The sequence below is a fragment of the Eucalyptus grandis genome, chromosome 2, assembly GCF_016545825.1.
Source record: "Eucalyptus grandis isolate ANBG69807.140 chromosome 2, ASM1654582v1, whole genome shotgun sequence".
Classification (NCBI taxonomy): domain Eukaryota; kingdom Viridiplantae; phylum Streptophyta; class Magnoliopsida; order Myrtales; family Myrtaceae; genus Eucalyptus; species Eucalyptus grandis.
In genome coordinates, this window is record NC_052613.1 from 38,254,709 (window position 1) to 38,326,204 (window position 71,496).

The 71,496-nt window shown below is 38.8% G+C and overlaps 6 protein-coding genes and 1 pseudogene across 10 annotated transcripts; 4 read left to right on the top strand and 3 right to left on the bottom strand.

Annotated features, from left to right (window-relative positions):
- The first annotated feature begins 13,902 nt into the window (after positions 1-13,902).
- Positions 13,903-16,817, top strand: LOC104432655 (zinc finger CCCH domain-containing protein 25). Its single transcript, XM_010045138.3, has 4 exons — positions 13,903-14,157; positions 14,941-15,050; positions 15,178-15,365; positions 16,063-16,817. The coding sequence occupies exons 1-4, from the start codon at positions 13,985-13,987 to the stop codon at positions 16,636-16,638; spliced, it is 1,047 nt and encodes a 348-aa protein (XP_010043440.1). The 5' UTR covers positions 13,903-13,984; the 3' UTR covers positions 16,639-16,817.
- A 6,046-nt stretch (positions 16,818-22,863) lies between these two features.
- LOC104435300 (putative receptor-like protein kinase At3g47110) lies at positions 22,864-26,248 on the top strand. The gene is given in 4 exon segments (XM_039307077.1): positions 22,864-24,087; positions 24,221-25,097; positions 25,100-25,522; positions 25,674-26,248. Coding segments are annotated over 4 exon segments (2,946 nt in total). The 3' UTR covers positions 26,096-26,248.
- Positions 26,249-28,072: 1,824 nt separating this feature from the next.
- Positions 28,073-31,494, top strand: LOC104432654 (zinc finger CCCH domain-containing protein 25). Its single transcript, XM_010045137.3, has 5 exons — positions 28,073-28,279; positions 28,482-28,742; positions 29,528-29,637; positions 29,765-29,952; positions 30,692-31,494. The coding sequence occupies exons 2-5, from the start codon at positions 28,570-28,572 to the stop codon at positions 31,265-31,267; spliced, it is 1,047 nt and encodes a 348-aa protein (XP_010043439.2). The 5' UTR covers positions 28,073-28,279; positions 28,482-28,569; the 3' UTR covers positions 31,268-31,494.
- A 16,963-nt stretch (positions 31,495-48,457) lies between these two features.
- On the top strand, positions 48,458-51,762 carry LOC104432656 (putative receptor-like protein kinase At3g47110). Its single transcript, XM_039307078.1, has 4 exons — positions 48,458-49,708; positions 49,752-50,441; positions 50,571-51,189; positions 51,341-51,762. Exons 1-4 carry the CDS (start codon positions 48,458-48,460, stop codon positions 51,760-51,762), a joined length of 2,982 nt encoding a protein of 993 aa, XP_039163012.1.
- A 572-nt stretch (positions 51,763-52,334) lies between these two features.
- LOC104432657 (pleckstrin homology domain-containing protein 1) lies at positions 52,335-53,192 on the bottom strand. The gene has a single exon (XM_010045141.3). It carries the CDS (start codon positions 53,070-53,072, stop codon positions 52,641-52,643), a length of 432 nt encoding a protein of 143 aa, XP_010043443.1. The 5' UTR covers positions 53,073-53,192; the 3' UTR covers positions 52,335-52,640.
- Positions 53,193-58,930: 5,738 nt separating this feature from the next.
- On the bottom strand, positions 58,931-61,833 carry LOC104432658 (probable NAD(P)H dehydrogenase (quinone) FQR1-like 3). Of its 5 annotated transcripts, XM_039305428.1 has the most exons (6): positions 61,532-61,833; positions 60,702-60,791; positions 60,385-60,457; positions 60,165-60,258; positions 59,816-60,081; positions 58,931-59,571 (listed from the first exon to the last, which is right to left on the bottom strand). In XM_039305428.1, exons 3-6 carry the CDS (start codon positions 60,408-60,410, stop codon positions 59,331-59,333), a joined length of 627 nt encoding a protein of 208 aa, XP_039161362.1. In that variant the 5' UTR covers positions 60,411-60,457; positions 60,702-60,791; positions 61,532-61,833; the 3' UTR covers positions 58,931-59,330. The 5 variants fall into 5 exon arrangements, with proteins under 5 accessions (XP_039161362.1, XP_010043444.1, XP_039161366.1 ...); XM_010045142.3 differs by lacking the exon at positions 60,702-60,791 and having other exon boundaries at positions 61,532-61,830; XM_039305432.1 differs by lacking the exons at positions 60,702-60,791; positions 61,532-61,833 and adding an exon at positions 61,330-61,503.
- Positions 61,834-63,663: 1,830 nt separating this feature from the next.
- Positions 63,664-71,496, bottom strand: part of LOC120290219 — an 8,836-nt pseudogene continuing 1,003 nt past the window's right edge.

The following is a 71,496-nucleotide window of genomic DNA, read 5'->3' on the forward strand; positions in this document are numbered from 1 at the left end:
TCTCCTTCTTCTTACTCCTCCTTTAGCCGATGGTGATAACGGTGACATATAGCAAACGATGGCAATGGGTGACCGGTGGCAGCGACGTCTGGCGACCAATGCTGTCCGACAACCGGTGACCGATGGGCGATGGGCGACGACAAGCAACCGACGACCTATAATTCCACAATTGCTTCTCTTATTTCCAATACACATACAATAAGTCCCACCATTACATTCATAATCTTTACAGGCTTCATTATATCCCTTATTTTAATCCAATGTACAACATGTTCTATTATCACATTCACAGTTTTTACATACTTCATCATCTTCCATGTTTCCATCTCATATACTATAAATTCCACCATCTCATTCACAGCCTCTATAGGCTCCACAATCTCTATAGTCCATGTCTCCATCTCATTGATAACAAATTATATTACTTCAATTTCATTTATTGTATCTACAGCATGTAAAGGTTCTATCGCGTCATTTGTATCTATAGAGGTAGGTTTCATCATCGCATCCATAACTTTTAGAGATTTCATCGTATACTTTATTTTCATCACAAATATAGCAGGTTCCAACATCTTATTCACAGTTGGTTCAATTGATTTATTTTCATTCATTGTATATATATAGTTATGAGAGACTTCATTGTCTACTCGATTTCCATTCCATCTATAGCAACAAGTTCTGCCATCACATCCACCACTCTCTAGAGCCTTTAACGCATTTCTTGTTTTAATCACATATACATTAGGTTTTACTATCCTATTTGTTGTAGGTTCCACCGTTTCATTTTTATTCATCACATCGGAATAGAATTTGTTGATTCTCGGATACGAATTTGAAGAGGCTTTATCGCATGCTCTACTTCTATCACATTCACAACAGCAAGTTCCACTATCGCATGCACAACCTCTAAAGACTTCATCACGTTTCATATTTCATCCATATATAATAGGTTTCACTATTTCATTCGCAGTAAGTTCCATTGTTTCATTTTCATTCATCACATCTACAATCTGGAAATGCTTCATTACCTATCCTACTTCCATCCCATTTATAATAGTAGATTCCGCTATCACATTCATAACCTCTAGAGATTTTATTATATTGCTCATTTCCTTCCCATACATAACAGATTTTACCATTCCATTCGCTATGGGCAACATGTTCCATTACTTCATTTTTATTCATCGTCTACACTGCTTCTATTTCATTTATAGTAGCAAATTCTATTATCGCAGCCACATCCTCTAGCTCCATTTAATCACCATAGATTTTATTTCTACTGACTACATCTCATTCACTACAGTTTGTACTATCTTAGCAAACACAACTCCAAGTGATCTTTCATCTCAGTTTTCATACATGGAAGCCTTACACACGTATATTTTCGACGAGCCATCAATCACACAGGCTAGTGGTAAGTCAATAACTTGTATGGAACCTTACACATGTATATATTCAATGAACCATCAATGGTGCAAGCTAGTGGTAAATCGGTAATTTTTTGCGAAATTTATAAACTTTCCACTCATGTTTGAACTTTTTAGGTTAAAGAACATCATTATATCTCATCCACAGCAGCTTGCACTACATTTAGCACCCCAAATTTCAGATACTCTTTTAAATTAGCTAACAAACACACATGAGCCTTACACATTAATGTTTCTAGGGGCCACCAGATATACAAGCCAGTGGTACGTTGGTCATTCTTTTGAAATTTATGTATAAAAAAAACTTATAAACTTTCCATTTATATCTGAACCTATCAGTTTCAGTAACATAATAGGATGATCAACTCCATTTGTTGGAAGGAAAATTGAAATAAATCATCATCAATGACAAATTGAAAGTTGAGAACTTTGTATGCAATTGGAAGAAGATGCTATAGGAATATTGCACTGTGGATATGGTAGTTGTAGCAAATCAATCTCTCTCGATTGATTGATTTATTTGTGTGAACTTATTAACGTTATTGGTAAAGTGATTGCATGATTAAAACTAACATCTAAATGGTGGCCGAGTATATGCGATATTTTATGATGTTCTAAGGTGATATTTGTTTAGTTAGAATATGTTATAATAACTTTATATTTTGACTAGTTTAAACCCTAATTGTGCTCTCTTGATTGCGGGTTATCATGCAAAATTAGAGTGCATAAGGGAAAAAGTGTTGGAAATAGTTGTGACTCATTATAATTGGGGATAATGATAATATTGTGGGAAAGAATACCAATTAAACAAAGATGTCATGATAAAAATCATTAAGTGAAAAACTAAAAAAATGAAACTTTGCCTATAGATCAATTAGTAGAATATAAAATTTTACCATATTGAATTTAAGGTAATTGATTCACAAATTCAGTATCCATGTCTCTATAAGTTTTATGGAATTCCCTAATTCTATCCCAGTAGATTCTATTGCTTCATTTTTATTCGTCAATCCATAACCTTATGGTACTATTATTACTTCCCTCATTTTCATCCCATATACAACAGGTTCCACTAACGTATCACAACCTCCACAGGCTCCACAGCCTTTACAGGCTTAATGGTATCAATTTATTTCATCTTAGTAGTGTCGATTACTTCATTTTCAAATATCATATCCATAGCATAGAGAGATTTCATTATCTGCCATATTTCCATCACATCTATAGTAACATATTCCACCATTGCATTCACAACCTTTGAAGACTTCATCACATTCCTCGTTTTCTTTCCACACGTAGCACATTATATCATCTCATTCACAACAAGTTCCATTACTTCATTTTCATTTATTGTCTGCCATATTTCCATCACATTTATAACAGCAAGTTCCACCATTGCATTTACAACCTCTACAGACTCCTTTAGCTTCACCTAATCTGCAACAAGTTCCATTTCCACAAAGTAAATCTTATCCATTGTAGTTTACACTGCCTCTAGTAGACATAACTCCATATGATCTTTCATATTAATCTCTATACATAAAAATCTTACACACATATGTTTTTTGCTAGCTATCAATCGCACAAGCTAGTAGTAAGTTAGTAATTTTTGTGAAATTTATGTATGACAAAAAGTTATGAACTTTTCACTTATGGTTAAATTTACTAAGTTCAATAACACTGATTACGTCTCATTCGCAGCAACCTGTACTATCTTTAGCAGACATAACTTATGCTCTTTTAGCTTGGCCAACAAACATTGAAGTCATCAATCATACAAACCAGCGGTACATTGGTTTTTTTTTTTTTTTTGAAATTCATGCATAAAAAAAGGTTTATGAACTTTCCCCTTATACTTGAACCTATAAGTTTCAAAAATATAGTAGGAGGATCAACTCCGTTTGCTAGAAAGAGAGAATAAAAGAAATCATCACCAATGACAAACCAAAAGTTAAGAACTTTCTACGCAATTAGGAGAAAATTAGATAATAAAGAACAGATTATTTCGGATAAGATTTCATGTCGGAAGCTGTACGGACACTCTCTCCCCCATCCCTCCGCCCTTTCTTCATCTCCACTTTCGTTTTGTCCTTGTCACATCCTCAGGCTCTCGTCTTTCTTCTTCATGTCCGTTGCAAAAATATTGTAATGTGTAAATGACAATTGCAGCTAATCAATCTCTCCCACTAGAAAAAGAGTTGAGCTAAGAATTTGAAGAATTTCTCGGATTTTAAAACTGGGCAAACTTGTTAGAAATCAAACTCTTTTTATTTTTATTTTTGGTAGATTATGAAAGAAACCAAGTTACTAAGAGTTTCTTATTATAACTTGATATTTGATTGACGATTGAGATGAGTACATAGAGGCGGCCTTAAAGTTAAATTTCACTATCTGACTTTGTGATTTCCTTTACTTACTTTCCATTATGTGATGTCCTAGACTCTTATGTTGATTTATGATATTTTTGTGTTCTTATGAAAATCCTTAAGAAAGTATAATAGCTAGATAAAAAATTAGATCATCATGTTTTGTTTTCAAATTGATTGATGATGTACTAAACAATTAGCTTAGTGTTTGTGATTTTTAGATAATTGGCCGACATTGGTTGTTGAGAAAATATTCCCAAGTGATTTTATAAATTGACAAAATTTATTATGAGTAATTTTTTTTTTTTTGATGATAAGTATTCTCTAGGTAGAAAATTTGATGCGGTTATATGTTTTTATTCGGAATCAACACATTAATCATATCCATTTCAATCGTAATTGACTATTTATGGACATGCAACAGCTACTCGATTAGTATTGATTTCTCCATTATATAAAGGTTGTTCAAAAGGAAAATGTATCAATAGAATCTCTTTTTGTTTTATGACAATTAATTGAAGATGAAATGCACTTATCAAACGGAGTACTTAAATTTATGGAAACCCAAACTGCTATATAAGTGGCAGAATTAAAGGAAAACTTGATTCTTTGCAACCTTAAAGTGATTAGATCTTATAGTGACATTGAGGTCCAACAAGTTAAATAGTTGGATTGATCCTCAGAAGATATGGCTAATGATTAGCTTGGACATGACCATTGGCCATTAAGGAGTATAAAAGGAGATCGTGATGTTGAAGGAAAAAATACGAGTCTTGTAGTTTGAAATTCCAAAGTCTGAAAAGCATATCGTTTTAAAAGTATTAGTTTTTATGAGCATAATGTTGTAATTTTTTAGAGGTTGAGAGTGTGAAAATATATGTTCATTCATGACTGAGTAGAAAATACTTTCTTATAACTTTTGATTGATTTATATAGTAAAATCTAGCAAATAGGCTATCTGTGTGGAAGAGTGGATGTATGCTTATAAAAAATCGAACTATTATAAACTTTTAAGTACATTTGTCTACCTCTTAAACTCTTTAAGAGCTGATGATTGCATTTCAGTCATCAAACATTGTCTAGTTGCAATATTTACTCAAATATTTTTTAAATTTTGCATATTCACCTATTTATCCCCTTTAGGTGATAGTTCTAGCCATAACAACGGTCGCTTCTAAAGGCTCCCACAAAGCCAAAGCACCAAGGAAGTGAATAGGTTGTGAAAGTTTTGGGACAACGCCACTGTCAACCATTTACGTCATTTTATTCAGTTCAGAGCGATTCAACTATCTCTTCAAAGGAATTGTGTCTATTAGTATCGACTCGAGCAGTCGGTTTAGGGGTTAGTCTACTTGCTGAAGTTGATCTCGATAGGTTATTAGGTAGAAGAGAGTAATCCAATAATGTGATAAGCGACACAACTGGATAATAGAGCAAATGGCCCTTTAGTCATGACTAAGAGACTCTCTGATAATGGATATAACTCGAGAAAATACAAACATAAGCATATTAAGGATTGTGAATTCTCATGTAGCTATTAGAAATATACGTATCCTAATTGTGAGGTGAAAAACTTTTTGAACGTGCTTCCAATGGACATATTATAGAGATTATTTACAAATGAACTCATAATCATCCTAAATCACAACTTAACCGGTGCTTTACTAGAAGAGTGACCATGTCAATCCAAGAAAGGAGATTTCATGGGTTTTCCTTTCCACCTACGGGTAGGATCTATTTTATTGATTCTAATTTATGTTGATGTATCAGAAAATTGATATCATTGAACTTATAATGTTGACATTGATGGTACTATTGAAATATCTCTGATTGCTAAGAATGGGAAAACTATTGAGAGAGCAATTTCACTATCGAATAGGATCCAAATTGAAGTTGATGATGGTGACCATGATGATCCATTCTAAAATAGAAGGAGTGAGGGTTTAACTATAAGAGAAACTGAGCGCATTTATCTTCTTCTTTTTTCCATGAACTATTTGTTTTAATCGAAATCATTATTACTATGGATATAGGAGGCCCGAAATTGGTGAGAAATATATCAATTTGGTGATTAAGCCAGATAAAAAACTACGAGTTGTCGTTCAAACTATTAGTGAGGTTAAAAAAAACTATTTGTTTTAATCGAAACCATTATTACTATGGATATAGGAGGCCTGAAAGTGGTGATGAAGATGTTAATCCGGTGATTAAGCCAATTAGAAAACCACGAGTTGTGACTCAAACTATTAGCGAGGTTAAAAAAAAAAACTAAACAATGGCTATCACTGGTGTAAATATGAGCAAGAAGTAGTCAGAGACAATTTAAATAATATTGGGAGTGCACAGTAGAAGTTTAATATCTTCACCTAGGGAGATTATTAAAAGGGAGCCCAAGTCCAAGCTCGTCAATATATCTAGTTGGATCCACATTCACTTAAAAACTTAAGCCAATAAGTTATGGACCAACTAGGATGTATTAATTATTCTACGCTACATCAATTCTCTGATATGGGATTTCTCTAACATAGCTCACTCACACGTAGATCCTAACAATCTTTGCCTTACGTGTAAGCTTAGCCTAGAATGTGCAGTAAAGTTCAATGCATTCACTTGAAGAGATCATCAAGAGGGGCTCAAGTCCGAGCCCATCAATATATCTAGTTTGATCCACCTTAACTAAAAAGCTTAAATCAATGAGTTATGAGCTCACTAGAATATATTAACTAGGCCAACTATGATATATTAACTATTCTATACCATATTAATTCTCCGATGTGAGATTTCTTTTACACAACTCATTTATATGTGCATCATAATAATCTCTCCTTCATGTGTGAGCTCAATCCAGAAATCGCAATTATTGGTTTTAGTACGATTTGTTAGGAGCACGTAGTAAAAGTTCAATACCTTCACCTAGAGAGATCGTCAAGAGGGGGTCAAGTCTAAGTTCGTCAATTTATCTAGTTGGACTCACCTCTATTCAAAAGCTCAAACAATGAGTTATAAACCAACTAAAATATATTAATTACTCTACACCACATTAATTTTTCAATGTGGAATTTTTCTAACACAATTCACTCACCCATGCTTCCTAACAAATCCAAAGTACTATTTTGCTACGACAGTTGACTCGCAATGTCTTGTATTGTTCTGCCATTTGACCTATGTCACTTACACCATGTTCACTTATGTTATGGAGCTTCTTATTCTCTTTTTATGGTGTGCAATGGAACTCATTGCCTATTGATGCTCATTTGTTGAGTTTTATACGTGGCATAAAATTATTCTTGCATGGGAGTAAATTTGAAAGGCTTACGTACATGTCATGCTATTCATTTATTGAATAACATACATTGATTCTAGTGATACAACTATTCTATATGTTCCAAAATGCAAACTTATTGTACACAATTCATCCAACAAAGAAACTTTTGACCCATATTTCTTGCCAAAGTTTATTGGTGTCAGTTGTGCTGTGTTGCGAAAATATGTGTTACGAAAAGGGAAATTGATAGATTTTTATTTCAAGAATGCACTTAGTAGGCCTAGATGAAAGCGATTATTTTCACGTGCTGTGTAATAATGGCAATTGGACAATCCTAAGCATTTTTGGAGAAGTTGTTTAATTTATGGATTTAATGGGATGGAGAAGCAGACTAGCTGATTGAAAGAATAAATATTTTGGAAAAATTGCAGTCACATGGTAAAATGTCTCAAGAATGTGGCTGAAATTTTTATGTCTGGTCAACAATCATCAAGAGTTATTCATTGTAAGCTTGCTAGTTGAGAAACCTTCCAACTTAAATCAATGTAGTACATATATGAAGACTAACTTCCTCATACTCTCTCTTCTCTCTCTCTCTCTCTCTCTCTCTTAGCAATCCCCAAAAGAATAAGATTAAATTATAAATAGGATAAGCTGCAGGAGTGGTAGACGTGTGTAATTAGGGTCATTTATTACATATGTATTCAATTCCCTAGTGTTTAGTTGCCATAAATTTTTTTATCATGGCTTCATAGATTTAACTTACCTTGAATTGACAGTTTAGGTTCACAATTTGGTTGTAGGCCTATCTTCAAAAACTTCAAAACCTAATTTCAACATTCCATTCAGAATATTGAGATGAGAAAAGAAACATCAATATCCCAGTGTAGTTATATTGAATTTAATCATGCTAAATTGTAAAAGGTCAAGAGGTTCATCTTTGTGGGAGTAAGGAGTATTTACTTAATGCTTTTAATCAGTTGTTGCAAGTTACTACTAGCAAACGATCTACCTATTCATTGCCATAATATGAGTAATTGATTGGAATGCAACTAGGTACCTTACTCACTAACATTAAAAGATATTGTTGATTGCCGTCATTGTAATTTTATTTTGAGAGAGGATATGGTAAGGAGAGTCACATTAGAATTTGATGGTTTTAAATTACCTTCTATCCATAAAAGTCATCCGGTTTTGTGCAAGAGTTACTACAAGGGCACGAATCCTGGGTGTCGTGTGAGGAAGCATGGTCTACAATTTTAAAATGTCTGCTTGGCGACTTCGGCTTGAATAAATAAATGGGCTCTATTTCGTTATCCTCGGAGAATTTGGTTGAGAGGTCCCAAATAGATTGTGATTTCTTGATAGTTTGATTGTACTCTCATTTCAACTAATGAGGCTTCCTCGCGCCAGTAGTAATTTCATCATTTAAGCAAATTGATCGACAATTGAAATGTCGTGCGAGTTACCTAGTTTTTCGCATCTTATTCTCCATATTTTTCTGATCTTTATATTGATGATTATTATTCTCAAGTATAAGGTGAAATAGTCCATGGTGATTTTTTTTTCTATCATATCATAGTAATCCTTTGGAATCTTGTGGAGATGATGCTTCTAAAGATGATGGACAACGTTCAATAGATTTCTAATTATTTTTCCTCATTGTCTAAGAATTTTTACAACATGTTAAATAAAAGTCCCAAGGAAAATGAGAAGTTGTTAATCTCAAAAAGTGACAGGTGGATTTTAACAATAAAACTATATTTTGGAAATCGAATGACTTTTGTTTATTCGATTGCAGAAGAAGAGAATATAGGCTATGAGGCTATGACCTTGAATAAAATGCATATTAGGACCGAATAAAAGATCAAAGGAAGAAAGGAACAAATCAAATAACATAAATGAAGGGCGACCGATTCAGGCAATGTTATCTTAATAATCCTTTAGGGTTTAAATGAGATTGAGCCTTACCTCATCCACTGTAATCTTAATAATTTATCACTAAAAAAATACATTATTTTAATCATTATTTTATTGGATATATATATTTACCATTTGGATTGCAATTATGACTTTGTCAACCTTGAATTTTCACAATTTTACTGGATAATATTTTCAACTCAAACCGCGCGTTATTGATGTGGGAGACTTGAATAATCCCATAAAAAGGGTATTTGTATTAGTCCATGTTCCTATCATTTTATCCCCAAAAAATTTAGCAAATATCTTTTTTGAGAAATGTGTTAATTCTTTGATGTCAGTAAGTATATCTTGTCATGTCTAAATTAATTAAGATTTTAAGGCGAACTTGTGCCAATTATGTAAGGTCTAAACAAAAGAAAAAGAAAAAAAAAAAAGGAGAAGATGGAAACCAAAGATTGGCCCGTATTTCAATTTATCATTTGAAAAAGAAATCGTGAAGATGAATTTATGTGAAGTAGAAGGAATGGAATATTATTAGATATTTTTTTAATGCTATGTAGAGTTCATTTTCTTATATGTTTTTTGTCTCGTGTTATATTATTCTCCACCAGCTTCGACAACTAATAACTGTATCTGTAGCAAGAGAGCTATATTTTTGCCATAGTTCAACAGTTTTCTCTCCTTACCGTGGCACCGAAGAGGCATGTTCAAAACAATGTCATGGGCATATTCTCTGAATGGATGGACTCTCTTCTAACCTCTGTCATTTCCCTTTTGCCAAGAGACAATGTAATTTTTGAAACTCAACATCTTTAAAGAATCAATTTCATCAACTTCATTCGGCTCCATGATAATGAGTATTGATGGGTACTTTGTGATCGATTGGTTAATTGGAGTATTATGTTTCCAAATGGCATCATCTCATTTAATTTTGTTAGTCTATCTCTTAGGTGACATGTCATGAAATGGGAACATTTGATTTGGTTTGTACTTGTATTACATTTAATGATGTAATTTTTCTCTGAATGATCAAGTAAAAAATTTTCAAATCTTTTGTTTTGTGTATCCTTTAATTATTATTAATGTGGTATATAGATAAGCAGTCACACATTTAATCGTTCTATGGATGCAAGAAGAGTACAAGATGCACATATAATTTTTGTGATTCCTAAAGTTGATTATATATCTTTTCTAGTTTTGCAAAAAATGAGAGATGGAATTTGTGGAAAAATTAAAAAGCAATATGCAGAGGCTTGCTTATATGTACACAATAGCGAAATTCAACAACTTTCTTGATGTTGACATGTGTTGCCTCCTTTGCACGACATGTTCTTGGATAAACTTGTCCAAAATTACCGATTCGGTTTAAATATTTCAATTTTGTCAATTGAATCATAAACATTTTCACTTTTTGCCATTTGAGTCAATCCAGCTAATTTTAGTCGAAAGATACTAGCGTGAAGGCTGGTTGTTTTACGTGACATAGTTGACGCCGGCATTGACAATTATAAAAATATTTTAATAATTATTTTATCTGATTATTTTTTCTTTTCTTCTCCTCCTCTAGCTCCTCCACCTCAGCTAGTTGGGAGACCTCTACCATTGGCTAGAGGGGAGGGCAAGGAAGTATCGTATTATATTATATTATTTATAATTCTTTTATATATTCAAAAAGTAAAATGTCTATTATATTAATTATAAGATGTTCTATCAATAGCACTAATAGTAATTTCAATTTAAAACTTTTGTTAAGTATTAATTATGTGTCATTTGTTTTGTTTTCAAAAAGTGAATTAACAAGATGTGAAGTTATATATTCATGGTTTATATTTATTTTTGAACTTTTTATGATTTAATTGTATTTTACTAATGAATTTCAGCTGCACTTTGCTTTTCAATTTGTGTCAAATGGTAGAACCTTGGAGTTGCTACGGTGATTTGCGTCAAGTGGTATAAAGCTCATTTTTGGTTGAGTAGACTCTACATGATCAAATGCTAGTCATGGTCATTTCATTTTTGGTTGAGTGGTTAAATTTCTAATAAAAGATGGTCAAATACAATTTATATTAAAGATAGATGATTTCCATCTTGTCACATAATTGATACGAAATTTCTATTATTGTGTCATCTTAAAAAATACTAAAAGATTATAAAAAAAAACGAAAAAAATTATTGAATTGAACCGGAAAATTAAGAGATTTAGAACGAGTTGGAATTAGTAAACCACTGGCGAGGGAGGGCAAGGAAGAAAAAAAAGGAAAAATAAAAATTCGCTAAAATATTAATAAAAAGTATCTACGTTAGCACCGATGGCATCACGTAGGACGACTAACATTCACGTTAACGATTTCTAATAAAAGATGGTCAAATAGATTTAATTGATAAAATACTAAAAGATTTAAAACTTAATTGGCAAAATTAAGAGATTTAGAACTGAATTAGTAAATGTGTAATAGGTTGATGACTTTTTGGACAATCTTCCCAATATTATTGACCATCCAATAGTATTTTATCACATTTTCACTCCCGTTTAACTTGTATGCCATTTCAACTTATATTCTTGATTTATATTGTGTTTTTACACTGCACCTCTTTTTTTTTTTAATGGCTACATTTTTCAAATATTTTATGCGTCATCATCACTAACACAAAAATTAGAAAAATGCTAATACACTTGCCCTCTTGAGGTTGTTTTATCCATCTTAAATCTAAAATGAATTTCTTTGACTAATTAAATATAGAGAATATAGATGTGCATAAATATAAATATGGTGGTGAAATTCCTTTTTGGGCCTAGACAACTTATATAAATGTAAATTCACGTCACATTCATATGATCATCCACGATATGCATTTATGACATTTAAATTGAGTCAATATAATGGAGAAAAGTATTCGTACAATTTAAATTTTAAAAATCTTCATTAAATTGCTTGATTAGCCGTTTCCATATATCATGTTTCAAAATATAAAAAAATCAGGAATAGCCCCCGAAAGTACTGAAATCTCCTTTTTACTATGTCATAGTGCCATATTCAAACAATGCATTGTCTCATGTTATTTGCCAAGGAAAATGATTTACTTCAAATTAAACCTTTTATTCAAAAGTGAATTTTGGAAAAAACATCTACAAATTGAAAACATTCCACAAATTTTCCATCAGAGAATGGTCATCTTTTAATTGAATCCAATTTTAATTTTTCCAGTGGAACAACATGATTACCATGACCGACACTACCATCCCGCCATGCACCGACTAGCCATCACACCACCTTGCCTCCCTTTTGCCACCACCCTGTCATCATAGGCCTAGGCGAAGCCTTGAGCTTTGAGCAAAGCCCTTTGCCTTTATCCCTTGTCTCTACGAGTTGTTGCGGACCCTGGAGATCCCGAGTCTATCATCCTACAACACCAGCAACCTCCATCGTCCAGCAAAGGCCCTCCAACCTCTTATCTTTGCGAGTTTGGGCTCGAGACGTTGGATTCGACGTCGACATCCCCAGCCCTAGAGATCGAGATCTGGCATCCTCCGAGCCAACGACGCCAATGGCGACCTCCGTAGCATCTAGCAGAGAGATAGGACAACGAATAGTGATGGCTGATACTCTTTGTTTATTTTTCAATTTTCTCTTTTCCTTTTAATCTTTATTCAAAATTTAATTTGGGCAAATATTCCCTACTCTTTTTTTTTTTTGTCAGTCCTACTTTATTTCTATCTACACTCACTCTCGGACTTTTGCCCGCCTCTTTGGCGTGGGAGTGAAACCCACTCCCGAAACTTACGCGTCTCCCACCCCCATCCCCCATTGAGAATGGGGAATTTAAACCCCTTACCTCCCCCTTCCATGTTGGAAGGGTGACCACTGAGGCGAATCCCAGTGGTTAAATATTCCCTACTCTAATTGCTAGAAAAATCAATTATTCATTTACTAACGGGTCAAGCCTTATTTAAGATTGATTTGATTACTTCAAACCATTGACTTTAGCCCCTCTATCAAAAATGAACCTTATTGGGAAATTTTCTAACCTCGCATGTTACATTTTCACTTCAAAAGACAGGGGATAGTTATGTAGCATCATGCGGGCCCATTTGTACATTTTCACTTCAAAAGGCAGGGGATAGTTATGTAGCATCATGCGGGCCCGTTTGGTTCGAATTTGGGGAAATGCCCTTGAAAGAATACAAATATCTTTGAGGTAAAGGGATTTTCCGAAATCTAGACTTTTGAAACTATAACCGAAAAGTGATTTAGGGAAATGTAAGACTATTTGTAAACATATATTTGAAAAACACTTTAGTGTGACCAAATTAAGTTTTTTAATTTTAGTATTTTAAAATTGCAAAAAAAATAATGACTATATAACATTTTATATTTTCATGTTGAGAGTAATATAAAAGATATATATTAGTAAATTTATTTAAAAATTATATTAAAAGAATTTGATTATAGATTAGATATAAAGCTCAACTTTTGGTCTAGGGTTCTTTTAGGTTTGTTTTCAATTTAGAATATTTTTTTTTAATTATTGTAGTATTAATCATCTTCATTAATTAATTATCATTCTAGTGTATTGATAAAAAGTTGGGTTATTGATTGTCAAAAGATAAAAATGATCAAAAAAAGAAAAGGTGAACCCAACATTTGCAAAGGGTTTTTATTATTTAAAAAAAAAAAATAAAACCGATGAAACTCCGTTGCTGATCAACGGCGGTTGAAGTGTGGAGAAGATGATCGGTTTAAAAAAAAAAAAAAAAGTGAACGGATGAATAGTAAAAGTGGACTCGCATTTTCGAATGCTAAAAATCCAAAGAGGTGAGGGACTGCTTTTGCGCAAAGATTTCAAAGCCAAAGAGTTAAGGACATTTTAAATATACCAAACATCAAATTTTTTTAAGGGCTTTTGGTGTATTAAGTGAACTCGACAGTGAAGGAATCGGGCTGTAGAGCTGAGGGAGGGAGAGAGAATCGCCTGCTTGTTCCTGAGATATCACCGCAAACGAGATGAATCCGCTCACCTTGGTGAAACGCATCCAGAAGATAAACAGTAGAGAAGCAGCCTTGGGGATATCGGACGAAGCTTCGTGGCATGCCAAATACAAGGACTCTGCGTATGCGTTCGTCAGCAGCATTCCCTTCGATCTCACCGAAGGCGATCTCCTCGCGGTTTTTGCCCAGTAAGTTTGCATCTATTGCATCTTGTTTGTGGAGTCAAAGATCCTTGATGACCTTCAGAACAAGAAAAATGTAGTAATTTCACAAACGGTGACCAGTAAGTGGCTTGAAACGACCAAATTCAAGTAAATGGCTCAAGTGTACCACTTCGCGAGGTGTCATTTCAATTCACTGATTTGGGAACTCCTTCGACACGCGAAGCTTGATTGGAAAGGACTGGACTTTTGGACTTGTGTAACCACATTTTGCCCATTCATCTCCATGTTTTTTCTGAGCATCTACACATATCACATACATATTATAGCTCTTACCTGCATTCTTAGCTGATTTCGAGGCTCTGAGATGTGGAATTCTGACCTGTGGGTAGGGAAATCACCAGCTGCTATGATGTTTCAATTCTTTGTATTAGTTGGCATAGTCAGTCCAGGCTGCAGAGACTGTGGAGTAGAGAAAGTTATTAGCATTGGGTGCATATATAGAAGCCTAAGGTCTCGAATACTTTGATTTCCCAAATATTGCAGTATGTATAGTTTTTTAAGATTTATTCATATGTTTGTGGAATTGATGTCTTGCTCTTTGTGAAATCAAGCTTTTAGTAAACTGTGATTGATATTTGCTCTTCTTCAGCTCCTTTATCAAGGGGTACAGATAAAGCTGTTTCAATGGGGTCTCTTGCTTCATCATCTTTTTAATGGATACATCTGTTAATTTGAATCTTCATTGCGGCTTTTGAAATTGATTTTGACATTTTTTTCATTAATTAGTATCCTAATGGGTTTCTGAAGGTACGGAGAGATCGTTGATGTAAACCTTGTTAGAGACAAGGGTACTGGTAAATCGAAAGGCTTTGCATTCATTGCATACGAGGATCAACGGAGTACAAACCTTGCTGTAGGTTGGTCTCTCTCTTCCCCCCCCAGAACCAAATCCATGTCCATGAACGGTTGCACATACTGGATGGTTGTTTTGATGTTTTGTTTAGACTGATTGTTTAAGCTCTCATGATTCTCATTGATGGTTAGATAATCTGAATGGAGCCTCAATATTGGGTAGAATTATAAGAGTAGACCATGTCAGCAACTATAAGAAGAAGGAAGAGGAGGATGAGGAGGAAGAGCAGAGAAAGAGGGCAGAACGGGGCGTGTGCCATGCTTTCCAAAGAGGGGAGTGCACTCGAGGAGCTCGGTGCAAATTTTCACATGATGAGCAAGTAAGATGCTTTAGTGGCGGTTTGATGTCACCATTATAGTGCTTTCTTGGAACATATAATGGTTGCACTTGAGATGCTTATTCTTCTGGAATGTTAACGAGGAAATACGCTTGAAGCACCTTGAATTCAAGTCTGATGTTGGCATTTCCTTTCAGCGCTTAAGTTGGTTGAGACTTTCTTTTCACTCGAGAAGATGTAGATAGTATAATCCCTTTAGTGATCCCTTTGCTGCAATACCAAATTTACCAGCTGGAACTAGAAAGTATTGGGATTTAAAGTCTTTCATGTTTCGTCTGGTTTATTTTAGGAGGCAGGGGAACAGATGGCTTGAATTGAAAGGTTTTTCTTTCTTCCGTTTTGCAATGATCGTGTTTTTAAATGCGACAAGTTACAGTCTGATCAAACATATATATACATATCTATATAGTATATTCAGTTGGCAATTTAGACATTGGTCAATGAAATTATTATAGGGCTCCTGATTCTGAATAATGTTAAATACCTCTACGTGACTGCCATTCATGCCAAGCTGGGAACAATTAATCTATTTAATCAGATGCTAGTAGAGATATTCATACCAAGCTGGGAACCGTTAATCTATTTAAAAGCAAATCGCATGTCTTTTTTTTTTTTTTTTCCAAGCATGCTTGCTGTCTATTAATTGATGGATTCGTTTTTGGTGATCTTCTATTATCAGAGAGCTGCTAATACTGGCTGGGGTGCCAAGGATGATGATGGGCAATGGGGTCATGACAAGTTTGATGGTCCAGAAAGGGCACATAAAAGGTCTAGTGGTCTCTCACACAACGGTCTTCCTGAATCTAGAACGCGAGATGGCCATAAGTCGCAAAGTATGGATTCGAGTTTCACTGCCAAGGAGAGGGAGGCAGACCATCAAGGCGAGGAGCACAGAAAATCAAGAAGGCATGATCCTGATGATTTTGAACAGAAGTCACGAGGGAAGTTTGATAGGAGGGAGGATAAGAACTTCAGGAGGGACGGTAATAATGACAATGTTGAGCGAGGTATGAAAGACCGGGACAGGAAAGAAGAAAGGATTAAAAGGTATGATGATGATCACGAGCCCAGAAGGAGAGAAGATTATGACAGGAGAGAAGAAAAGAGATCGAGACGGCATGATGATGACGATACAAAGCCTAGATCAAGAGGCAGCTATGAGAGGAAGGAAGAGAGTCGATCCAAGAAGCACGAATCAGATAGTAGGTCAACATACGATAGAAAACCATCTTCTCGTCATAGGAAGGAGAGATGACAATTCTCATATAGTGGGGTGGGTTATCAGATGGTGACTTCCCTTCTATGATTGAACCTTGCTCTTGTAGTCTTCTGAGAGAGATGGATCCCTATCCAGTTGCTGTGGGTGGACGAGGATTTTCCCTTTGTGCTTGCATTAGCTGTCCAGGATATTCGATGGTTTAGTTTTTTCATATCAGAAAGCAAATTTGATGGAAGGTTCAAGAGATAGATTACACATAAAAAGTTGCTGAATCCTGCATGGATATACTGGTACCAGAAACTTACTAATTCATTAAAGAATCAAAATGATAGTTACCATGCACTTTTGTCAGACAAAATAATCGTAACTATTTTCCATTCTATTAACACATCGGGTAGGCACAAACCGTGAGAATCCTAGGAAAAGAAGCATGCTTAGAAGAGTCATTCTACTTTGAATCTATGTAGCTCTGGTAAACTCGGCACTTTGCCCGTTTAATGGAGATTATAATGGGATCTTAGGGTTGAAATATGTGGAATGGTAGAAGTGAGAATGGCCATACAGACGATTCTCGATAATGAGAATGGACATACGGAATGATTCTTGATATGAAAATTGATTGGATTGCTACCGGCTAACCCTATTGACAATTCGTGTCCACTTCTTGCCGTCGGCCATACACGATACGACAACTTTGTTTTTGGCCAAGCACAAGTGGACGACACTATTTGCGGAAGCAGAAGAACTAGAAATCATGCGCGTGACTCTACAAGAATTAGAAGTTTTGTAAGTCAACATTGATTGTTTTTAGTGTGTGGAATCGATTACTAAAACTATTGAGATTTGCTCATGTAATTTTTATAAAAGTGAGCCTCGCCCAGGCCTAGCAAGGCTCCGGTGAGGTCGCTGGACCTCGCCTAGTCGGTTGTCAGCCGTGGCCGTGGCTGGCAACCGACAATGAGCAAGAAGAAGAGAAAAGGAAAGAAAAGAAAAAGAAGAAAAGAAGAGAGAAAAAATTTGTCTTGATTCTGAAATTATTCTTGAGAATAAAGAAATAAACTTTTTATACTTCTTAATTATGTATAGAATCAGGCACTGTTTGCCCAATTATCCATAAAAAGTTGATGAATCATGCATGGACACACTGGTAATAGAAACTTACTAATTCATTAAAGAATCAAAATGATGGTTACTATGCGCTTTTGTCAAACAAAATAATCGTAACTATTTTCCATTCTATTAACACATCGAGTAGGCACAAACCGTGAGAATTCTAGGAAAAGAAGCATGCTCAGAAGAGTCATTCTTCTGCTTTGAATCTATGTAGCTTTGGTAAACTCGGCGCTTTGCCCGTTTAATGGAGATTATAATGGGATCTTAGGGTTGAAATATATGGAACGCTGGAAGTCAAAATGGCCATACAGACGATTCCCGATAATGAGAATGGACATACGGAATGATTCTTGATATGAAAATTGATTGGATTGCTACCAGCTAACCCTATTGACAATTCGTGTCCACTTTCTGCCGTCGGCCATACACGATACGACAACTTTGTTTTTGGCCAAGCACAAGTGGACGACACTATTTGCGGAAGCGGAAGAACTAGAAATCATGCGGGTGACTCTACAAGAAATAGAAATTTTGTAAGTCAACATTGATTGTTTTTAGTGTGTGGAATCGGTTACTAAAACTGTTCAGATTTCCTCATGTAATTTTTATAAATATGAGCCTCGCCCTGGCCTAGCAAGGCTCCTGTGAGGTCACCGGACCTCGCCTAGCTGGTCGTCAGCCATCACCGTGGTTGGCAACCGGCAATGAGCAAGAAGAAGAGAAAAGGAAAGAAAGGAAGAAAAGAAAATTTGACTTGATTCTGAAATTATTCTCAGGAACAAAGAAATAAACTTTTTTTACTTCTTAATTATGTATAGAATCAGGCACTGTTTGCCAAATTATCCATAAAAAGTTGTTGAATCCTACATGGACACACTGGTACTAGAAACTTACTAATTCATTAAAGAATCAAAATGATAGTTACTATGCGCTTTTGTTAGAAAAAATAATCGTAACTATTTTCCATTCTATTAACACGTCGAGTAGGCACAAACAGTGAGAATTCTAGGAAAAGAAGCATGCTCAGAAGAGTCATTCTTCTGCTTTGAATCTATGTAGCTCTGGTAAACTCGGCACTTTGCCCGTTTAATGGAGATTATAATGGGATCTTAGGGTTGAAATATATGAAACGGTGGAAGTTGAAATGGCCATACGGACGATTCTCGATAATGAGAATGGACATACAAAATGATTCCTGATATGAAAATTGATTGGATTGCTACCAGCTAACCCTATTGACAATTCGTGTCCACTTTCTGCCGTCGGCCATACACGATACGACAACTTTGTTTTTGGCCAAGCATAAGTGGACGACACTATTTGCGGAAGCAGAAGAACTAGAAATCATGCATGTGACTCTACAAGAATTAGAAATTTTGTAATTCAACACCAATTGTTTTTAGTGTGTGGAATCGGTTACTGAAACTATTCAGATTTCCTCATGTAATTTTTATAAATGTGAGCCTCGCCTTGACCTAGCAAGGCTCTGGTGAGGTCACCGGACCTCGCCTAGCCGGTCGTCAGCTGTCGCAGTGGCTGGCAACCGGCAATGAGCAAGAAGAAGAGAAAAGGAAAGAAAAGAAAAGGAGGAAAAGAAGAGAGAAAAAAAGAAAATTTGACTTGATTCTGAAATTAATCTCAGGAATAAAGAAATAAACTTTTTCTACTTCTTAATTATGTATAGAATCGGGCACTGTTTGCCCAATTGTCCATAAAAAGTTGTTGAATCTTGCATGGACACATTTGTACTAGAAACTTACTAATTCATTAAAGAATCAAAATGATAGTTACTATGCGCTTTTTTAAGACAAAATAATCATAACTATTTTCCATTCTATTAACACGTCGAGTAGGCACAAACCGTGAGAATTCTAGGAAAAGAAGCATGCTCAGAAGAGTCTTTCTTCTACTTTGAATCTATGTAGGTTTGGTAAACTCGGCGCTTTGCCCGTTTAATGGAGATTATAATGGGATCTTAGGGTTGAAATATATGGAACGGTGGAAGTCAAAATGGCCATGCGGACGATTCTCGATAATGAGAATGGACATACAAAATTTGATGACGATACAAAGCATAGATCAAGAGGCAGCTATGAGAGGAAGGAAGCGAGTCGATCCAAGAAGCACAAATCAGATAGTAGGTCAACATACGATAGAGAACCATCTTCTCGTCATAGGAAGAAGAGATGACAATTCTCTTATGGTGGGGTGGGTTATCAGATGGGTGACTTCCCTTCTATGATTGAACCTTGGTCTTGTAGTCTTTCTGAGAGAGAGGATCCCTATCCAGTTGCTGTGGGTGGACGAGGACTCTCCCTTTGTGCTTGCATTAGCTATATCCAGGATATTCGATGGCTCTGCTTTTTCATATTAGAAAGCAAATTGCTGAATCCTGCATGGATAGACTGGCACCAGAAACTTACTAATTTATTAAAGAATCAAAATGATAGTTACTATGCGCTTTTGTCGGACAAAATAATCCTAACTATTTTCCATTCTATTAGCACGTCGGGTAGGCACAAACCGTGAGAATCCTAGGAAAAGAAGCATGCTCAGAAGAATCATTCTTCTACTTTGAATCTATGTAGCTCTAGTAAACTTTGTCCGTTTAATGGAGATTATAGTTGGATCTTAGGGTTGAAATATATGGAACGGTAGAAGTCAGAATGGCCATACGGACGATTCCCGATAATGAGAATGGACATACGGAATGATTCTTGATATGAAAAATTGATTGGATTGCTACCAGCTAATCCTGTTAACAATTCATGTCCATTTCCCACTGTCGGCCATACAAGATACGACAACTTTGTTTTTGGCCAAGCACAAGTGGGCGACGCTATATGCGGAAGTGGAAGAACTAGAAATCATGCGTGCATGACTCTACAAGAATTATAAATTTTGTAAGTCAACATCGATTGTTTTTAGCGTATGGAATCTATTACTAAAACTATTGAGATTTCCTCATGTAATTTTTATAAACGTGAGCCTCACCCTAGCCTAGCAAGGCTCCGGCGAGGTCATCAAACCTCGCCTAGCTAGTTGCCGGCCGTTGCCGTGGCTGGCAATTGGCAATGAGCAAGAAGAAGAAAAAAGGAAAGGAAAAAAAAAAAAGAGAGGAAAATTTGACTTGATTCTAAAATTGTTCTCAGAAATAAAAATAAAAAAATTTACTTCTTGATTATGTTCCAAATCTATTCTTAGGAACAAATTTGTTCTTGAAAAAAAAAAGTTATCAAATGGATTTCTATCTTTTTTTTATTTATTTCAGAAAATAAAATAATAGAATCGGCCATTGTTTGGCCAGTTACCAAATAGGTCATAAGCAACCTCCACTCCATTCAATTGGACAATGAGGCCCCCTGCACCTTCATCCTTTTGCCTAGACCAGTCTATTTCCCATTTATATAAAGTCGTGTATAGTAATAATATTTATTGCGGAAATTGAAAGCTTATATTGAGCGAGAGACTAATCCATGAGGGCATAAAAAACCAATTACTCCAGATATTAATCACCTACGGTCTTCCATTCCCCAATGCTGAAGCTCGACTGACCAACCATTTTGAGTAACAATGTGCAGAACTTTCGATTTGATTATTAATTAGTGGCCATACTTTAAAATTCATCTCGGCACTGGAACTTGCACGTTGATTATTGAAAAAATTATCAAAATTCGATTTCTTCCGGCTCAGCTCGTTCTTGAGCTATATATGAGTTCAAAGTTCACTCTTCCTAGAAGTCCTTTTAGGTCGTCAAGTTCATCCTAAAAAAAGGGTAATTCTTGTTTCGATTTGGGTGAGATTACTCCCACCGATTACCAAATACCCATGTATGCGGCTCATATGGCAAGGAATTATTGTGCGAAAACTGGTGACTGGGGAAACAATATTCTTCTCCGTTGGAAAGTCCACTATAATGTCTCCCAAGCAAAGGGATCGATTACAATTCACACGGACAAAGTTGATGCCCCGTCTAGTGGTGCAGAAATGCAAATGGACACGTTGAAAGAGCTCCGATAAGTGACAAATTCCGTGGGCGAAATTATATAAAAAAAACAAGCATGTCCCCACATTGGTATGTCATTCCACAGGAATATTGACTTGTCGTGACCGGAGAATATCTCAGACTTCAGCAACTTGAGTTGACAGTCGCTCGTAAATAATCAAGTCATTCTGACCCGAGTCAGAGATTTGGAGACTGACGACCTACCACCACCCAACAAAGCGTGCAGGAGGAGCATTATAACTCCGCATCCCCTTCACATTACCTGAATAATGCACTAATTTACTATTCCCAGTTTACACGGTGCGACAACTCTCTTTTTGGCCAAGCATAATTCGACGACGCTATTTGCAGAAGCAAAAGAACTAGAAATCATGTGCGTGACTTTACGAGAAATAGACACTTTGTATGTCAACATCGATTGTTTTTAGCGTGTGGAATTAATTACTAAAATTGTTGATATTTTTTCATGTAATTTTTATAAACATGAGTCATATATCTTATGAAATTTTCAAGATAGAATAATGAACTGTACATTATTGTCACACAGCAACTGAGCTTTATCGACTAATTGATCCCATACGTATAAAATGGTAATAATCTCTCAATCCCACCTAAGCGTTTTGGAGCTATGTGTCACCTTATTTGGAAAAATAGGAATGTGAAAGTCATGCCTTGCGGCTAAAAAACCACCTTATTAAGGTTTGAGGGATAAACAAACTTCACCGAGGAATGACTACTAAGTCCTCGGTGCGCTGCTTTGAGTTGCTCTAAGCCGCTTCCTTGGGGGCTAGCACTTGTTTGTTTTGTTGAGAATGACAAGAACTTTGTCTCCTTATGAGGAATGAAGTGACATTGAGTAAAATTACTGGAATCGCAGAAGAATTTACAGAATTTTTTTTTTCCCAGTCATCAATTCAAGGTGGGGTCAGATAATCAAGTCTTCCATGTGGATGTTTCTATCGCGGTCAGGTCTGTAATTGGCTTGGCAGATCCAATAAATATGCCAATGCAATTCATTGTCCCCCACCGGACCTTAAACTTCCTCCTCTATTGCTATCTTGTAATTCCTCACGATGAGAGCACTTTGTTCACAAGCCTCCGCCAGTTTATGCATTCCCATACTTCTGAGCATCCTGACATGCATGACGCTCGCAAGATGCATGTCTTCCCCGGCAACAGTGGCGTACTCCGAAGATGCACCCGACAAACTCTCACTGATCTCCCTCAAGAACCATATAGTTATCGATCCATTCGGGGTGATGAGCTCATGGAATGACTCTCTGTCCTTCTGTAATTGGATGGGTGTAAAATGTAGCCGCCGGCACAAAGAAAGGGTCATCGCTCTGAACCTAATGGATCATCAGTTGGTTGGCTCGATACCAGCATCCATAGGAAATCTCTCCTTCCTCCAATATTTTTACCTCGGCAGCAATGGCTTCCGGGGTCGGATCCCTCCGGAGGTTGGTCGTTTATACCGACTTAAGTACCTCAACCTCAGCCATAACGCTATTGAGGGAGACATACCTATCAATTTGACTTCTTGTTCAGAACTTCTGGGCATCGATTTGACAGGCAACAAGTTAACGGGTAAGATCCTAGCCGAACAGAAGAGTACGCTAATCAAACTGATTAGTTTTCTAGTTCCAGATAATGACCTGACAGGGAATTTTCCAGAATGGTTAGGAAATAAAACTTCACTGCTTGAAGTTTCCATCTCAGATAACCATCTACAGGGTACCATCCCCGCTGCCGTTGGGAAAATGTCAAGCTTACAATTTCTGAAGATTTCTGGAAACAATTTCTCCGGGACTATCCCCCCTTCAGTTTATAATCTTACTTCTCTCTTATTTCTTGATGTGGGAAACAATGGACTGCATGGTGAAATTCGGCCTGATATTGGCTTCACTCTTCCTAATCTAGAAGGGCTTTACGTTGGAAGAAATAGCTTCACAGGCAAAATACCTGTTTCGCTACCCAATGCGACAAGACTGGTAGAACTCGACTTCGCCAACAATAGTTTCGCTGGAACCCTACCTCTAAACCTTGCAAACTTAAAGGGGCTTGGCAGATTAGTTCTCTTTAAGAACGAGTTGACAAATTTGAAGGACGACGGCTTCAGTTTTATGACTTCTTTAACCAACTGTAGCAGACTCCGATTCCTGGATATAAGCATGAACCAATTTAAAGGTGAGTTACCTCCTTCGGTTTCCAACTTCTCGAGTGAGCTCGAATGGTTAATATTGGGATCAAACCAGATATCTGGCAAAATTCCAAGTGGAATAGAACGCTTGAAAGGTATAACTCGCTTGGACATGTCTAGGAACGTTATTACAGGTGTGATTCCTGAAAACATTGGAAAGCTTCAGGCATTATTAGAAATCGACCTCTCCCACAACAAAATCTCTGGAGCAATTCCCCCCTCATTTGGAAACATTAGCCAGTTGACAAGACTGCTCTTGCAAGAAAATAGTTTACAAGGCAATATACCTTCTAGTATAGGAAGCTGTCAACATCTTGAAACTTAACCTGTCCAGTAACAACCTCACTGGCACAATACCAGCAGAGGTAGTCACCCTTCCTTTAATGTCCATTTCATTTAATTTGGCTAGAAACCTCTTGAACGGACCGCTGCCCCAAGAGCTGGGTAATATGAGCAGCCTTGTAGAATTGGATGTTTCTGACAATAGGTTGTCGGGAGTCATTCCTCCTACATTGGAGAAATGCATAATGCTAGAACGTCTTGATCTGGGAAACAACCTATTTGAAGGAAGCATCCCTTCCTCTCTCAGAGCTTTGAAAAGCCTTCAACTCCTTGACCTAGGAAGGAACAAGTTATCCGGTCAAATTCCGAAGTACCTACAGAATTTCACTCTCCTACAGGATCTAAACTTGTCATTCAATAACCTCGAAGGAGAAGTACCATATGATGGGTTATTTCGGAATGTCAGTACCATATCAATTACAGGGAACAGCCGCCTCTGTGGGGGTACAAAGGAACTAGGACTACCTCCATGCAAAATCCACAGAAAGAAGAAGCAGGCCACTCTTAAGTTAGTGATTCCATTAACCATTTTGTGCTTCCTCCTTTTAGCGTGCTTCTTGATTAGTCTGATCAGGCGGAGGAAATCTGGAAGAAAACGACCTTCAGCACCATCCGTCAAAGAACACTTTCCAAAAGTTTCATATCTTCAGCTCCAGCAAGCCACTGATAACTTCTCATCTTCGAATTTGATTGGAGAAGGAAGTTATGGCTCTGTGTTCAAAGGAATTCTAGGAGAAGAAAGGATGATGGTAGCAGTCAAGGTACTCAATCTCAGACGAAAGGGAGCTTTCAAGAGTTTCATTGCAGAATGCGAGGCGTTGCGAAGTGTCCGTCACCGAATCTCGTCAAGATCATCACCACATGCTCAAGCATTGACTTTCAGGGTGCCGATTTCAAAGCTCTAGTGTATGAGTTTATGCACAATGGAAGTCTAGACGAGTGGTTGCACCCAAAAGAAGATCAACCTGAAGTAACGAAGTCTGAAGTCCGACCTGATATGAGGAATCTTAGCCTTGTCCAAAGACTGAATGCAGCCCTTGATATGGCCTTGGCAATCGACTATCTTCACAACCAATGTGAAACTTCACTAGTTCATGGTGATCTAAAGCCAAGCAATATTCTGTTTGATCATGATATGACAGCTCATCTAGGAGATTTTGGGCTAGCAAAATTTCTACCAAGTGCCTTACCGGATAACTGCTCACCGAATCAAAGCAGCTCCACAGGAGTGAAGGGAACAGTCGGCTATGTTCCTCCAGGTAACACCTTCACCATCTTCCTCTATATTGACCCTCCATGGATAGAAATGCCTAAACTTTTGGTTTTATAAATAAATAGCCAGGACAAAACGACTTTTGCATATATCAAAACTTCTCTATGTTTAATTGAGTTTCCCTGCATTTTGTTAAGAGTATGGCATGGGTGGCAAGGCATCCATGCCTGGAGATGTCTACAGTTTCGGAGTTCTGCTACTGGAGATGTTCACGGGAAAACGCCCTACGGATGGCATGTTTAAGGATGGGATGACCCTCCAAGAATATGCTAAGATAGCTTTGCAAGGAAGAGCGGAAGAGATTGTTGAACCTTCACTGCTACAGGAAGCACAAGCTCATTACAGTCACAGAGAGGCTGTTGAGAGTCGCAGAGCCCATTTTCCTGGAGAAAATGTTGAGAGCAGTAAAGCCACAACGACCAAAATTGATTGCTTGATTGCTCTCTTGAGGCTTGGAGTCCTATGCTCACTGGACAGTCCTAACGAGCGCATGAAGATGAAAGATGTCGCAACAGAACTTTCTGAAATCAGGGCAAAGTTCCTTGGCCAGAGAACATGATCATGATGCACAGATCCTACAGCTCGACTGGGAGTAGCCTTCAGTTCTTGGCTAGCAACAATTACATCAGATATTCACCGTAGACAGTACCTTTATGACCACTGTACTTTTTATGATAATAAACGGTGGAGTGCACTCACTCCTTGGTAGCTTCTTCAATGTTGCCCGCTTTATCTATCCCCTTTCTTTATATTTGCCAATATAAATCAGCTCGCACGAAAAACATACTGACGTGAAGGTCAGCTGTTATACGTGGCATAGTCAATGCTGGTGTGGACAATTATAACAATATTTTAATAATTATTTTATTTTCTGATTATTTTTTTTTTCTCTTTTTCTTTTCATTTTTCTTTCCTTCTCCTCCTCTAGCTAGTTGCTAGACCTCCACCACCGGCCAGAGGGAAGGCAGGGAAGAAAAAAAGGAAAATAAAAATAAAAATAAAAATTCACTAAAAGATTAATAAAAAATATCTACGTAGCATCGGTTGCACCACGTAAGACGATCAATGTTCACGTCAATGATTTCTGATAAAATATGGCCAAATAGATTTATTTGATAAAATGCGAAAAGATTTAGAACTTAATTGGCAAAATTAAAAAATTTAGAACTAAATTGGTAAATATGTAATAAGTTTATGACTTTTTGGACAATCTTCCCGGTGCTATTGACTATCCAATAATATTTAATCACATTTTCACTCTCGTTTAACATGTATGCCATTTCAACTGATATTCTCGATTTATATTGTGTTTTTACACTGCACCTCTTTTTTTTAATGGCTCCATTTGTCAAATATTTTATGTGTCTCATCACTAACACAAAATTTAATACACCAAAAATTAGAAAAATGGTAATACACTTGCCCTCTCGAGGTTGTTTTATCCATCTTAAATCTAAAATGAATTTCTTTGACTAATTAAATATAGAGAATACAGATGTGCATAAATATAAATTTGGTGGTGAAATTCCTTTTGGGCCTAGACAAATTATATAAATGTAAATTCACGTCACACTCATATGATCATCCACAATATGCTTTTATGACATTTAAATTGAGAAAATTCTTCGTGCAATTTAAATTTAAAAAATCTTCATTAAAATGCTTGATTAGCACCATTTCCAAATTTCATGTTTCAAAATTAAAAAACAAGGAATAGCCCCTGAAAGTACTTTGTCATAGTGCCGATTCAAACAATGCATTGTCTCATGTTAATTGCGAAACTGGAAAATGATTTACTTCAAATTAAATCCTTTATTCAAAATTGAATTTTGGGGAAAACAACCTCACAAATTGAAAACATTCCACAAATTTTCCATTAGAGAACGGTTATCTTTTAATTGAATTCAATTTTAATTTTACAGTGGAACAACATGATTACCACGATCGACACTATCAGCCCGCCATGCGCCGACCAGTCATCGCACCACCTTGCCTCCCTTCCTCCACCACCTTATCGTCATAGGCCTAGGCGGAGCCTTGAGCCTTGAGCAAAGCCCTTTGCCTTTATCCCTTGTCTCTACGGGTCGTCACCGACCTTGGAGATCCCGAGTCTATCGTCCTACAACACCAGCAACCTCCATCGTCCAGCAAAGCCCCTCCAACCTCTTATCTTTGCGAGTTTGGGCTCGAGACGTTGGATTCGACATCGACATCCCCAGCCCTAGAGATCCTAGATCTAGCATCCTCCAAGCCAACGACGCCAGTGGCGACCTCTGTAGCATCCAGCAGAGAGATAGGACGACGAATAGTGATGGCTGATACTCTTTGTTTATTTTTCAAATTTCTCTTTTCCTTTTAATCTTTATTCAAATTTTAATTTGGGCAAATATGCCCTACTCTAGCTGCCAGAAAAATCAATTATTCATTTACTGACGGGTCAAGCCTTATTTAAGATTGGTTTGATCACTTCAAACCATTCCCTGGACCCTCTTTCAAAAATGAACCTTATTGGGAAATTTTCTAACCTCGCATGTTACATTTTCACTTCAAAAGGCAGGGGATAGTTATGTAGCGTCCTGCGGCGGAGCATTTGACCATTCTTCTCTCCTTCTTTTGGCTCCCCACCGCTCTCCGTCGCGCACGAGCCTCCGTCGAAACGGTGCGCGTTCGGCCTTCGTCTACAAACCGAGGTCGGCGGTTTATAGACGTCGCGCCTCGCCGGCGGCGGCGGCAACCCTGCATCGTAAGTCCTCGCCTTTTCGCTGTATTCCATTTTGAACCCTAAATTTCTTCCCCGGGAACTGATTGTGTCGTCTTCGAGTTCATTTCAATCCGAATCTCGCGATCCTGTCGATCTTTTTCCAATCCCTACTTCGTGTTTTTGTGTATGTTCTGTTGTGGTTTTACTGCTTCTTGCGATCAATTCGTTCGATCGGTGTATTCAGTGAACTCGACAAGTGAAGGAATCGGGCTGTAGAGCTGAGGGAGGGAGAGAGAATCGCTGCTTGTTCCTGAGATATCACCGCAAACGAGATGAATCCGCTCACGTTGGTGAAACGCATCCAGAAGATAAACAGTAGAGAAGCGGCCTTGGGGATATCGGACGAAGCTTCGTGGCATGCCAAATACAAGGAATCTGCGTATGTGTTCGTCGGCGGCATTCCCTTCGATCTCACCGAAGGCGATCTCCTCGCGGTTTTTGCCCAGTAAGTTTGCATCTATTGCATCTTGTTCGTGGAGTCAACGATCCTTGATGACCTTCAGAACAAGAAAAATGTAGTAATTTCACAAACGGTGACCAGTAAGTGGCTTGAAACGACCAAATTCAAGTAAATGGCTCAAGTGTACCACTTCGCGAGGTGTCATTTCAATTCACTGATTTGGGAACTCCTTCGAACTCAAAGCTTGAATGGAAAGGACCGGACTTTTGGACTTGTGTAACCACGTTTTGCCCATTCATCTCCATGTTTTTTCTGAGCATCTACACATATCACATACATATTATAGCTCTTACCTGCATTCTTAGCTGATTTCGAGGCTTTGAGATGTGGAATTCTGACCCGTGGGTAGGGAAATCACCAGCTGCTATGATTTTTCAATTCTTTGTATTAGTTGGCATAGTCAGTCCAGGCTGCAGAGACTGTGGAGTAGAGAAAGTTATTAGCATTGGGTGCATATCTAGAAGCCTAAGGTCTCAAATACTTTGATTTCCCAAATATTGCAGCATGTATAGTTTTTTAAGATTTATTCATATGTTTGTGGAATTGATGTCTTGCTCTTTGTGAAATCAAGCTTTTAGTAAACTGTGATTGATATTTGCTCTTCTTCAGTTCCTTTATCAAGGGGTACAGATAAAGCTGTTTCAATGGGGTCTCCTGCTTCATCATCTTTTTAATGGATACATCTGTTAATTTGAATCTTCATTGCGGCTTTTGAAATTGATTTTGACATTTTTTTTTTCATTAATTAGTATTCTAATGGGTTTCTGAAGGTATGGAGAGATCGTCGATGTAAACCTTGTTAGAGACAAGGGTACTGGTAAATCGAAAGGCTTTGCATTCATTGCATACGAGGATCAACGGAGTACAAACCTTGCTGTAGGTTGGTCTCTCTCTAACCCCCCAACCAAATCCATGTACATGAACGGTTGCGCATACTGGATGGTTGTTTTGACGTTTTGTTGTTTAGACTGATTGTTTAAGCTCTCATGATTCTCGTTGATGGTTAGATAATCTGAATGGAGCGTCAATATTGGGTAGAATTGTAAGAGTAGACCATGTCAGCAACTATAAGAAGAAGGAAGAAGAGGATGAGGAGGAAGAGCAGAGGAAGAGGGCAGAACGGGGCGTGTGTCGTGCTTTCCAAAGAGGGGAGTGCACTCGAGGAGCTGGGTGCAAATTTTCACATGATGAGCAAGTAAGATGCTTTAGCATCAGTTTGATGTTGCCATTATAGTGCTTTCTTGGAACATATAATGGATGCACTTGAGATGCTTATTCTTCTGGAATCTGGACAAGGAAATACGCTTGAAGCACCTTGAATTCAAGACTGATGTTAGCATTTCCTTTCTGCACTTAAGTTGGTTGAGCTTTCTTTTCACTTGAGAAGATGTAGATGGTATAATCCCTTTAGTGAGCCCTTTGCTGCAATACCAAATTTACTGGCTGGAACTAGAAAGTATTGGGATTTATAGTCTTTCTTGTTTCTTCTGGTTTATTTTAAGAGGCAAGGGAACAGATGGCTTGAATTGAAAGGTTTTTCTTTCTTCCTTTTTGCAGTGATTGTGTTTTTAAATGCAACGAGTTACACTCTGTCTGATCGAACTATATATATATATATATATACGCATATCTATGAGAGTTCATGGATTGTCTGTGTATATAGTATATTCAATTGGCAATTTAGACATTGGTCAATAAAATTTTTATAGGGATTCTGATTCTGAATAATGTTAAACACCTCTACATGACTGCCGTTCATGCCAAGCTGGGAACCATTAATCTATTTAATCAGAAGCTAGTAGAGATATTAAATCCGTGGTGTTCTGTTGTGTTGAGTGTTCTATTTGGAAGCAAATCGCATGTCTTTTTTTTTTCCAAGCATGCTTGCTGTCTATTAATTGATGGATTCGTTTTTGGTGATCTTCTATTATCAGAGAGCTGCTAATACTGGCTGGGGTGCCAAGGATGATGATGGGCAATGGGGTCATGACAAGTTTGATGGTCCAAAAAGGGCAGATAAAAGGTCTAGTGGTCTCTCACACAACAGTCTTCCTGAATCTAGAGTGCGAGATGGCCATAAGTCACAAAGTATGGATTCAAGTTTCACTGCAAAGGAGAGGGAGGAAGACCATCAAAGCGAGGAGCATAGAAAATCAAGAGGGCACGATCCTGATGATTTTGAACAGAAGTCACGAGGGAAGTTTGATAGGAGGGAGGATAAGAACTTCAGGAGGGACAGTAATAATGACAATGTTGAGCGAGGTATGAAAGACCGGGACAGGAAAGAAGAAAGGACTAAGAGGTACGATGATGATCACGAGCCCAGAAGGAGAGAAGATTATGACAGGAGAGAAGAAAAGAGATCGAGACGGCATGACGACGACGATACAAAGCCTAGATCAAGAGATGGCTATGAGAGGAAGGAAGAGAGTCGATCCAAGAAGCACGAATCAGATAGTAGGTCAACATATGATAGAGAACCATCTTCTCGTCGTAGGAAGGAGAGATGACAATTCTCATATGGTGGGATGGGTTATCAGATGGGTGACTTCCCTTCTATGATTGAACCTTGGTCTTGTAGTCTTCTGAGAGAGAGGATCCCTATCCAGTTGCTGTGGGTGGACGAGGACTTTCCCTTTGTGCTTGCATTAGCTATCCAGGATATTCGATGGCTCAGCTTTTTCATATTATAAAGCAAATTTGATGGAAGGTTCAAGGGATAGATTACAGATAAAAAGTTGCTGAATCCTGCATGGATAGACTGGTACCAGAAACTTACTAATTCATTGAAGAATCAAAATGATAGTTACCATGCGCTTTTGTCAGGACAAAATAATCCTAACTATTTTCCATTCTATTAGCACGTCGGGTAGGCACAAACCGTGAGAATCCTAGGAAAAGAAGCATGCTAAGAAGAATCATTCTTATACTTTGAATCTATGTAGCTCCGGTAAACTTTGCCCGTTTAATGGAGATTATAATGGGATCTTAGGGTTGAAATATATGGAACGGAACAAGTAGGGGTGAGCGTACCGGAGAACCGGACCCAACTCCCCTCAGTTTCAGATTAGTTCTTTCACTCTCTTCTCCTTGTCCACTCCAAAGTCTTGACTCCCTCTTGCCAACTCAGCTCGCTCCTCTCAACGACTCGATGTCGCTCACCACTGCTCAACGCCGCCCCCCCAGACTGCGTTCGACACCACTCGGCCCCTCGACGCCCACTCAGCGCCGCTCGACCCCCTCGACACCCGCTTGACCCTCAACACCTCGACACTCGCTCAACGCCTCTTAGCCCCTCTACGCTGCACGGCCCCCTCGATGCCCGCTCAACCCCCTCGACGCCACCCAACGTCCCTTGATACCGCTTGCTGCCCTTGACACCGAAGAAACTCACCTCTTCCAGCCTCAATCGCAGGCCCAATCTCTTGTCATTTCTGCTCTTAACTGTTAGATTTAATCTAACATTTTAGCTGCTTTATTTGGTCAATTCATGAGATGTGGGAGTGTCATGATTGTGTACCGAGCTGATTACGAAGGTCTATATTGTATCAACTGTGAAGAGTACAAGGTGAGACCTTAAACCTTACATTGTCAATGTTGTTCCGGGGGTCACATATCTATAGGTTGTGACCGTCAGTGTTCCTATTCCAGTGCAATTAGTGCTATTACCTTTGCTAATTCTTTCTAGAAAAAAGAATACGAAGGATCTTTCTAGTTTATTTGAAGTCGTAGAATAATGTTGTTGGCTCTACATGTTTTCTAGGATGAGAAAGATCTGCTGGATAACAACCGTTGTCCTATGAATCTGAAGTCCTGTGTTCGCAGAAAGGAGGATAAACTATATTTTTGCCTTATCAAAGTATCAAAAATCCTTGGAAGAGAATCCAGAATTCATACAGCCACCATTTCGTTTAAATGAGGTGAGACAATGTCTAACCTCTCTATTTAAAGGCAATGTTCCATTGTTGTCTTTTTTCAGCTGAATTAATCTTTTTATATGCACTTGAAGTGAGTTGGGCATCGCTTTTAGAACAGTGAGCAACGCTTTAATAAAAGTTGGATAACTGTGGTAGCATCTTTAGACAAAGGTCTTCCTTCTGCAATTTCTGTTTATACAAATTTGTAGGCAAGCTTGATATGTTACTTGAGTTTTTCAGTTGACTGGAAAGAGTAAAGTTTTGCGGAAAAGAAAGGAAATGAAGCACATCTGGCCTCCTCCTTAACCATGGGTGATTGTTATTTTGTTTCTTCCATAATAGATGATTGCTATTTGAGGAGTGTGTTGGATAATTAGGAGAATATTTTCATTGACATGAAAAGGCTTTAAAACAAAGATCATCTTACTAGACAGTGCCATAATCTGTATTGGACCGTGTTTTGAAACTTTTCAAACACGAGGGGTTACTGCTACTGCTTTTAGAATTCTCAAGTCACTATTTAGGAGAGGAGATAATGAGCAAACTTGGAGTCTTACGATGAAATCAGTCATAAAAGCTGAAGGTTTTGCTACAGCATAACTCAAATCAATTGAAGTGGCCGTTCGGTGATGAGTTGCGGTATCTATTATTTGGTGATGTTTTTGGCTTTCATATGTATCACAATCAGTGGAAGAGGTTTGTAAGGCATGTTTTCATGCCATCTCACTTATGATAGAATGAAGCTGAGCAGCTTGCTTGTTCAATTGACATGAATAAGGTGGTTCAATTCATATTATCTGTAAAGCCTTCTTTTTCTACTAATAAAGGTGAAAACATAATTGAGCATTTTTTTCGGGGCCAAGAGTCCATCAACATCAACTATAACCATTCTAGGATTGTCAAGGTGTCGGACCCCATTATGGTGAGTTCAGGCTATTTTTCTGTGTTAATCATGATTTGAAGGATAAGCTCAAAAAAAGAGCGAGGATTAAGAGGTGTAAGGTTGTTTATTATTGCTGCATTCATTTTCGTTTTTATAAACTAAAAATGAAAAAAAAAAAAAAAAAAGAACCTATTGGAACTTGAAACCAACCTCGAAACCTATGATAGGGTAAATTCCAGGTTCTTTGTTCTGACTGGTAAATTTCAAGTTCCAAAAAATGAAAAACCTGTACTTGATGGTAAGTTCCAGATTCTAATTGGAACCTGTAAAGAACCGAAAACCGCTCACCCCTAGGTAGAAGTCAGAATGGTCATACAGACAATTCCAGATAATGAGAATGGACATACGAAATGATTCCTGATATGAAAAATCGATTGGATTGCTGCCAGCTAACCCTGTTGACAATTCATGTCCACTTCCCACTGTCGGTCATACACGATACGACAACTTTGTTTTTGGCCAAGCACTAGAAATCATGCACGTGACTACAAGAATTAGAAATTTTGTAAGTCAACATCGTTTGTTTTTAGCGTATGGAATCAATTACTGAAATTGTTGAGATTTCCTCATGTAATTTTTATAAACGTGAGCCTCGCCTTGGCCTAGCAAGGTCTGGCCTTGCAAGGTCGCCAAACCTGCCTAGCCAGTCGTCGGCCATCACTGTGGCCGGCAACCGACAATGAGCAAGAAGAAGAGAAAATGAAAGGAAAAAAAAGAGGAAAATTTGGCTTGATTATGAAATTGTTCTAAAAAATAAAGAAGTATTTTTTTTCTACTTCTTAATTACATTGCAAATCTATTATTGGAATAAATTTGTTTTTGTAAACAAAAAAAAAGTTATCAAATGGATTTCTATTCTTTTTTTATTTTATTTCGGGAAACAAAATAATAGAATCAGACATTTTTTGGTCGATTATCAAATAGGTCATAAGCAACCTCCACTCCATTCAATTGGCCAATGACGCCCCGGAACCTTCATCCTTTTGCCTAGACCAGTCTATTTCACATTTATCTATAGTTGTGTATAGTAATAATATTTATTGCGGAAATTAAAAGCTTATAATGAGCGAGAGACTAATCCATGAGGGCATAAAAAACCAATTATTCCAGATACTAATCACCTATGGTCTTCCATTCCCCAATGCTGAAGCTCAACTGATCAACCATTTTGAGTAACAATGTGCAGAACTTTCGATTAGATTATTAATTAGTGGCCATACGTTGAAATTCATCTCGGCACTGGAACTTGCAGTTTGATTATTGAAAAAATTATCAAAATTCGATTTCTTCCAACTCAGCTCGTTCTTGAGCTATATATGAGTTCAAAGTTCACTCTTCCTAGAAGTCCTTTTAAATCATCAAGTTCATCCTAAAAGAAGCGTAATTCTTGTCTCTATTTGGGTTAGATTACTCCCACCGATTACCAAATACCCATGTATGCGGCTCATATGGCAAGGAATTATTGTGCGAAAACTGGTGAATGGGGAAACAATATTCTTCTCCGTTGGAAAGTCCACTTTAATGTCTCCCAAGCAAAGGGATTGATTACAATTCACATGGACAATTGATTACAATTCACATGGACAAAGTTGATGCCCCGTCTAGTCGTGCAGAAATGCAAATGGACACGTTGAAAGAGCTCCAATAAGTAACAAATTCCGTGGGCGAAATTATTAGGAAAAAACAAGCATGTCCCCACATTGGTATGGCATTCTACAGGAATATTGACTTGTCGTGACCGGATAATACCTCAGACTTCAGCAACTTGAATTGACAGTCGCCCGTAAATAATCAAGTCGTTCCGACCCGAGTCTGAGATTTGGAGACTGACCTATCACCACCCAACAAAGCGTGTAGGAGGATTATAACTTCGCATCCCTTTCACATTACCTGAAATTATGCACTAATTTACTCTTCCCAATTTACGCGACGCGACAGCTCTGCTTTAGGCCGAGCATAATATAATAGTTGGACTCTTTCCCCTCAGTGGTGGGTCCACTTTATTTTTAAAAAGGAAATAGAAGAAGGTTTAAAAAGTCGAAAAAAAAAAAAAAAAGAGAGAAAAGAAAACAGAAAAAAAGAAAAAGGGTAAACAGTAGTCGGTCACTTTTAAGAGTGTGACCACTTCGGCAAAGAGGGAGAAAAGATGAAAGGAAAGAAAGAAGAAGAAGAAGAAGAAGAAGACGAAGAAGAAGAAGAAGAAGGGGAAGAAAGGAAAAGAGTTTTGACGCGTGCACTTTATAGATGTCTCGCCAAGCTGACTCGACTCTATAACACAACGTCCGGTAAGAGATTAAGCCCATCGTTCATCCAATCGAAGTAATTTATGGAGTTTAGGGCTCAAATTCAGAATTTTGAGAAAATTGAGCAGTGAAGTCCAATTTTTGAATCGTTAAGCCATGTATTTTTATAAAAATGATACTTTAAGGTGTTGTGGAGCCAAGGGATTTTACGGATTGTAATTTGAACTTATGGTTCGCCCAAAACAAAATTTCGAAGTTTCCCACATACAGTGAACACTGCGCATCTGGCAACTTCGGATCCTTATTTTGTTAGTTTTCGGTTTGATTTTGGGACGATCAAATTGAGATTATTATAGTATGTTAGAAGGGCTTTCTATTAATTATAAGTATATTTGGAGCGGGGTTCAATAGAGAAAGTTATAGCGTAACTAAGTTATATGTTCAAATGCCGCATTACGAACGGCTTGAATAATTGTTTTGAGTATGCGATTTATTAGCGTATACGAATCGTTTTGTTAATGTTTAGGCATAATATAGCCATTTCGTGATTGACGTAGCGTGTTACCCAAATTTAATATCATTTCTCGGTTATTTGATAAGATCGCGAGATCAAAGGATCAAATAACGTGTGTTATTTGATTTTGGGGCATCCCTAGGTAAGTAGTACTAATGTCTTATTTGGTTTTGTGAAACTCACGTACTGGTAAGAGTAATCGACATATACTTGTGTAGAGAAGTGAGGACCCATTTGTTGTATAAAGATGGATATAGTGCTCGGTACTTTTGAGTTATTGTGGGATGATTCAACAAACCTCTCTTGAAGGGTTATGCATGCTGTTTTGATACAATTGATTTATGTGATTATGTGATGACTATTGAAAGATATGTGTTGTGCTGAGGAAATCAAATGTGTTGTGAACGGGTAAAAAACAAAGTGCTACACAACAACAAAACTTCGTGTGAGTCACCTCTAGGGCTCTAAGGCCTTGCACTATTGACATGCGTAGTAAATTGCGAAGTGCTACACGATAACATAATTTCGTAAGAGTCACCTCTAGGGCATTATACTATTACTATATATGGTCAAGGGCTAAATGTTACACGATAACATAATTTTGTGGGAGCCACTTCTAGGGCCTTGAATTTAGATATTGAGCATTGAATAAATAATTGGTATGAGATAGGATGAGTCCCATTATTAAACCAAATTGGTGATGCATGTTTTGTTATTATGGATGAATGAGAAATTTTACTATTTGATATAGTTAGGTTGAGGTAATATATAACGCATTTGTTAATGCAAGTTATTATATTTTTGTTTGGCAATAATGAGTCATGTCTTGAGTTTTAAATGTGTAATGTGAAAGTTTAATATGATTTTATGGTATGTGCTACTCACTGAGCTGTGGTTGCTCATTCCATTCATCTACCATATTTTTAGGTCCTAGGGTTAGCAACAAGTAGGACGAGAGCACTACTGGGAAACTTTTGGGAGTTTAGCTTGGGGTATGGCTTAAGGAGTTGGTTATATAGTTGTTGTAAATTTGTTGTGTTGGTTGAGTTCTGACTGTACATATTCTTTTTAGTCAACTATAGAAACTCTGATTTTGTAACCAACCTATTGGTTTATTTGATATGTATATATGTTTGGAGATATACATTTTGTTTTCAAGTAATTGGTTATATTTGAGGTTGTGTCTTTCGTGATGAAGTACGACTATGTCATCACCCTTTTCTTATAATTTCAGGGTGTGACATCTTTTAGTATCAGAACCTAAGTTTTGATCTTTCTAGGTAGAGATATGGGACATTAAGAGATTGTGTGATAGGTTTAATGTGCTAACATTTTCGATACTAATGTGTAATTTTATTCTTGGGTCCAAGTGATCATGTGTACCGACTCAAAGACTCTTGCCTTGCTTCGTAAGAATAGCAAAGGCAAGCGAGTCGCTACCCCTAATATTAGGGATGTGCCTCAAGCTTCTCGAGGGGCAGCTTTAAAGGGGAGACTAGAGGACCGATTTGATAGGAGTCCTGATTTAAATGAAGCTGAGGAAGAGCCCCAAGAGCCGATTTCTCCGACTGAGTTCACGCAGGCGATAATTCACTAGAATCGTCAAGCGAAAGAATTAAGTGAAGGTGAAGTAGCTAGCTCATGCACCTTCACCCAATTCAGAATGGCGGATCCACCTAAGTTTGATAGGAAGTTGGATCCTCTCAAGGCCGACGATTAGATTAGAAACATGGAGGGGATTTTCAGAGCTAAGAATGTTCGTGCTAACCAAAAGGTCAACTTCACCACTCGATGCTTAGAAGGCAAAGCTATTAGTTGGTGGGAAGGAACTAGACTGGCTCTCAAAGATAATGATGCAATCATTTCATGGAATGACTTCACTGAGGCTTTTAACACCCAATTCTTTCCAGAATCTTTCCAAGCAAAGATGAGAAGCAACTTTGTCAATATATCTCAAGGTAGCTTGACAGTTATGGAGTATGCGACCCGCTTTAATCGGTTAAGTAAATTTGAGGATGGTTTTGCAGTCAATGAAAAGCGTAAGGGTGAACACTTTCAACGTAGGCTTTGACTGGATATTCGTACTATACTCATACCGTTTGAACTAACAACATACAAAGATGTTTTGAATCGAGCAATTAGGGTCGAGCAAGACATTTTGGAGCATGACACACAAGGAACGCCTTAACAAAAGAGATTTAAGCCCACCGATTACCAGGATAATTGTACTAGCGATAGTGGGAAGCGAAGAGATTTCAATCAACTAGCTAAGTCTCAAAATCAAAGTGATCAAAGCCCTTGTGCTACTTGTGGAAAACTTCATGGCGGTCGTTGTTATTGTAAATTAGGAGCATGTTTTCTTTGCAGAAAAATGGAACACATGGCACGTGATTGCCTCACTAAGAGGAATATTCCTACGGATAGTAGGATTTGTTATATGTGTGGACAACCGGGACACATCGCATGCAATTGTTCTATGCGGAGGAATGCTCCTTCCATTGGTAGGCCCCAAGGGAACTCACAAAAAAAACAAAGTGCAAGTGGGAAAGTTTTTGCAATGACGAAAGAGGATGCGGAGGCATTTAACGCAGTTGTTGCAAGTAATATTTCTATTACCTCACAACGTGCTTATGCATTATTTGATTCTAGTGCTACGCATTTTTCATTTCAATTGAATTTGCAAAGAAGCTTGATGTGTTACCTAACCCTCTTGAATGTGAATTGCGTGTTGATACTCCTACTTGCGATTTCTTAGTTGCTCATCATGTATTCAAGAGATGTGTGCTTCGGATTAATAATGTTGTCATGACTGTGTATCTAGTGGAGTTAAATATTCGAGATTTCGATGTTACCATAAGGATGGATTGGTTATCTACATATCGTGCTATTGTTGACTGTTTTTTGAAGAAAGTAATCTTTAGACTTCCAAATCAGCCCGAATTCTCTTTTTCGGGAGGTTGTCAAGACACTTTTCCAACGTTGATCTCAACTTCACAAGCGAAGAAACTTTTGAGAAAATGCTATTATGGTTATCTAGCTTGTGTAAAGACACAAATAAGGTTATAGGGAAGTTGGAGAATATTCCTATTGTTAGAGACTTTCTAAGTGTGTTTCCTGAAGATTTACCCGGCTTGCCTTTTGATAGAAAAATTGAGTTTTGTATTAAATTGATGCCTGGTACAGCACTAATCTCTAAGGCACCATATCGGATGGCACCCGCTGAATTGAAAGAATTGAAAACACAACTGCAAGAGCTTTTGGATAAGGATTTCATTAGACCTAGTGTTTCGCCTTGGGGAGCTCCTGTTCTATTTGTGAAAAAGAATGATGGTAGTATGAGACTTTGTATAGATTACCAAGAACTTAACAAGGCGATAATCAAAAATAAATATCCTTTGCCCCAAATTGATGATTTATTTGATCAACTTCAGGGAGCTTAGGTATTTTCTAAGATCGGCTTTCATTCTAGATATCATCAGTTGAAGATAAAAAACTGATGATGTGCCTAAAACTACTTTCAGAACAAGGTATGACCATAATTTATTGTGTGGTCAGATTAGTGTGAGTGTAGTTTCCAAGAGTTAAAGCGATGTTTGGTGTCAGCTCCTATACTAACTCTACCTTCCGGAACCGGTGGCTTCATAATCTATTGTGATGTGTCTAAAGAGGGCTTGGGTTGTGTTCTTATGCAAAAAGATAAAGTTGTTGCCTATGCCTCTAGACAATTAAAATCACATGAAAAGAACTACCCCACTCATGATCTGGAATTAGAGGCAGTTGTGTTTGCCTTAAAGATATGACGACAAGTGAAAAATATGAATTTTTTACTGATCATAAGAGCCTAAAGTATATCTTTACTCAGAAAGAACTAAACATGAGGCAATGAAGATGGCTAGAACTTCTAAAGGATTATGACTTGTCTATCAATTATCATCCAAGTAAGGTTAATGTGGTAGCGGATGCCTTGAGTCGTAAGTCATTTAGAAATATGGCAACTTTGCTCACTCTTCATAAACCTATTTCTGAAGATGTGAGGAAGTTGGACTTAGAGGTATTAGTGCATCAGCTTTGTGCTCGATTAGCCAACCTTCGAGTACAATCGACGTTGATTAACAGAATTAAGGCTAAACATAATGAATATCCTCAATTGTAGAAATTCAGAGAAGGTGTGGAAGCTGGAAGACAAGCGGATTTCAGTTTACACATAGATGGGTCCTTAAGGTTTCGTAGTCGGCTATGTGTTCCTAATGACTCAGAGTTGAAACGGGAGATCCTGTAGGAAGCTCATAGCACTAGATTCTCTATTCATCCCGGAAGCACCAAAATGTATAGGGACTTGAGAGAAAACTTCTTATGGGTCAACCTGAAAAAGGATGTAAAATTTGTGGATCAATATCTAGTTTGCCAGCAAGTATAAATTGAGCATTAAAAACCGGGTGGATAGTTGCAACCTCTAGAGATACCTAAATGGAAGTGGGAGCATATCGCCATGGATTTTGTAGTTGGTCTACCAAGGACGCCAAGTGGTAAGAATGTTATATGGGTTATCGTTGATCAATTGACTAAGTCTACTCACTTTTTTATCATATTGATTCGGTCTTTCGATCAATGGAAGACGTGGCAAAGAGATATGTTAATGAGAGAGTGAAGCTTCATGGAGTTCCAATAACCATCGTTTCTAATAGGGATCATAAATTTGTGTCTAACTTTTGGAAGAGTTTGCAAGGAGCATTGGACACTAAACTCAACTTGAGTATAGCTTTTCACCCACAGACAGATGGATAGTCAGAGAGAACAATCCAGACATGAGGATATGTTAAGATCATGCATCATCAACTTTGGTGATTCTTGGGATGAACATCTACTTTTGGCCAAATTTTCTTATAACAACAGTTATCATTCCAGCATTAAGATGGCACCATTTGAAACTTTATAAGGCCGAAAATGTAGAAGTCCTATTTGGTGGGACGATGTTGGTGAGAAGAGGCTAACCGGCCCCGAGTTCATTCAACAATCAGAAGAGAAAGTTAGGTTGGTTCGGGAACGTCTTAAAATGGCTCAAAGTCGTCAAAAAATTTATGCGGATCTTAAAAAGCGCAAGTTAGAATTTAGTGTGGGAGATCACGTATTCTTAAAAGTTTCTCTACGAAGAGCGTAATGAGATTTGACACACATGGAAAGTTGAGTCCAAGATATGTAGGACCATTCTTGATCTTAGAGAGGATTGATGAAGTTGCTTATAAATTAGCTTTGCCACCGGCGCTATCAGGTGTTCATAATGTATTCTATGTTTCTTTGTTATGAAAATATGTGCCAAATCCTAATCATGTGCTAGACTTTACTCCATTGAGATTACGGGAGAACTTGACATATGAGGAGCAACCTATTCGCATCGTCAATAAGAAGAATAAGATGCTGCAACGGCAAACTATTCCTTATGTAAAGATACAATGGAAAAACAATACCGAGAGAGAAGCTACTTGGAAACTCGAGGAGGAGGCACAACGCAAATATCCTCACTTGTTCGAAAGCTAAGGTAAATTCAAATTTCGAGAACGAAATTTCTTTTAAGGTGGGTTTAATGTAATAGTTGGACTCTTTTTCCCTTGGTGGTAGGGTTCACTTTGTTTTTAAAAAGGAAACAAAATAAGGTTTGAAAGGTCAAAAAAAAAAAAAAGGAGAAAAGAAAACAGAAAACAGAAAAAGGGTGAACAGTGGTCGGTCACTTTTAAGAGCAAGAGGGAGAAAAGAAGAAAGGAAAGAAAGAAGAAGAATAATAAGAAAAGAAAGGGGAAGAAAGGAAAGGGGTTTTGGCACGTACACGTTGCGGATATCTCACCAAGTTGACTCGACTCCATAATGCAACGCCCAATAAGAGATTAAGCCCACCGTTCGTCCAATCAAAGTAATTTATGGGTTTAGGGCTTAAATTCAGAATTTTGAAAAAATCGAATGGCGAAGTCCGCTTTTTGAGTCTTTAAACCATGTATTTTTTATAGAAATGATAATATAAGGTGTTGCGAAACCGTGGGATTTTACGGATCGTGATTTGAACTTACAGTTTGCCCGAAACAAAATTTCGAAATTTCCCATGCGCAGTAAACAGTGCGCATCCGGCAAATTTGGGTCCTTATTTTGTTATTTTTCGGTTTGATTTTGGGATAATCAAGTTGGGATTATTGTAATATGTTAGAAGGGCTTTTATTGATTATAAGTATGTTTGGAATGGGGTTCGATAGAGAAAGTTATAACATAACTAAGTTTTACGCTCAAGTGCCGCGTTACAAACAACTTGAATAATTGTTTTGAGTATGCAATTTAATAGCGCATATGAATCGTTTTGTTAACGTTTAGGCATAATATAGCTGTTTCGTGGTTGACATAGCGTGTTACCCAAATTTAATGTTATTTATCGCTTATTTGATAGGATCGCAAAATCGAAGGATCAAATAAAATGTGTTATTTTCACCAAAAATAAAAAATAAAAAATAACATGTGTTATTTGATTTTGGGGCATCCCCAGGTGAGTAGTACTAATGTCTTATTTGGTTTTGTGAAACTCATGTACTAAGGTAAAAGTAATCAACATATACTTGTGTAGGGAAGTGAGGACCCATTTGTTGTATAAATATGGATATAATGTTCAATACTTTTGAGTTATTGTGAGATGATTCAACAAACCTCTCTTGAAGGTTTATGCATGTTGTTTTGGTACAATTAATTTATGTGATTATGTGATAACTATTAAAAGATGATATGTGTTGTTTTAAGAAAATCAAATGTGTTGTGAATAGGTAAAGAACTAAGTGCTACACAACAACGAAATTTCATGTGAGTCACCTCTAGGGCCTTGTAGTCAAGGGATAGTGATACATGATGACTTGAGTCACGTGGGAGCCACCTTTATAGTCTTGTACTATTGTTATATGTGGTCAAAAGCTAAGTGCTACACGATAACGTAATTTCATGAGAACCACCTCTAGGGCCTTGAGTTTAGATATTGAGCATGGAATGAACCATCGATATGAGATAAGATGAGTCCAATTATTGAATCAAATTGGTGATGACTGTTTTGTTATTATTGATGAATGAGAAATTTTGCTATTTGATATAACTAGGTTGAGGTAACATATAACGCATTTGTTCATGCAAGTTATTATATTTTTATTTGACAATAATGAGCCATATCTTGAGCTTTAAATGTGTAACATGAAAGTTTGATATGCTTTTATGGTATGTGATACTCATTGAGCTGTGGTTGCTCATTCCATTCATCTTCTATGTTTTCAGGTCCCAGAGTCAGCAACAAGTAGGATGAGAGCGCTACTAGGAAACTTTTGGGAGTTTATTTTGGGGTATGGCTTAAGGAGTTGGTTATATAGTTGTTGTAAGTTTGTTGGGTTGGTTGAGTTCTGAATGTACATATTCTTTTTAGTGGACTATAGAAACTCTGATGTTGTAACCAACCTATTGGTTTATCTTATATGCTAGGTAGCACGGACACGTTGTCCGTGCTTCCGTGTCGTGTCCGACACGTGTCGGAGCGTGTCGGACACGTCGACATGCTCGGACACGGTCGGACACGCGGTCAACGCGTGTCGAAAATCCGACACGCGGTCAACGCGTGTCGAAAATCCGACACGCGGTCAACGCGTGCCTGACACGTTTCGACACGCGTGTCCGGAAGATGACGGAGGGTGGAAGCGACGGCGAGGGAGTAGAGAGGAGGCCGCGACGGCGAGAGACGGCCGCCACGGCGATGCTACGACGGATCCGACGAGGTTGCAGCTGCGAGGGAGAAAGGGCCAAAGGCGAGAGGAAGAGGAGAGGAAGGCGGTCGTGCGGCGAGTGGTGAGAGGCGACGAGCAGCGAGCGGCGAGCGGCGAGGAAGGGGGTCGTGCGGCGAGTGGCGAGCGGCGAGGAAAGGGGTTTGTGTGGCGTGCGGCGAGCGGCGAGGAATGAGAAGAGGAAGGGTCGTGCAAAGCTAGGGTTTTTGATGGGCCATCGCGTATTGGGGAAGGGAAGAGACGGACGGGTTTTTGATGGCCACTGCGTATTGGGGGAGGGGAAGAGACAGGGACAGCCTGTCTGTCCTGTCTGTCAGTGAAGGGGAGGGAAAGAAAAATATATTTGGGGGTGGGGGAAACGAACGATGGTGGGGAGGGAAAGAAAAAAAATTTTGGGGGGAGGGGGAAATGGACGAGGGAAAGAACTAGAAGAGGGTGGAGTGGACTTTAGTGAAAATCTTTTTAATGGAAAAATAAATAAATGGGATTAAAATATAATTTCGAAAAATAAAAATACTGAATTTGAATTAAATTAATTAAAAATAAAAATATTCATTTAATATATAACGTGTCGGAACGTGTCGGAATTCTCTACTTTTTGAAAAATAACGTGTCGCGTGTCGTGTCGTGTCGTGTCGCATGTCGTGTCGCAGTGTCCGTGCTACCTAGCTTATATGTATATATGTTTAGAGATATACATTTTGTTATCAGGTAGTTGGTTATATTTGAGGTAGCGTCCTTCATGAGGAATGACGACCATGTCATCACCCCTTTCTTGTAGTTTCGGGGTGTCACATAATTCGACAACGCTATTCTCAGAAGTAGAAGAACTAGAAATCATGTGCATGACTCTACGAGAAATAGACACTTTGTATGTCAACATCGATTGTTTTTAGCATGTGGAATTAATTACTAAAATTGTTGATATTTTTTCATGTAATTTTTATAAACGCGAGTCATATATCTTATGAAATTTTCAAGATAGGATAATGAACTGTACATTATTGTCACACAACAGCTGAGCTTTATTAACTAATTGATCCCATACGTATAAAGTGGTAATAATCTCCCAATTCCACATAAGCCCACTAGCAAAGTCATGCCTTACCTCTTTTATACAAACTTGACCATGATTACTAGGCCTCGTTTGGTTCAACTTTCCCAATGGGCTTTAGGCCCCCAAAGCCCCTTGGGAAAAATATTTTGCATTTGGCAAACATTTTTTAAAGCCCAATATAGGTCCGGACCTGCTTTGAGCATTCAACATTTTGGAAATGCAAGTTAACTAGTCATCCGTGTGACTATTCATCTTCTTCCCTATTCATCTTCATCTTCCCTGCATAAGAGTCGGGCTTCTCCAGCAGTCACCACCGCCACCTAGGGATCACACGTCCCCGGTGACCACCGCATGGGGTGGCGCAACCCGTGACCCGCGACCCAAGCAGCACGCCTGACACGCTCAAACCAAGCAATGCCACCTGGGTTCACATGACCTCAGGCGGCGTCGCTTGGCATGCGTGAACCAAGCTACACTGCTTGGTGCGCACGAACTATGCGACGCCTGGCGATGCGACCTGAGGTTTCTACCTTAGGCTGCCAGATTTGGCCTCTGCAACCTTAGACAATGACGTCACCTAAGGTTGCGACCTTAGGCGGCTAGATTTGGCCATTCGACGGCCAGATCTAGCCATCCAACACTTTGCTGGTGGTTAGCCAGTCGCCGGATTTGATTTTCAAACTAAAAATAAAAATAAAAATAAAAAATAGCAAAAGCCCATTACAAATGTGAGTTTCGTCAAATGGTATTTATGCTAAAGTTACTCTTCAATACTATTTGAGAGATGTAAGTACATTATCAGTGCCAAAAGTTGTATACGGTGCTCACTTTGGTGTCAAAAGTTTATTTTGAATCACTTAAGTGCCAAAAAGTTTGAAAAATAATCATTTTGATGCCAATGCCGATCTAATTGATCGGAAATCCAACGTAGCACTTTTTTATTAATTTTTTAAGCTGATGTGGCTTGTCGGAGAGTACAATCAGCATTTAAACAACAAAACGACGCCGTTTGATATCTTTCCCCCAATTCAAAACCCTAAATCCCCAAATTGAGAGAGAGAGAGAGAGAGAGAGAGAGAGAGAAAAAAAAAAAAAAAGCATGGCATGAGCTTCTCATCATCTTCTTCCCAGCGACACCAGCAGTGCACCAGCACCAGCTAGCAGAGACACTAGCAGCGCACCAACACTAGCACTAACACAACTCCACCTCCGATTCGTCCAACATTGTTGACAAGTTCAAGCTCTTATCATCCTCCTCCTCTCCTCCTCCTTCTCCTTCCCCCTTCAGAAGGACCCACTTCAGCCGCTCCCTGAGCAAAGCCCAATCCGCCATCTCCAACGTAACAGGTCAATAGGCAAGGTAATTACACTATTTTCGGTCCCCTGTAATTGGCTTGGCAGATCCAATAAATATGCCAATGCAATTCATTGTCCCCCACCGGACCTCAAACTTCCTCCTCTATTGCTATCTTGTAATTCCATTTGCGCCCTCCTTGTTTCGCTCGCCCTCCTCGTGTTTGCTTTCTCCACCTTCAACCCCCTTCTTCCTCATCCTCCTCCGCCCTCGCCTCCTATTCTTCTCGTCGCTTCTTGCTCGAGCAATAACCTCAGCCTCTCCTCACTCGCCTAGTCGAGCAACTACGACGGAGGCCAAGCGACGGTCGCGAGTAACTACGATGGAAGCTGAGCGATGGTGGCCGAGCGACAGTGGCTGAGCAACGACAGCCGTGGCATTGGGCGAGGATCGAACAAAAAAATCCCAATTTTAATCCCCAAATAAATAAATAAATATCCACAAATGAGTTGTACAACATCGTTTTTGTGAGGCCATCCACTTAGGACAGCAAAATGACATCGTTTTCTTAAGGAAGATAGAAACGACGTCGTTTAAAAGCCATGTTGATTTTTTTTTTTTAAGTATAAAAGTTACGTAATCATTTTGGCCAGAATCTCTCGCTGGTGGCACCAAAGTAATCGTTTTTCCTCCGATTTAGCACTTAAGTGATCCAAAATAAACTTTTTGCACCAAAATGAGTGTCTTACACAACTTTTGGCACTGATAGTGTACTTACCCCCTATTTGAGATTATAATTTACCCAATAGTGTAACATTTCGGAAAACCTCTTTACCTCAAAGATATTTACAATCTCCCAAGAGCATTTCCCCGAAGCTGAACCAAACGGGCCCTGAGTCATCGGGCGAGTTGATCAGTAGCACTAGAATGACAAGAACAGAAGTGACAGGAGTAAAATTACTCGCAAATATTTTTTCCCCATCATCAATTCAAAGTAGGGTCAGATAATCAAGTCTTCCATGCGGTCAACGAGTATCGGGAAATCCGACACGTGGTCAACTTTTCCCAACACACTCGACATGCAAGTCCGAAATTCGACACACACAGAGTCAATTTTAAAAAATTTCAATACTTGAGGGGTCAAAATATAAATATATGAAAAATAATGAAAATAATAAAAATAAAGGGGAAAGAAGAAAATTCCCACTCTCAAGTTCCTCACTTATAAGTTTTGACATTCCCGTGAGTGATGATGGAATGCCCCTTTTCTCGACGGCCTCGCTCCGCCGCCTCGCAGACTTAAAGTTGTGATTTTTTTTATTTTATTTTTGCTTATTTCTACCTCTCGCAAGCGTCACCTACAAGTTATGTCTTTTGGTCCATGTCATTGGCTTGTGAGTTATCTCTCACATTTTCCATGGCAAATTTAGTTATCTCCTTTTCTTTGGTCATACTTTGAGAGTTCTTGTCCTGAATTTTCATTTTTCTCAAACCTTGTTTTGCAAAGGAGCTCTAAGCCAGTCTATATCATGAACTCCAAACTCTGTCTGGGACTATAAGAAATCTCACTAATCTCTGACAAGTATAAGAAAACATGACATGTTACTTCAAATTTACTCTTTTTTTAGTATAAATTAATTCAATGCTCTTTTTATTATAATTTATTTGTTTTTGCATTTATATATAAAAATATATATTCAATATATAACGTGTTGGAACGTGTCGAAATTCTTTATTTTTTAAGAAATAACGTGTCGGCGTATCATGTCGTGTCGTTTCGCGTATCTGTGTCGGTGCTACATAACAGGTCAGTAGGCAAGGTAATTACGCTATTTTCGATCCCCTGTAATTGGCTTGGCAGATCCAATAAATATGCCAATGCAATTCATTGTCCCCCACCGGACCTCAAACTTCCTCCTCTATTGCCATCTTGTAATTCCTCACGATGAGAGCACTTTGTTCACAAGCCTACGCCAGTTTTTGCATTCCCATACTTCTGAGCATCCTGACATGCATGATGCTCCCAAGATGCATGTCTTCCCCGGCAACAGTGGCGTACTCCGAAGATGCACCCGACAAACTCACACTGATCTCCTTCAAGAATCATATAGTTATCGATCCATTCGGGGTGATGAGCTCATGGAATGACTCTCTGTCTTTCTGTAATTGGACGGGTGTCAAATGTAGCCGCCGGCACAAAGAAAGGGTCACCGTTCTGAACCTAATGGATCGTCAGTTGGTTGGCTCGATACCAGCATCCATAGGAAATCTCTCCTTCCTCCAATATTTTTACCTCGCCAGCAATGGCTTCCAGGGTCGGATCCCTTCGGAGGTTGGTCGTTTATACCGACTTAAGTACCTCAACCTCAGCCATAACGCTATTGAGGGAGAGATACCTATCAATTTGACTTCTTGTTCAGAACTTCTGGGCATCGATTTGACAGGCAACAAGTTAACAGGTAAGATCCTAGCCGAACAGAAGAGTACGCTAATCAAACTGGCTAGTTTTCTAGTTCCAGATAATGGCCTGACGGGAAATTTTCCCGAATGGTTAGGAAATATAACTTCACTGCTTGAAGTTTCCATCTCAGATAACCATCTACAGGGTACCATCCCCGCTGCCGTTGGGAAAATGTCAAGCTTAACATTTCTGCAGATTTCTGGAAACAATTTCTACGGGACTATTCCCCCTTCAGTTTATAATCTTACTTCTCTCTTAGCTCTTGATGTGGAAAACAATAGACTGCATGGTGAAATTCGGCCTGATATTGGCTTCACTCTTCCTAATCTAGAAGGGCTTTACGTTGGAAGAAATAGCTTCACAGGCAAAATACCTGTTTCGCTACCCAATGCGACAAGACTGGTAGAACTCGACTTCGCCAACAATAGTTTCTCGGGAACCCTACCTCTAAACCTTGCAAACTTAAAGGGGCTTGGCAGATTAGTTCTGTCCAAGAACGAGTTGACAAATTTGAAGGACGACGGCTTCAGTTTTATGACTTCTTTAACCAACTGTAGCAGACTCCGACTCCTGGATATAAGCATGAACCGATTTAAAGGTGAGTTACCTCCTTCGGTTTCCAACTTCTCGAGTGAGCTCGAATGGCTAATATTGGGATCAAACCAGATATCTGGCAAAATTCCAAGTGGAATAGAACGCTTGAAAGGTATAACTCGCTTGGACATGTCTAAGAACGTTATTACAGGTGTGATTCCTGAAAACAATTGGAAAGCTTCAGGCATTAGTAGAAATCGACCTCTCCCGCAACAAAATCTCTGGAGCAATTCCCCCCTCATTTGGAAACATTAGCCAGTTGACAAGACTGCTCTTGCAAGAAAATAGTTTACAAGGCAATATACCTTCTAGTATAGGAAGCTGTCAACGTCTCGAAGTACTTAACCTGTCCAGTAACAACCTCACTGGCACAATACCAGCAGAGGTAGCCACCCTTCCTTTCGTGTCCATTTCATTTAATTTGGCTAGAAACCTCTTGAACGGACCGCTGCCCCAAGAGCTGGGTAATATGAGCAGCCTTGTAGAATTGGATGTTTCTGACAATAGGTTGTCGGGAGTCATTCCTCCTACATTGGGGAAATGCATAATGCTAGAATGTCTTGATCTGGGAAACAACCTATTTGAAGGAAGCATCCCTTCCTCTCTCAGAGCTTTGAAAAGCCTTCAACTCCTTGACCTAGGAAGGAACAACTTATCCGGTCAAATTCCGAAGTACCTACAGAATTTCACTCTCCTACAGGATCTAAACTTATCATTCAATAACCTCGAGGGAGAAGTACCATATGATGGGTTATTTCAAAATGTCAGTGCTATATCAATTACAGGGAACAGCCGCCTCTGTGGGGGTACAAAGGAACTAGGACTACCTCCATGCAAAATCCACAGAAAGAAGAAGCAGAGCACTCTTAAGTTAGTAATTCCATTAACCATTTTGTGCTTCCTCCTTTTAGCGTGCTTCTTGATTAGTCTGATCAGGCCAAGGAAATCTGGAAGAAAACGACCTTCAGCACCATCCGTCAAAGAACACTTTCCACAAGTTTGATATCTTCAGCTCCAGCAAGCCACTGATAACTTCTCATCTTCAAATTTGATCGGAGAAGGAAGTTATGGCTCTGTGTTCAAAGGAATTCTAGGAGAAGAAAGGATGATGGTAGCAGTCAAGGTACTCAATCTCAGACGAAAGGGAGCTTTCAAGAGTTTCATTGCAGAATGCGAGGCGTTGCGAAGTGTCCGTCACCGGAATCTCGTCAAGATCATCACCACATGCTCAAGCATTGACTTTCAGGGTGCTGATTTCAAAGCTCTAGTGTATGAGTTTATGCACAATGGAAGTCTAGACGAGTGGTTGCACCCAAAAGAAGATCAACCTGAAGTAACGAAGTCTGAAGTCCGACCTGATATGAGGAATCTTAGCCTTGTCCAAAGACTGAATGCAGCCCTTGATATGGCCTTGGCAATCGACTATCTTCACAACCAATGCGAAACTTCAATAGTTCATGGTGATCTAAAGCCGAGCAATATTCTGTTTGATCATGATATGACAGCTCATCTAGGAGATTTTGGGCTAGCAAAATTTCTACCTAGTGCCTTACCAGGTAACTGCTCACCGAATCAAAGCAGCTCAACAGGAGTGAAGGGAACAGTCGGCTATGTTCCTCCAGGTAATACCTTCACCATCTTCCTCTTTATTGACCCTCCATGGATAGAAATGCCTAAACTTTTCGTTTTATAAATAAATAGCCAGGACAAAACGACTTTTGCATATATCAAAACTTCTCTATGTTTAATTGAGTTTCCCTGCATTTTGTTAAGAGTATGGCATGGGTGGCAAGGCATCCATGCCTGGAGATGTCTACAGTTTCGGCATTCTGCTACTGGAGATGTTCACCGGAAAACGCCCTACAGATGGCATGTTTAAGGATGGGATGACCCTCCAAGAAAATGCTAAGATAGCTTTGCAAGGAAGAGCGGAAGAGATTGTTGAACCTTCACTGCTACAGGAAGCACAAGCTCATTACAGTCACAGAGAGGTTGTTGAGAGCAGCAGAGCCCATTTTCATGTAGAAAATGTTGAGCGCAGTAGAGCCACAACGGCCAAAGTTGATTGCTTGATTGCTCTCTTGAGGCTTGGAGTCCTATGCTCACTGGACAGTCCTAACGAGCGCATGAAGATGAAAGATGTCGTGACAGAACTTTCTAAAATCAGGGCAAAGTTCCTTGGCCAGAGAACATGATCATGATGCACAGATCCTACAGCTCGACTGCGAGTAGCCTTCAGTTCTTGGCTAGCAACAATTACATCAGATATTCACCGTAGAGTCGTAGACAGTACCTTTATGACCACTGTACTTTTTATGATAATAAACGGTGGAGTGCACTCACTCCTTGGTAGCTTCTTCAATGTTGCCCGCTTTATCTATCCCCTTTCTTTAGATTTGCCAATGAAGTCAAAATCATAAATCAGCTCGCACGAAAAACATATTGAGTGTCTACTACTGGGATGCCCTAATACATCTCCATACACTCAGACCGAACCGCATACTTAACTCAATACTTCCTAATATCATTGGTAAAGCATAAATTGTAGCATCATTTACTCCAATTGATCAATCTACAAGGTACCTAAATAGCTATTAGGTCAGTCAGAATGAACCATCCATGAAAAGTAAATTCCAATTGATTAGTCTAACATTCACCGAATTCTAGCAGCTATCGTGAAATCAAGGAGCTCGAATACCCAACTTTACCACAAACTAATAACGGATGAGTGGCTGGAAACACAGGCAAAAACAAGGACATCCTGGGAGAAGCAAAAAAGATACTCCTTTCATTGGCAGAAATCAGAAGGTGATCGCCATATCTTTATCCAGAGGGGACCGAATTGCACTAAATTCAACAGAAATAGCAATAAAAAAGACGATGTATCAAAACAAAACATGCAAAATCGACACCTTACATTGGACGCGTGATAATCCGGGTTTCTGCGTGAAGCAGTCAGACACGAGAACCACCGACTATAAACACACACACGAATTCCTGAGACGGATCTCATAAAACCTATACCTAATGTACAAGCAAGGGGGGCGGGGAAGGGAAGGAGCGATTACAGGCACTACCGCTTGCTATCGTAATCGACCACCTCCGATTCGGTCACCGACCGCGAGTGCTGCACGATCGACCGGCCGATCGAGTTGATCCACTCCTCCTTCTCCTTCTCGGAGTCGGCGATGAAGAACATGGTGTCCTGGTTGGTGGAGACCTCGAAGGCGAAGGGCTTGTTGAGGACGTCCTCGGCGCCCTTGACGGTGAGGCACCGGCCGACGGAGACGACGCCGCGGGGCTCGGAGAGGCGGGTCACGTTGGCGTCCTTGAACCAGAGGAGCTTCCCCTGCTTGAGCACGAACCAGCGGCGGCGCCACGTCTTTATGTAGTCGCCCTGCTTGCTCAGCCAGCCGGCCCGCTCCGGCTCGGCCCAGAACTCGACGCCGGCGTAGTCGTCGGGGTCGGGGGCCTGGAACGTCGCCGCTCGCCACAGATTCTCCATCCTCGCGATGGTCAAAGGAGAGAGAAAGGGGAGAGAGAGAGAGAGAGAGGGAGAGAAATTTGCAGAAGGGTTGTTGTTCGATCGAGGTGCTGCGTTGTCTTCCTGCGCGGAATTGTTAGTCGATTCTTGATCTTTCGTCAGCTCAGCAGCTGGAACGACGTCGTTGGTTGTTTATAAAAAATACGAGTTTTTATTGAAACCGTGCTTAAGGGTCCGCCACGACACCCCGGGCAGCCCTCTCACGGGGGAAATTTGTCAGGCCATATCTTCATTTCCCTTAACCCGGCCTAAGATCTTTGGTGAAGGGTTTCACAGGGATCTGATGGTGGGTCCCCTCTCTTGTCGAGAGTTGGCGGGGATACTCAATAGGGACTTTATACCGTAATCCCAGTTAAACCCCCTATAAATTGGGGCTAACTAGGCACCCTGGAATACTTGATTCAGGGTGGAGCAGTTTAAAGACCTGCTCAGGTCCAAAATATACATAGCAATCAATAAAAATACGAGTACTAACTTTGCACGGAAAAATAAAGATAAATTTTCAACCGTTCAGTAAACAGTAACTTTTCCGCACCACACAATTTGGTAATAATTTCATTACTTTGATTAATAAATTTTTTGCGTTGAAAAGTTACGCTTGCCACTAATGTAATTTTTAATGAAATTAGCATTTCACTATAATGATAAGTAACTTTTAATCTATATGTAGCTAGTAGGCTCTCCACATCGATAACTTAATGAGTTTAAAATGGAGAAGTAGATTTGAAACATTTGAAATTTGTAATTTCTCTACTCTTTCTTTGAAATGATTGTAATTTCTCTACTTACCTAGTAATTTTTTAAAGTAGAAGAACAAGAAGTATAATGATTACTAACTTTGTAATGTAAATAGTAAATTCCCAAACAAAGTTAATTATTTATATAGTTGTAGTTAGCAGTTTTCTTTCACATAATTAGTGGCATCTTTTACAAGCATTGAGGCCTCAGTCATTCAAGTAAGAATAGTATTACAGATGATGATCTTTTTTCTCTTTTATGTTCTCCTGACCCCAGTATAATCTCCTTGCCCAACCTTGGACCAGCCCAACCTCGTTGGTCCTAGTCCGATTCCTAATGAGATCGGGTCGGTCCTCGGTCTTGGGATTTCTAGACCAGCACTATGCAAATTAGTTCTCAGTCCTAAGAGTTTATGATTGGTCCAATCCGGACCAACTCCGATTCTATATATATATTATATATCTATTATATTATTTATAATTTTTTATATAGAGAAAACCTTAAAATAAATGGCATCAATAACATTAAATAATTCCGTAATGAGGAGTTCAAGTAATTTTACACTATTTTTTAATAACTTAGATCTTTTAATGTCTTTTACGGTGTCAACAACCGGAATTTATAAAGGAGGAAAATATTTTTATGAGAAAGTCCTCACAGCGTTTAAAATGGCATAAATAGCTCATTACAGCATCCTCCTCTAGTACTCATTATCTTATGTCTTATTTGTCCTCTTAATCTTTAATTTGCCAAAATCAAAAGAAACAACTTCTCCCATCGCCACTCGACACTCACCTCACTTGCTTTGGGTTACTTGTGCCACTCGCTGCTTGATGCTCACATTGCTTATTGCTCCCTACTCGACCCTCAATGCTCACCCCACTTGACACTCGTTGCTCGTCACTGAACCCATAGGGTCAATCCGGTCCCACTCGCCTTTTCAGGGAGTACAAAAAATAAAACAAAAAATTATTAGTTGGTCCCGACTTGACCTTGGAATCGGACCAAACCCATTGGGTCGGTCCGATCCTCGGTTGCCTTTTCAGAGAGTACAAAAAATGAAATAAATAAATTGTCAGTTGGTCTCGAGTTGACCCTAGAACCGGACCGAACCCATTTGGTCGGTCCGATCCTCGATTCCAAGCTCAATAGGGTCGGTCATCGGTCCCAAAAATTGAGAACTAACACTGTATGGATTGGTCCTAGGATTAGGGGTGGGCCGACCCAACCCGGACCATGCTCACCCCTAGATACTAATTTACGAAGAAAAGACAAGAGCCACATTGAGCAAACTACTAATACTCATACTACCTCGTTTATCTTGACACAAATTGTCACGCACCAACCCGCTCGAGACGCACGACAACCCGCACTCGTCGTCATTCATTTTCTTAGGTCATTCGATTGCGACATCCCATGAGGCATCGCCAACCCAATCGCTTTATTTAATTAAATACGCAAGTGGAAGCATAAATAATTCACCCAATCAACAAACGAGGATAGTTTTATATATATATATGCATCCATAATGTCATTACAACATACCAGCTATTTATATTCTAACTTGAACGTTACTCGTTATGCCATTTCATGTTCAATCAAAATGTGCAGTTATTCACACTTTCAAAAAGTTTTGGGGTTGGCCTAGCTCCTTTATGCTACGAAGCGACTTGAAAAGGGTGGTATCACGCCCACGTGCCTAGTACGTATCCAAACTCAAAATACCATAGCTCGGGCTTGGCTAGTCACGATTAGGGCTTGAAAAAAGTTAAATAACGAGGAGTGAGATAAACTCACTGAGTGAACTCCCTAGACCTCGAGCAGGGAAGTCATTCATCTCATAAAAATGCCCTAAATGTACAAGTTATCTATCGATGACAGATCAATAGTAAAACTACCTCTACTTTGTTTTAACTATAACATCAATAGTTATTCCACTTCCTCAAAGCCATCAATATGAGCATATAAACAATTCTTGAAACACCTCCTACACTCAAGAGTCAAACATTAAAACGTGTAATATAACATAGTTATGTGCCCATGCCATACAATAATCTAGACCTGCTCATATATTAATCGCATGTCACACATGTGCAAACTATAGCATCAATTATCGCTTCTCAAAATATGCATTCATGTACTCATGCCATGCAATAATCTAGAACTACTCATATATCAATCTCAGATCTCACGTGTCCCAACTATAGCATCACTTCTCAAAATATGCATTCATGCACTCGTACACTTTTCACACAACCATATTCAAATTATTACGGCCACTCAGGACCCAAGGCTAACCCGAAGGTTCGCAATCATCTGGCGTAACCGGTCATTGTCCCGCATATGCATACGCCTCAGGACAGCATTCCAATAAGGAGCTTCGTTCCAAAATTCATCCACAAATGGTATCCTGTTAACTTGGGGGCATCCGAACTTAATTGAGCATCATTCTGCATAATCATGCGCATCAAGACGGAGCCATCACCCCGTATAATCATAAACATATGGGTATTTAAGTGATCACACGAGCATACAATCACCCCACATAATCATACACATCAGGATATTTAATGATCACACGATCATACATCATTCGAGCTCATTTCATATCTTTCTCATTAATTGATGGAAGAGTGTGTAATAATCATACAATATGCGACATCACTAATTACACAACAATATCATGCTATCATGTCACGTGATCACATCCCAATCATACATTTGTCAAATTAATCATACTTCTATCTCATGACATTATCTCATAATAACGCTTTAAACACTTCATCATACTATTGTTTCACATATTCATACATATGCACTAATTAGTCACATGCCATCATATCATACTTGTATCTCATATCATATCATCCAAATACATCTCTTGAACACTTCAACATACCATCTTTCCATATACCTCACATGCTTATTAATTGGTTAGAATTAACAAATACCATAATATTTATTATTTTCCCATTCTAACAGGTACATAAGCATGCACAATATTCAACTTTAACAACCAACAATACATCAATCAAATTAGGACTCGTGGCATATAAGACTCTCATCAAAGTAAGATAAATCATTACAATTGTGTACAAGTTATTAGAATAATCTATCACGTGTCATCATAACCTATACAATGACTTATTTTACATTATTATAACATGTCGTCATAACTTAATACTTGTCACATCTCCACTTATCACATTTCAGTAGCTTATCAGATATTAGAAAGGCTTATCATGATAACCAATCGCATACGATATCCTATCACGATAATTTATTGGAAATACATGATAACCTATCGCAATAACCTACTGGCAAAGCATGATAACCTATCCCAATGATATATTAGCAAAGCATGATAATCTATCTTGATAACCTATCGGCAATGCATGATAACCTATCCGAATCCTATAATCACTTATCATGCAAAACCTACTTATCATATCAACAAAACATCATTTAACCTTAATCTAGCCCTAAACTAACTCCAAAATGCAATAACAACCCTATTCAAGGGCTAGAAAGCCACTCACTCTCGATTCCAAGCTCGGCAAGTGACGGCGAAGGTGCGACAAGAGTTGGATGGCTGTTGTGGTGCTTGACAATGGCTGGTCACCTTCCAAAGAGATCATGGCAAGGCTAGGCTTGGCAGCATAGCTCACAATGAGGTTCGGTGAGGCTTGGTGGTGGCTGGTCAATGCTTGACAACCCACGACAAGGCCAAAACAACCAAGGAATAGTGGCATGAGGTGGTGAGGACAATAGTTTAGCCACGGCAATAATAAGGGTGTGCCGCTTTCAATGGTTCACAGTGGCTCCAACCAAAAGGAAAATAGAGGGATATGGGTGAGAGATGGCGGATGGGAAGGATGAGAGGGTTCAGCTAGTGCAAGGAAATGGAGAGAGAGAGAGAGAGAGAATGAGAGAGAAAATGGGTGACTAAATGAGCTAGGGGGAGAGAGAGAAAATTGATGCACAAGTCTAGGTCATTGGATAGCCAAGATGCATCCTTGCTCCCCAAGACAAGAATGGAGGGCCAAGATTGCTTCTTGGTTTACTTCCTCCTCAAGTTCCATTAATGATGTTTAATGCACATTAAATGAACTCATCTTGCCTAGGTTAGAAAGTAGGATAGGTAGGCTTAGCTAGGTAGGGTAAGTTAGGCATACCATCATCTTCTCTCTCCTCTCCTCATTGGGTGCCCATCTTTTGTTTTATTAGGCAAAAGGGCAAAATGGTAATTTTACAAGCCTTGGGTGCTATTCACATGGGCATTAATGAGAGACTTGGAAAGACCAAAAAGAGCTTGGGTGGTACTTGGGCTCCTTTGGGCCGCCCATCTTGGGCGTGAGGCCCATTGGACTGCCCACCTTGGGCTTGGGCCCATTGGGCCATCCTTCATGGGTCCAAGGGCCCATTAGGCCCACGTGGATTTTCGTCCGTGACTTGTTTCTACCTTTCTTAATTTTTTTGTCCCATCAATGAAAAATCGAGTTGTTGCCCCCAAAATGGCATTCTCGGCATTTTTGTGACCTATCGATCCCCGTTGCAATCTCGCTTTGAAGATTTGCCACTATTGTAATCCCATTTTCGAAAATTTGGGTTAGATTGAGGATGTCACACAAATTGTTGAGAGACCTGGGAGAAGAAGGCGCTGTTGAAGTTTTTGTTTTGGTGCAATTGTCTTTGTTGCCGCGAACCGGCATGGGGGATACCTGGAGAAACCGCCTCTTGATCATGTGCAGTTGTCGCCGGTGAAGGTAGATTAGCGTTTGTTCTTGGTGGAGTTACGATGATGAGTGGACTGGTTACCTGGTTTGTACAAAAGAACTGATATTGGGGAAGAACATGTTCACTTGCCCCTATCTGCTTTGTGAATCAGACTTAGTTTTCTTTCATTCTTCTTTTTTTAACTGGACTAATGATCTGATTTAAGTGGATCACGTTCTTGTTTATAAGCTGGAACATCCATTCTAAATGGCGAAGTTGTTCCCTCGGCTTTAAGTACATCGATATAAGCCATCGCATTGATCAAATGACTAATACCTCAGACTCGTTGAAGAAGCAACAAGGAATGCATGGCAATAGGCAGAGTGGACATGTGATTGAATCACATCCTCATGAATCAGGTAATCCTGTCTGATCCAGGAACTGTTCCTAAATCAATTATCCCAACTGATCGTTCAATCACACAAACCCAGAAACTATGAGATTACTTAATAAGTCTCTGATCGAAATCAGGGAAAGGGTAGAACAATGATAAAAGGTAAGAAGTGGTGCCGTTTCTTCACATCTCGTGATTCAAAACAAGCTTTTCCGAAATCCCCCCGCATTGTCACTGTGTTACTTCACATGGCGGGCTTGTGCTTGAATCGCCATGAAATGTCACACTTGCCAGTTTATGTCAACTATAACCTGTACTTGAATTTTCGAAATATTTTCCACTATTCAAATGTACAGCTGCTTGCTTTGTGATTAGGTCTGGGGGTTTGGGCGTTTGAGCTTCCTAGCTATTTCAGCAACATACTTCCCCTGGTGAAAAGCCTGCTTTAGTTCCAGTTCTGTGGGTTGCCGTGACCCATCAGCTGCATACGTTCCAGCACCATAACAAGAGCCGCCTTTGACCTCGTTCATCTCAAACATGCCAGTACCAAAGGTGTATCCAAGAGGGACATATATCATTCCATGATGTGCTAGTTGCGTAACAGCAGTTAATCTGCAAGCACGAGCAAACACACCTGCATTAGCTAGGTACTCAAGATTTAATGCCGTATGTGAAAATTCTACAGATCGCTGCATCATCAAATTCTCAAGACGTGATTCGGAAAGAGAGAGATGAGCACAAGCAAACACGCCTGCTATAGCTAGGTACTCAAGATTTAATGCTGTACATAAATATACTACGGATCGCTGCACCATCAAATTCTAAAGAAGTGAATTGGAAGAACAGATGCACTCACGCGGTAAGCTCTTGGCCACCTCCATGAAAACCAGTGCTCCAGAAGATTCCTGCAGGCTTGCCTGCTAGTGCTTGAGTCTTCCATATTTCATGAGTGGCATCGAAGAACGCCTTACATTGTGCAGCCATGACACCGAATCGAGAAGGAAACCCAAATATGAACCCATCAGCCTCCAAAAGCTGTTCTGGCCTGATCTCTGACACATCATCTGCTTTAGCGGGGGCCTTCATCTTTTGCAGTATCACATCAGAGAGCGTTTCGGGTACCTGTTTCATTCCATCAGTTGAATGATTGTCAGAAAATCGAAATCCAGTATTTTCGGAGCAATCATTTGTTGAATGGCAAATACCTGCCAAAGTGTTGCTTCAACACCTTGAACAGTATTAGCTCCTCGCTGCACTTCTCGTGCCATAATCTCCACATGCCCGTATAAGGAGTAGTACCTTCAATATACATTCATAGTTAAGGGAAGGAAGGAAAGATAACATAGGCAAGTCAAAACTCATTACGCATAATTTCACCAATATGCATCAGTGCACGGGAGAGGGAAGAGAGAGATTGACACTTACACAATATAAATCTTCACAGTTGACATGCCTGCAAGCCAAATTCGCCGTCAGCCAGCTAGTGGCCCAAAAGAAACTGCAAGAACATAGAAATCAGCTTATGGGGTGTAGCTGCTTAAAAGAAAGTTCATATAGTATGTCAAGCATATATCTTTAACAATAATTGGAAGACAAGCAGCGTTATATGTGGAGTCCGTAACCAATCGATTAACTGTAAAAAAATTTGTGGTGCAAGGTTTCGCTTCGTTAAGAAGGAAGCCTGGTCAAATCGACAAAGGAGCAACAGTGAATGCAGAGCCCTTCCCCCCAGGCAACTTAACGCAATCAGATTCCCCTGCCATGCCCTCGTCTAGATCTCCTACAAGCCTCAAATCAACGCGACATCATCTTATATCGACTGTCGCCACATACTACGAACAAGGATCCCGCACCATACCATAAAGTGAGAATGGCTCAACACATGATAAGGTTGAAACTCATTTCCAGGAACAAGCTCAAACTCAAATTACTACATCATCGAAAGTTGCTGTGGCTGGTGGAGAATACTTAAGTAGGACTCATTACGTATCCATTCTTTGAAAGAAACTCAGACCACTAATCAAGGACAAGACCGAAAGTCTTAAATGTTGAGGCAAACATTCGACGATCACTCCACTACAAAGGAAAGGAGAGAAAAACACAACGAGGTATATGATCCCGCACGGGGCATCCCGACAGCCATCAAACAAAGTCCGTAACAGTTTGTTCTTCCCGAGCAGTCGCGGCGCACATATGACATACCAATCAAGGACGTTCAAGTTTCTGATTAATCTTTAACTCTGAGGAAAGTCCAGTCAGTTCCACAGTGCAGCCCGATGTTACATCAAAAGGACCAAGAATAACGATCACAAAACGCTCATAGACGGATTCCCGGGCAATCAAAAGTGTATAAGGAAACCTCGTGATTACGTGTATACAAGGCCAATAAAAAAAACCAGCAGCGTGAACTGGGAAGCCTCCAGGACTCGAAGACGAAAGAGGGTATTTTCGATTCATCCAGAACCGAACGAGGTTTGCAAATTCGAGGAAAATCAAAGAACTTTGATTTCAAGATTGCACATCAATAATTCATCGGGGAAACCAATGGGCGGTGGAACAGGAGGAGAGATACCCGGTTTTGAGGTTCTAGGGAGGCCCGCCTGCCGACACTCTTCGGAAGAAGGTGGCACACGCAAAACGGCATTAACGCATGATGAGCCTCTCTCTCCCTCGCTCCCTTATAACAAGGCTATCGGAATTGGATAATAGATTTTGAATTGTCCTTGCGAGCGTGGCAACGGAGGAAGGGAGAGAGAGTCCTTATCTAAAACACGACGCTGGCGTCTGAAGAATCTTTTGCTGCTCATGAGTCACGAGTTGCCTGTGCTCTTACGGCACTACTACCTATATCCCTCTCCTCGTCACTGGCCAGGGCAGCTCTGCGTCGTTTTGCGTTTTCTTGGAAAGCTGTTCTCTAGAAAACAAGGGGCCCTATCGAGAAATAAACGTGACTCCATTAATTAATGTGATCGCGGATGGGCTCAGATATTTTTCCAATCGATTATGCCCAAAATTTATTGTGTTTAACTGCAGGTAATTACTTTTTAAAATAAATTATGATGAATTCCTCACGCTTTTTAACACTACCGTCTCCAGGAAGAACATCTCCAAGAAAGTGAGAGGAGAAACTCTGATATTTTGTGCGACCAGTCAAACAGAAGCCCATCATAATGGATTGACGTAATCGTTGCTCGTCGATTGTGCACCGGGTCGACGTGATCGTTGGTCATAATGGATTCGATTTGTGTGTATCCGAGTATTTGCCTTGATATTAGGCTCACTTAGGCTATAAAACAATTGGAACCACTCTGCTAGACTAAGAACACAAACTTTATCTCAATGCGATATTTTCGAATGTGTCTGAGATAGCTTTCTTAATTAATTTCAACTTAGATTTTGCCCAGCTATTCAAACTTTTATTAATTGGGACCCTTGCGCTACACTAAGTACACAAACTTTTATCTCAATGCATTATTTTTGAATGCTTCCGAGATAACTTTCTCGTGTCTGTCATACGATTGGTAAATCCTAGTTCAAAGCTTGCTGGCAGAGTCGCCTTCCGTTGGTTTGGTTGGGCCCCATGATATTAGTTGAACGCCAAAGAAGTGAAAGAAGTTGTTGATCCAATGTTGGTCCCCAACGAAAAATTAATAATTCACCTGTTGTCCTTTCAATAGGCCAGCTGGTTAAGTAGGTTTCCTTCGCGGTCAAAGCAGAGTGTCGAAGGCCATCAACAACTTAAACGTGAGACTTCTTATCCTGAGCTCTCTCAATCATGCAATAACCGGGCTCGTTCGATTTTCTTGGGTTTTATAAAGTTCTTCTGGCCAAGATTCGATTTTCTTGGTTGGAAGCATGTGTAGTTTTTCTTTTCTTAACTGCACCTCCCAGGAACTCGTTTGTGTTTATTCCAATCCACATGTTGATCTGTGGTGGATTCGGCTATTCTGCATAGCTTGGTGTGGCAATGAAATCTGACTTTCCTAAAATTGTGAAAAAGACAGTATAGTATGAAACGAAATATTTCATCGGCTGCTACGTATTAATCGCCAAAGCCGACTTCCAAGAGCCTGAGCTCATTAGGTAATTTCAGGAGATAAACATTCAAAAGCAAGCACCACACTGTCAATCACTGGTTTTTTTTTTTTTTTTTTTTTTTTTATCCCTTAGCATTGAGCCCCTACTCCAAAATTGAGATTTAAATGAACATCTCTCCTGAGATTAGTTAAGATTAGGAATAAATGGTTTCAAATTTCGTATAGATCCCACTTGAAATCCAAAACGTATTTGTTAAAGTAAGTTCCTCATTCTCTTAAAGCTTGAACTTACCCTATATATCCTGAAACTTCAAACCTAGTTTCAAATTCTAGGATCTACCCAAGTTTCACTTTTATTATAATTGAAAGATTATAGTAAATTATTACAGCTAATAACCGCCACTTGTTATTACAACTCACTGACCATAACTTATATTTATATACATGAAAAATATTAAACATTACCAAATAAAAATTTTAGTCATAAAATAAAAGCCGACCAAGCAGTGATTTCAAATTATACACTTATCAATAAACACCATGAAATATCACAAAATTGCATATAGAGACAGACAAACAAAAACATGGGAAACTTATCCCAAGTTCTAATTTTCAGATTCCACTAACCTAGAACTTGAAACCTACCAATTAATACAATGTATAATTTTTGAAACTTTGAATCTACCATGTATACCTTAGAATCTAGAATCGGGCAAGTTCTCATTGATCCGATTCTCAAGTTTCAGGTTCTATCTTGGAACCATGCTCACTCCTAATTGAGACTGTTTCAAAAATCTTGTCCATACAGCAAGCAAAAGTGCCCCAACTGACAAATTTTGCTTGAGAACGGGGTGGATTTAAAAAAATAACAGCTATCTTACAGCAGGACTCTGAAGTCAATTATCAACAAAAGACGACTCGGCAAGATCAATAGCACGGGCAAGAGCAGCAGCCTTGTTCTCGCACTCTCTCTGCTCATCAGCCGGATCACTGTCAGCCACGATACCTGCACCAGCCTGAAGATGAGCAATCCATTCCCGACGCTTGTTCATGTCCTTGTACGAGTACATTGTGTCGTAGCGGATTCCAGTTGGGAAAACAATGGTTCTCAAACCAAGCGCTATGTCCATGTCACCAGAAAATGAAATGCCTCCAAATCCACCACTATAGGGCCCACGCCTGGTGACCTCCAACTGATCAATCAACTCCATGGCTTTCACCTATACGTAAAGGATGAGCAACTGAGTAACATGACTTCTGGCGGAGAGAAGGGCCAGCAACTGATATATAAAGTGTTTTCCCCTTTTCTAATAAACAGGATTTAAGATTATACTTGCATAATATCATGGAAATATACTGAGATGTCTTTATCTGAAAAGATGCGTCAACTTTTAGCACATAGAAAATTATGTTGAACTGTTTCATCTAATAGTAGTAGGCGAAGATGGTTAATGGAGAAATTTAAGAGGTATTTCAAAATTCCACCACAATATTATGCATGGTTTTCTCGAGCCCGACAAACCCCTTAGGAAAACGCCCCCTCCCCCAACCCACCCCCCCAAAAAAAAAAAAAAAAAAAAAAGCTCAAGCCAAATGTAATGTCCAAACTGGTGGTCTCCAATTAATTCATTTTTAGTATATGAAAAGTCGTAGGAGCTCTATTAAAGTAACTCATCAATAGTTACTTATGCCAAGAATCTGAAAGTAGTCAATAGATTAATGCACAGCTCCCACATAATAAAGTCAGTTTTCTGTCGTATTCTCATCTTTACTTATGCATGAAGATCGACTACACCTTTGTAAGCAAACTGAACAATTGAAAATCCAATATGTACCATGGAAAAGCAACCTGGATATTAAAAATTACTGATAGGTCAGAAGCAAACCTTTGGTGCACCACTAACGGTTCCAACAGGCAATGCTGCACGCAAAGCATCCCAGCCAGATAGATTTTCAAGTAACTCCCCAGTGACCTGAAATGGCAAGCAGAAGTCAATAAATAATTTATTCCTTTGTTATCAAGGTGCGAAAGAAGTACCCCATATACACTATTATAAGAGTAAATTATCACGGCGAGATAAAACTAAGAGGGAGAAAAGAGCAGAAGTTCAGTTAAAAATTGCAGAATGCATCCAGTGTGATTCAAACAACAAGTTACATATTGACTTTCACCCCAAAACATAGAAATTTAATATAATGTTGATAAATTCTGGAAAAACTTGACATGATTGCATTTGATCATAAAAGTTCACAGCAATGGGTTCTAAAAACTCAGGGAGGTCAGAACTAGATAAAATCAAATTTCAAACACTAAATAAGTTACAAGTTAAAGACACTACAAGCAGACCAAAGAAAATGTCGAGAGTATTTGCTGATAGGGGTGTACTTGTCTATTTCCTTTATTATTTCATATATGGGGGCAATAAGGGTGATATTGTAATTTTGGCTTTTTGGCTACATCATAAATTACTAGCTTGGGGTTACATAGACCTAACCAAACATTCAGTTCAATTTTGTCTTTCAACATGGTATCAGAGCCACTTGTCTCTTACATGAAGGTGTGTGGTAAAAGATTTCACGTGAATGTGCATAGTCAAAATTCCACATGCAGCTTGTAATCCGACTTGCATGTTTCAACTTACACACTTTACCTTAAGTTTTGTAACAAGAATGTCTTTCTTCTAACTCTCCATGGAGAAAAAAGACTTGGCACCCTGTGGTCTCCACTGCATTTTCGCTTCAGTATTCAGCTACTCATAAGGGTTATAAGTGTTATCATCCTCCGTCTAGGCACACCATTGTACCTATGGAAGCGATTTTTCACAAGTGTAATTCTATTATTCTGCTCCACCTCTTCAAGGGAATGTCCTAGTGTAGAGGTGTTGCCCATTTTAAATGTTATTGAGGATATTAGTTATCCTCTTTCTCCAATAGTCTTTGATAGTTCTCCTTCTCAAGAGGACAACAATGCAATATAGGAAGAGGATAGTATAGTATCTCAGGGGGAGATAACAAAACAACCACTTCAGGGGGAGACATTGAAGACATACCATTGCAGGGATCCCACTACCAACACTCAAGTTAAGATCACTGATACATTGTCTATTCGGTCATCATTTCCAGAACCGGATTATTCTACTCCTTATGGTTAGGTTTCTCCTTCTAATCTTCCTATTGCACTTCAAAAGGGTACTAAAACATGTACTCAACACTCTATATCCCATGTCTCATATGACTCTTTGTCGAGCTCCTATTATACTATTGTGTCTTCTCTATCTTCTGTGTCCATTCCACAGAATTGGCAAGAAACTTTTGTAAATGAGAAGTGGAAGTTAGCAATGGTGGAGGAGATGCATGCTTTGAAGAAAAATGGCAATTCCTCTTGGGAAACAACCTGTAGGATACAAATGGTTGTTTGTAGTCAAACAGAAGATGGATAGTACTTTGGACAGATATAAAGCACGGTGGTGGCAAAGGGATTTACTCAGACTTATGGGGTCGATTATCAAGAAACTTTTGCTCCTATTGCCAAGTTGAATACCATTTGAGTTCTATTTTATTGTGCTGTTAACCAGGGATGGGATCTTCAATCGTTAGATGTGAAGAATGCCTTTCTTCATGGAGAGTTTAAAGAAAAGTGTATATGGAGATTCCTTTAGGTTTTTCTTGTGATAAAACTCAAAGTAAAGTATGTAAGCTAAAACGTACACTTTATGGTTTGAAGCAGCCACCTTGAGTCTGGTTTGGTAGGTTCCAAAAAGCTATAGTTTTCATTTGGTATAAACAAAGTAATGCTGATCATATTTTATTTGTGAAAAGATCAAATGCCAAAGTCACTATTCTCGTTGTCTACATAGACAATATTGTTGTCACAAGGAATGATAACAATAAGATCAACCGATTGAAAATGTTTCTTGGACAAGAGTTTGAAATAAAGGATCTTGGAAAGCTCCGTAACTTTCTCGAGATTGACATTGGCAAATTTTCAAATATCTTTCTATCCCCAAGGAAGTATGTCCTTGATGGGGATGTCATCCCTCCGATACACCTACTGAGGCCAATACTCGTCTTCAAGAAAAGGATAGTGATCCAGCAGATAAGGGTTGTTATCAATGATTAGTGGGCAAGTTGATTTATTGGTCCCACACCTGACTTGATATTACTTTTGCCATGAGTTTAGTGAGTTAATTTATAAATGATCCATACTCTACTCATATGGGTGCCATTCTTTGGAACCTTTAGTATTTGAAGTCTGCTCCAAGAAAAGGGATTCTTTTTTTTTTTTTTGGTAACCAGAAAAGGGATTCTTTTGTCTCCTCATGATGGCTTGAAAGTTGAAGCCTATACAGATGCTAATTGGGCTGGATCCCTTGAACAGAAGTCTATTTCTGGGTATTATACTTTCTTAGGAGGAAATCTTGTGACTTGGTGTAGTAAAAAGCAAAATGTAATTGCTTATTCTACTACTGAAGAAGAGTTTCATGCCATAGCACAGGGAGTTTGTGCGTTGTTATGGCTTAAAGGATTACTTGGAAATCCGGTTGTATCTATTCATGTTCTTATGATACTATATTGAGATAATAAGATTGCCATTAGTATTGCTCACAGTTTTGTATAGCATGATTGTACGAAACATGTGGAGATTGACCATCACTTTATCAATGAGTAGTTGGAAAGTGGTTTAATTTTTATGCCCTTTATTAAGTCTAGTGACCAACTGGCTGACATATTCACTAAAGAGCTAAAGCTTAAATCATTTTACCATGTTTTAGTCAAGTTGGGCATGTGTTGAGAGTATTTGGCTGATAGGGGTATACTGGTCTATGTCCTTTATTAGTTCACATATGGAGACAATAAGGGTGATATTGTAATTTTGGCTTTTTGGCTTTATTATAAATAGATAGCTTAGTATCACATCGACCTAACCAAGCATTTAATTCAATTTTCCGTCTTTCAACAAGAAACTATAATGAAAATGCTATTTAACTAGTTCCTCGTGTTAATTACGTAAAAGTATAGGAAGACTTTTTCTTCAGCAATCCTCATGGGAGACAAATTCAAAAGAACAATTACCGTAGAGCTTATGTGCATCACATGAGAATAGCGCTCGATATTCATGAGCTTCTCAACCTTGACAGAACCAGGTTTAGATACCTGAAAAAACAAGGGTGTCATCTCCATGCATAAATAAGCTAATAGTACAAAGATTACAAAACTCATCACCAAAAATAGCAGGATCAATGTAAAAATTTCCTTTTTTCCGTTCTCGTTACAGGCCACTCATGAAATTCACTAAGCAGAACACTTAACTGTCTAGCAAACAAAAAACCAAGTAGACATGCATGAGAAATATCTTGGTAAGCAATAGGAATGACATGTTCAACATGGGTCAATTTTGTATAACCTAAACAATAAAAGCCAAATGGCACTTCAACATAGGCGTGAGTATGAAAACTTTCTCATATTTTGTGGGTGGATTTGATACAAATCATGAACATGGGTGAGAGAACTCAAGAGGCAATATCTGCCACTAGTCTGCAAATCTCATCCACAGTGAAAGGTGATGAGAAAATGAAGATGAGTGCTCCCATGTGCACCAAGACACAAGTCCACTAAAGGGACCACATACTAGGTATGCATTGTCAACGGCACACTGATTATGCATAGTACTAGATGGCTTTGGAAGTTTATCGAAGTTAGACTAACTGGAAGTATCACCAAAGAAAGGAGCAATATCTGAACATTAGGGGTACATTTGGTAACGTTTCTATTTAAAAATTGTTCCGGGGAACAAAAATAGAAAAAACTATTTTGTTCGGGAAACAATTTTTAATAGAAGAACGCGTTTAATAACAGCACAAAATTTATGTTCCTGGAATAAAAAAACAACATAAACACATTTGATAAACTTGTATAATTTTTTTTTGTTTCTTTTAATATTTTTTTTCTTTTTCTTTTTCTTCCTTTTGGCGGTCGCCAGCCTCGCCTTGGCTGGGCGAGCTCGAGCTCGCCCAAATCCGGCGAGGCCAAGCTCACCCAACCATTGACAAAGCTCGAGCTCACCTAGCCAAGGTGAGGCCGAGCCTCGCCGGGGGCCGACGACGCTCTAGTGAAGTTGCTGGCCCTCGACCGCTGGTCACCGGCCATGGCCTCCTCCAGCGACTGGCCAAAGAAAAAAGAAGAAGAAAAGAAGAAGAAAAGAAAAAGGAGAAAAAAATAAGAGAGAAAAATTGTTTCTCGAAAGTGTTCTGAGAACAAAGAAATAAGTTTACTCATTTCTTGTTTTACATTCCAAATTTGTTCCTGGAAATGAAACAAGTCCGAGGAACAAAAACGTAAACAAACGCGTTTCTATTCTTTTTTGTTCCCCAAAAAAAATATAAAAAAAAAAAAAAAACAAAACAAAAAAAAAACAGAAATTGTGTTCATGACCAGAAAAAAAGGACACAAACAAACGCACCCTAGAATGCCTTATCCTATAAAAGAAAAATTCAAGAATAAAACAACAAAGGTGAAGCAATAAACCTTTCCAACATCGTTTCTACCTAAGTCCACCAGCATAATGTGCTCAGCACACTGCTTCTCATCACTCAAAAGCTCTTTCTCTAACATCAAATCTTCCTTTGGCGTCTTCCCTCTTCTAACAGTCCCAGCAAGAGGTCTATTAGTAACCCTTCTCTGTCATGAAGGAAAAATTACCAAGAAACTCTTAAATTCTGGGTGCAAGCAAAAGGAGGGTATGAAAGAAGATGCCAAGTAAAAGTCTAAAGGAAAATTCCTTCGCTATTCTCATATTTACCTTCTTCACCGCGTAAGAATTTCTGGACTTGAAGCAACAAGTATGCAACCCTTCCCTAAACCAAATGAAAAACATTTATTCAGCTTTCACAATAACTCTTACTATAAAACAAGCTTATGGAAAGGAAGGCACACTTGTAAATAACCCATATAGGGGCTTGGATTAACAATCCTCAATGCTCTATAGACTTCAAATGGGTCTGCAAATGTTCTTCGTTCGAAGCGCTGGCTCAACACAATCTGAAAGATATCACCAGCCAGAATATGTTCTTTAGCCTGCAGCACCGCCTTCTTATATTCCTCACTTGTCATACTGGACATCTCCAATTTTGGACCAAACAGGCGAGTGAATAGCTTTATTGAACCAGCCGGCAGTCTTGGACTGAAATTTGAAATCGCAGATCAAGCTTTAGCAGGCCAATTAATAGTACTTTACTTTCTGCTTGAACATAATAAAAAGTCCTTCATTTAGCATGTAAAAAGAAGATTACTTACGGATCTATATCATGTACTCTAGATACTAAAGTCTCCAATTGATTCATTCCATCATCGAACGCCTCATCAACTGAAGAATATTGATCTAATCGAACCCAATGAATAACGTAAGCTTTCTGGTGGCAGGGAAACAAAATGAAAAATCAAGGACATTGAATTAGTGACAGAATTATCAGTTGTATATCGTTATGCACATGTTCTATCACATTTTTCATGGAGTATCACTTATTTGTGATTTAGAGAAAAAAAAACTCAACAATTTGAACTCTCACATTGAAAGCCACCATGCATGAATATTTTCTAAGTTCATGTCTTCCGATTTCTTTATTCAGAATCTTCAGCTACAGAAGGTGCTCTCACACCAAAAGAAAAGAAGCACGTGCAGAATCGAATTTTGACTGAAACATGCTCTGTGAACAAAGTGAATGTACCTTATCCACGTGATCAAATACAATAACATCAACATAAAGGCCTAGATGAACATCAGGTAGATTTCTGTCATCTGATGGGGCACTACAGAATGGTAGTTTTCTCTTCTCCACATAGCGCACTGTGTCATATGAAAAATAACCAACCCATCCACCTGGTCCAAGAGGAGTTTGTTATTTGCAGATAAAAGATGAAAACTAGTTCTGAAATAATGAAAAGAAATAGGACTTTGATATCATGAAAAATTTGAATAGTCCAATTCAAAATCCATTATCACTTGAGACATAATATTTTCATAATGATAACAACCTTATTCAGTAAGTTTTGCATAGAAGAAATGAAGCTGCAATAAAGCAAAACAATATGAATATCAGCAGATTAAAACCATCGTATCAAGTTTCTTACCGCAAAATGCTTCTGGAAGTTCATCAATCATCTGGGGTTTCCATCCCTCCATAATTCTACGAGGAACAACCATTGGATCCTCCACGATTTCCTCCGTCCTGGACCCCTTCTCGTGGTCCATGATTGTTACCATATTCTCTTTAGCCACAATCTCAATAGTTGGCTGAGCTCCAACAAAACTGTACCTTCCCTAAAACAATATTACAGCAGAATGAGCACAAAACAGGAAAAACAATCATGCTCTCCTCACATAGATGACAATAACTGCAAACCAAATCCAATGGATGCGCATTTTGCGTGGATCAGAACAGGTGAAGAAAAGAAAAGGTGATGAAGACTTACAATGCTAGAAACCTGCAAACCCGGCTCAACA

Coding starts and splice junctions, on each gene's coding strand:
- LOC104432655 (XM_010045138.3), top strand. CDS start 13,985: ATGAATCCGCTCACCTTGGTGAAACGCATCCAGAAGATAAACAGTAGA. Junction 14,158..14,940: donor CTCCTCGCGGTTTTTGCCCA/GTAAGTTTGCAT, acceptor GGGTTTCTGAAG/GTACGGAGAGATCGTTGATG. Junction 15,051..15,177: donor GAGTACAAACCTTGCTGTAG/GTTGGTCTCTCT, acceptor ATTGATGGTTAG/ATAATCTGAATGGAGCCTCA.
- LOC104432654 (XM_010045137.3), top strand. CDS start 28,570: ATGAATCCGCTCACGTTGGTGAAACGCATCCAGAAGATAAACAGTAGA. Junction 28,743..29,527: donor CTCCTCGCGGTTTTTGCCCA/GTAAGTTTGCAT, acceptor GGGTTTCTGAAG/GTATGGAGAGATCGTCGATG. Junction 29,638..29,764: donor GAGTACAAACCTTGCTGTAG/GTTGGTCTCTCT, acceptor GTTGATGGTTAG/ATAATCTGAATGGAGCGTCA.
- LOC104432656 (XM_039307078.1), top strand. CDS start 48,458: ATGAGAGCACTTTGTTCACAAGCCTACGCCAGTTTTTGCATTCCCATA. Junction 49,709..49,751: donor GCTTGGACATGTCTAAGAAC/GTTATTACAGGT, acceptor GGAAAGCTTCAG/GCATTAGTAGAAATCGACCT. Junction 50,442..50,570: donor AGCAGAGCACTCTTAAGTTA/GTAATTCCATTA, acceptor CCACAAGTTTGA/TATCTTCAGCTCCAGCAAGC.
- LOC104432657 (XM_010045141.3), bottom strand. CDS start 53,072: ATGGAGAATCTGTGGCGAGCGGCGACGTTCCAGGCCCCCGACCCCGAC.
- LOC104432658 (XM_039305428.1), bottom strand. CDS start 60,410: ATGTCAACTGTGAAGATTTATATTGT. Junction 60,259..60,384: donor ACTGTGAAGATTTATATTGT/GTAAGTGTCAAT, acceptor TGTATATTGAAG/GTACTACTCCTTATACGGGC. Junction 60,082..60,164: donor TTGAAGCAACACTTTGGCAG/GTATTTGCCATT, acceptor GGAATGAAACAG/GTACCCGAAACGCTCTCTGA.